The 67,556-nt window shown below is 56.1% G+C and overlaps 4 protein-coding genes across 12 annotated transcripts; 1 reads left to right on the forward strand and 3 right to left on the reverse strand.

The window, feature by feature from the left end:
• Positions 1–746: 746 nt before the first annotated feature.
• GLI4 (GLI family zinc finger 4) lies at positions 747–13,958 on the reverse strand. 3 transcript variants are annotated; one of them, XM_057531695.1, is made up of 4 exons: positions 13,825–13,958; positions 6,823–6,981; positions 6,034–6,135; positions 747–5,371 (listed from the first exon to the last, which is right to left on the reverse strand). In XM_057531695.1, exons 2-4 carry the CDS (start codon positions 6,947–6,949, stop codon positions 4,455–4,457), a joined length of 1,146 nt encoding a protein of 381 aa, XP_057387678.1. In that variant the 5' UTR covers positions 6,950–6,981; positions 13,825–13,958; the 3' UTR covers positions 747–4,454. The 3 variants fall into 3 exon arrangements, with proteins under 3 accessions (XP_057387678.1, XP_057387676.1, XP_057387677.1); XM_057531693.1 differs by lacking the exon at positions 13,825–13,958 and adding an exon at positions 8,313–9,778; XM_057531694.1 differs by lacking the exons at positions 6,823–6,981; positions 13,825–13,958 and adding an exon at positions 8,313–9,784.
• Positions 11,829–36,422, reverse strand: ZFP41 (ZFP41 zinc finger protein). Its single transcript, XM_057532410.1, has 5 exons — positions 36,401–36,422; positions 34,291–34,771; positions 32,340–32,455; positions 20,418–21,903; positions 11,829–13,965 (listed from the first exon to the last, which is right to left on the reverse strand). The coding sequence occupies exons 1-4, from the start codon at positions 36,420–36,422 to the stop codon at positions 21,224–21,226; spliced, it is 1,299 nt and encodes a 432-aa protein (XP_057388393.1). The 3' UTR covers positions 11,829–13,965; positions 20,418–21,223.
• A 36-nt stretch (positions 36,423–36,458) lies between these two features.
• Positions 36,459–38,537, reverse strand: GPIHBP1 (glycosylphosphatidylinositol anchored high density lipoprotein binding protein 1). 5 transcript variants are annotated; one of them, XM_007166869.2, is made up of 5 exons: positions 38,452–38,537; positions 38,043–38,132; positions 37,737–37,856; positions 37,011–37,124; positions 36,459–36,887 (listed from the first exon to the last, which is right to left on the reverse strand). In XM_007166869.2, the coding sequence occupies exons 1-5, from the start codon at positions 38,501–38,503 to the stop codon at positions 36,652–36,654; spliced, it is 612 nt and encodes a 203-aa protein (XP_007166931.1). In that variant the 5' UTR covers positions 38,504–38,537; the 3' UTR covers positions 36,459–36,651. The 5 variants fall into 5 exon arrangements, with proteins under 5 accessions (XP_007166931.1, XP_007166930.1, XP_007166929.1 ...); XM_007166868.2 differs by having other exon boundaries at positions 38,070–38,162; XM_007166867.2 differs by having other exon boundaries at positions 38,043–38,162.
• A 19,652-nt stretch (positions 38,538–58,189) lies between these two features.
• On the forward strand, positions 58,190–60,369 carry LY6H (lymphocyte antigen 6 family member H). Of its 3 annotated transcripts, none has more exons than XM_007166872.2 (4): positions 58,190–58,357; positions 58,821–58,948; positions 59,703–59,822; positions 60,133–60,369. In XM_007166872.2, the coding sequence occupies exons 2-4, from the start codon at positions 58,882–58,884 to the stop codon at positions 60,366–60,368; spliced, it is 423 nt and encodes a 140-aa protein (XP_007166934.2). In that variant the 5' UTR covers positions 58,190–58,357; positions 58,821–58,881; the 3' UTR covers position 60,369. The 3 variants fall into 3 exon arrangements, with proteins under 3 accessions (XP_007166934.2, XP_007166933.2, XP_007166936.2); XM_007166871.3 differs by having other exon boundaries at positions 58,190–58,309; XM_007166874.3 differs by lacking the exon at positions 58,190–58,357 and adding an exon at positions 58,600–58,657.
• The last annotated feature ends 7,187 nt before the right edge of the window (positions 60,370–67,556 follow it).

Here is a 67,556-nt window from a genome sequence, read left to right on the forward strand (position 1 = left end):
GAGGGTTCTTCCTACGAGTGAGTGCAGCCAGGCTACGACTGGCCCAGAGGGCAGAGCTGGGAGCAGCTGGTGGTGAGAGGGCAGATCCTGGCGCGAGCCAGAGCTGTCCAGCACTTCAGGTTGCCTCTCCAGGTGGTGTCTGAGTGGGGCTTGGACCACTGCCTATGCAGATGCACCTGCTCTGAGGGACGAGATGAGACCAGAGGTTCCCAAGCCTGACACACTGTCAACATCACTGGGGGTGTCGGAACTAAATCCGGATTCCCTGGCTCTACCACAGGCCTACTGAATCTGTCTTCCCTGGTGTGGAGCCTGGGAATCTGTGTTTTTCAGCAAGCTCTGCCCCCAGGAGGAGCCTCTGATACTCATTCCTCAGGGGTCTGGTTCCGGCATAACCCCTCCTTCAGCTCAGAGACCCCAGTCAGAGACCTCTGAAGAACAGTTTGTCTCACTTTCCCTAGTGGAGTTGGAAAAGTCCTGCCAGATTTGATTTAGCCTGCAGCCTTGGGTTTAAAAGATAAAGTCAGGGGATCTGACCATTGATACACTTGCGTGACTCCAGTGACTGTTTAACCATACAGCAGTGCACAGGCCACCACCGTGCTGCACACCGAGGACAGAGTTGGGTGTGACGTGCTGTGTGGAAAAGCAGCCTCCTAGATGGGGACGTGTACAGCCCAGAGCAGGTGCTCAAAAAGGGTTTACTGAATGAATGGGATGGAAATAAATAAGCGTAATAAACTATCATGAGGGAGGATGTATATTTTCCAGGTGGGAAGTGGATGTTAACTTCTGCTTCTGGCCTGTGCTCTGCTGGTTCTTCACATAATGATCTCATTTAGTGCTCACAGAAACCTTGTGATGTATTCAATAGAATCACTATCGCCAACTTACCGATGCAGCTTAGAGAGGGTACGGACCTTGCCCAGGTGGCATAGAAGTGAGTGGCAGAGCAGGGCTACAAAGTAGAGTGAATGTCCTTAGAAGCTGGATGCTGGGAGAGCCTGCCTTCCTGCCCACCTGCTTTGGGGCACACGGCACAGAGCAGATGAGTCCATAGACCACGTCTTGGCTTCCACCTCTGGACCATCATTAATCTGGGGTCTCTCAAAGTCCGAAAACCTTGGGATACTGAGGTAGCCCAATATGGAATGTTGCATAGCAATTGAAAAAGACAAGCGCGTGGACAATACTGGTATTGAAAACGTGTGCAGAGGACCTTATGGTTCTGTTTGCCCATCCCAGCAACCTGCAGCCAGCATGGGTGTGACCTTGAATCAGGCTGAATGACAATCTCTGGGCCCATCTCCCTGATTACAGCCCTTGGCCCAGGGATGGACAGTGGGTGGCATGAGACCCCAGCAGGACCCAGCAGAGCCCTTCCCTGCGATGCTTCCCTTACCCTTCTAGTGGCTAAAATAGACGCGAATGGGTCTGGGGCCGCTTTGAGCTCTGCTCTGCGTCACGGGGAGAGAGCACATCCAGATCAGGAGGAATGAGGCCAACCCTATGGCATTAAGTACAATCTTATCCTTGCTCGAGATGGTTAATTTTATGTGTCAACTGGACTGGGCCACAGGGTGTCCAGATATTTTGTCAAACGTTATTCTGAGTGAGATCAACATCTGAGGCAGCAGACTGAGTAAAGCAGGTTCTCCCTAATGTGGGTGGGTCCCAGCCAATCAGCTGAAAGACTGAATAGGACAAAAAGACAAAGTAATACGGAACTCCTCCTGTCTGACTGTTGAGCTGGGGCGTCAGTCTCACTCTACCTTTGGACTTGGACTGAAACACTGGCTTTTCTTGGGTCCTGGGCCTGCCGGCTTTCAGACTGGAACTATGCCATCGGCGCTCCTGGGTCTCCGGCATCCTGACTGCAGGTCTCAGAACTTCTCAGCCTCCATAATCTCGTGAGCCAATTCCTAAGAATACCTGCCTACCTATCTACCTATCTCTCCAATTGAGTCTGTTTCTCTGGAGAGCCCTAATACATCTTTTTTTTTTTTTTCCTAATTAGAAAACAAATGTGGAGACTAATAACTTGTCCAACATTACACTTAAGTGTAGAGTTGGGCTTTAAGTTTCAAAGTCGATTCTCTTAACCATCATGCCACACTGCTTATATTCATGTAAAAATAAAAACCCTTGTATCCAACTGAAAAGCGTCCACATTTAGGCCCAGCTTTGTCGTTATTTCCCGACTCACAGGCACACGCAGCCCGCTCCACACTCTGCACAGAGCCCAAGATGGATTGTCAGCTCCTGGACCCTCTTCCCTGTGCGGGACCCTGGGAGCTCCTCACAGGACCACCTTTCTTTAGGGCTCAAGCTCCTATAGGGCTTTTATTTACTTCTAGGGCCAAAAGCAGATACTGCCCCTACACAAGTGACCACTTCCTGGGCTCTGAAATGCACAGGGACCGCTTTCCTGGTGCCTCACTCCTTCTCCCTCAATGTTCTTTTACACTTGCCGTGGCCGGCCCTGGCCCCAGGTGGCTTTCTGCTGAGGCTGTCCATTAACAGTGTTCCTGACCTGTCCCTGGTTGTCGACAGAGCCTTTCCAGGAGCCCCTTTTATGGGTTTTTGCTGTATGCCTGGTGGTGTGCAAAGGATTCTATGGCCATCCTCCCAATCACCCTATGCGGTGCCAACAGACAGCTGTCCCTATTTCCAGAGGAGGAAACAGGCTCCGTGAGGGACAGTAAGTGCCTGGGCTGGCATCAGGGCAGGCAGACACTAACCCTGGTCTCCCGGAGACCAGTGGGTCACTTCAGGGAAGAGTGTGAGGCTGGCTGGAGCCGAGGACATGGGCCTGGGTGGGAGGGAGAGCAGCCCATGGGGTTGGAGATAACGGGGTCAGCGGGAGGCGAGGGACAGTGGCCGCTGAGCTAGAGGCATTCGCAACCAGGGCTGGATAGAGGCTCCAGAGCAGGCCGGGGCACAGAGCTGGAACTGGAGGATGACGATGGCGGGGAGGCGGGGCGTGACGCCTGTGCCTGACACGAGGCAGGAGGACAGTGCAGACTCTGGGCTGTACCCACGTCCCAGGAGCGGTCAGGGGTCGAGAACTATAACGTCCTGTGCAGCCAGATACTGATAAACCTGGGCAGCCACAATGGGCAGAGAAGATGCCCTGAGGAGTCCTTGTCTGGGTCCTGCCAGGCGTTCCAGGTTCCCGGGAAGTGCTGAATGGATCAGATGGAACCCTCCTCCAGGACAGTCTAGGACAGTGTGGAGGACCACTGGGCTCTGCTCTGGGGCTGCCTGCTAAGTCCGGTTGTGGTGCAGGTACCCAAGTCCAGCCTTGGTGCTGAGGCTGCAGGATGACCCTTCTGGAGCACAGGCTGAGCCGCCGCTCCCCGGAAAGCCCTGGGGGCTCTGCTCGCCCGCTCCGCGGCCTGGCTGCCCAAGGTGGAAGCTTCACGATACCCAATAGCCGCGTGGTATTAGGGACAGGGGACTGGGGAGAAGGCGGGTGCCCCTCGTCTTCTAGGGCGTCACAGTGCACCAGCAAAGACGACTCAAGGGGGTGTTCTGACCCTCGTGGGGGAGTCCAAAGCGCTTGATGGCCTCGGGGCCCTGGGAGTGTAGCCTGGAGAGGCGGGGCAGCCCAACCACAGGGCTCTCTACTGGGGTCATGGGGAAAGAGGATGCGGAGGCGAGGCGGAGTTATACCCTGGAGAGGGGCCAGGCAACTCCTCCGTGTGTGGTGCAGGTGGGGGGGTCCCAAAGCTGTCCAGGAGGGAGCAGGCAGGCAGGCAGGCAGAAGGCGTCCCCACCCAGCTGGGCTCTCCCCTTTACCACAGGGGCCGGAGAGCTACCGGGCAGTCATGGCAGATCTGAAGCCGGCTACAGCCAATGCCCAGCTGCAGTTGCCTAGACCTGTCAAGCGGGGAACCCCTTGGGGCCCCCGCTTCCTAGGGCTGGAGGCAGCTATGAAGGCTGGGCAGGGCCACCTTCCACTGAAGCCCGCTGGCCTCAGGCAGCCACCAGCAGGAGCAGAGGCAGGGTGAGAAGGCAAACAGCAGATCCGAGGGCTTGCTGCAGAGAGAACATGCTACACACATTCTCCCAGATGCATGAGGGAACCAAACCACCAGAGACTACAGCCCAGGGTGACAGCGGGCAGCCCGGCCCCCCCCCCAATCTGGAAACCACCCGTCCTGGGGTGCCTGACCCCGCCCTGGCTATGGCTCTGGTAAGTCACGATGCCTGCAGGCCTCGGTCGCTAGGGCACACGGTGGGCTCTGCCTTAGGTCCCTCACTCCTCCGCCGAGAGGAGCCCTCAGGGATGGGGGGCAGCCACGTGGCCTTCCTCCCGCGTCCATCAAGTACACAGACTTTATTCGGGACACGCACGAGACGCCGGTTGCGCCAACCAGGAGGCGCGAAGGCAGGAGCCCTCCGCGGGAACTCGCCTCGACCTCAGGCTGCTGACGCGCCCCCTGCGCCCGCTACTCTCGGTAGTGCACCCTCTGGTGCTGGATGAGCTGGGAGCTCTGGCCGAAGGCTTTGCCGCAGGCGCCGCAGGCGAAGGGCTTCTCGCCCGTGTGGGTCCGCAGGTGCCGGAAGAAGTGCGAGCGGCCGCGGAAGGCCTTGCCGCAGTCGGGGCACTCGTAGGGCTTCTCGCCCGTGTGGATGCGCTGGTGCTCGATGAGCACCGAGCTCCAGATGAAGGCCTTGCCGCACTGGCTGCAGGCGTACGGCTTCTCGCCCGTGTGCAGCCGCTGGTGCCGCGCCAGGTTGGAGCTCTGGCTGAAGGCCTGGCCGCACTCGCCGCACTCGTACGGCTTCTCGCCGTTGTGGATGCGCAGGTGCTGCGTGAAGTGCGAGCTGTGGCTGAAGGCGCGGCCGCACTGGCCGCACTCGTAGGGCTTCTCGCCCGTGTGGATGCGGTGGTGCTGGATGAAGCCCGACCAGCCGCGGAAGCGCTTGCCGCACTCGTGGCAGGCGTACGGCTTCTCGCCCGTGTGGATGCGCTGGTGCTTCAGCAGCAGCGAGTTGTACTGGAAGCTCTTGCCGCAGGCCTCACACCTGTGCGGCTTCCCGCCCCGCGGGCCACCCCGCCGGGCACCGAGGCCCGAGCCCCGGCCGAGGCTGCCCGCCAGCTCGGCGGCGCGCCCCGGGCCGCCCTCTGTCCCCGAGGCTCCCTGCAGCCCGAGCGGCCCACGCCAGGTGCCTCTCTTCTGGGCATGGGGCCCGGGCCCCGGCCGCTCCAGGCTGCACTCCTGCCCAAAGCTGTCCCCACACTTGGGTCTACGGGGAAGGCTCCTCAGAAGGGTCCTGAGCACCCCCGGGCCCTGGTCCGCCTGGTCTTCAGGATTGTGCGGCTGGGGAGACGACGGGGCCTGCTCGCGCTCCAACTCGGGATCTGAAATGGGAAACGGGAGAGGCGGACAGCACTCAGCCGCCCACCAGGCTGTCCCTCCGCGGGGACCCCCGTCCCATGCCAGATGACAGGACCGGGGTGAGAGCACACAGGGTGCGTGTGCATGTGGAGGGGGGGAGGCCTGACAGGAGATTCAGACTCAGAGCCAAGCAGAAAAGCCCCTGATCCTGAGGACGCTGCCCACAGGGCCCCGAAGCTGCTCCACGGACCCCCAGAGGACACCCCAAGGGCTGCTCTAGGGGAGAGAGGCGGGGGTGGGGTGGGGAGGGAGAGAAACGAGGAGCTGAGGGCCTGGATGAGCGAAGCCCCAGGGGAAGGGGATGGGACCAGAGCTCGACTTAGGGGACAAGTGGAGGCCAAGGGCAGTACACAGGGGGGCCAGGACGACTCCCTGATTGCTGGCCAGTGGTGCCAAGTCAGACACTCTAGCCGGACAGGCAGGTGGATATGGGGGTCTGCGCTGCACTCACAGCCCAGAAAGTGTCAGCAACAAGACCGGGACTGAACGGGGGGAGGGTTTGTGGGGGACAGAAGTGAGCGCTGAGCCAGGGACAAGTGGGGCCCCGGGGCCTGGCAGCGGTGGTGGGCGGCCGCAGGTAAACGCGCTTCTGGGCAGGGCCCCGCAGCAGGTTCCGCTCGCTCACCTGGCCAGCAGGTGTCTCTGCCAGTCTGGACCTCCTCCACGTCCCGGAGATCCTCCTCCTGTGGTGGCTGGGAGAACACCTCAGGGCTGCAGCCGGGGAAGCCTGGGGGTCACAGTGGGGCTGGGGCTCATCTCCCCCTCCTCTAGAATGGGTCGTACCCCGCAACACACCTCCTTGCCCTCCGGAGGCTCGCTGAGTGGGACAGAACACATCTACCTGGGCCCTCGTCCTGGCTGTCAAGAGCTTATTTGTGTCCTCGACTGTGAGGGGAGTGAGGCCAGGCCTCTTGTGGGACACGGGGCACGGAAGGGACCCCGGACTCCCTGACGGCTGAGTGTGAGCAGGGTCCAGGGGCACCACACACCGCAGGGCTTGGACATCCTCCCCGACCAGCTGTCAGCTATTTCCACACCTGGACACCCCCAGATCCTGCCGGGGGGCAGAGCAAGGCTGGTGCCTCCACCCCTGCAGGTCCCTGGGGTCCCCACCCAAACCAGCTTGCCCAGAACTCTGGAGACCATGTTCCTGGCGTGGGATCAAAGGCTCGGAGAGGGAGATAAGGTGACTGGCTCCTCTCACACAGGCCTGGCCATCGAGGCTGCTTTTTCTGCACCCCTCATCCCCTAAAGAAACACACTCCAAGGGACTGTCCTCCAGGGAGCCACTGCTCACACCACTCGGCCCCCAGCCTCAAGCACTGCTGCCCGAGTCCCGATCCAGTGCCAGGGCGCCGGAGCCCCAGCGCCAGTGAGCTGCCTGCCCGCAGTGACGGTGCAGGGAGGCAAGTACCATGTTGATGGCCGTGGAGGTGAAGCTGGGCCTCGTGGTGGTGGTAGGCTCCAGGTGTCTCCGGTGACTCGAAAGTGACAGTGGACAGGACATGAGGGGGCTCCTGACCGTCCCCCAGGGCCGCCATCTTCCCCCAAGGCCTGCTGGAGGAGTGCACACCTGGGAGCCGGGGAAACGAAAACCACGGCGAGATGAGGGGGTCAGAGGGATGTGCGGGGTGTGGCCGATCAGCCACAGGGGAGCTGGAGGCTCCCCCCCCGGGTGAGGGACTAAACGCCAAGAGGTAACCCGTGGGGCCCACAGTGCGAGGCCAGCGGGGCCCCTGGTGTGTTAGTTCCACCATGTGCACAGCACCAGCGCACCCACAAGAACTGAACCCAAGCTCTCCTCCCAGCAATGCCTGCAATGTCCTCCCAACCCAAGGCCTTGCCCACGGAGAGAAGCAAGCTGGTTCTCCCAGAAAAACCTCCCCCATCACAGCTGGGGGCCGCTGGCCCTGGGGAGGGCAAAAAACTGAACCTTGCCTGCCGGAGCAGGAACGTCCTAGGTTAAATCTTAATGAGACATTTCCAGAGAGGAAAACCCCCCTCAGAGGCTGCAGGCTGGGACCCCTCACATTCCAGCCCCGCCCAGGGTGCTCCGAGCCTCCTTTGGGGTCAAAGATACTTTTCTTTAGTCTGGTTAGCAGGAATAGCTTGGTCTAAAATGAGAATTTTTCTTTCACACTTCCATGAGTAGGAGGCCTTATCTGGGAGTGAAAAGGGGCAGGGGAAGGACGAAAGGTAATGTACATCCAATAACGGTGCAGACAGTACCTGCTTCAAGGAAGCAGGGAGGCAGACGCCACAGGGCTCCTCACCAGTGGGGGCCTCCTGGGTCAGCCCCCGACAGACCTCAGCCCCTAATGATGGGAAGGATCACCCGCAGCCAGGTAAGTGGACACACGGTGGGGCTGCAGTCCTGACATCTGGGTATGCCACATCTTAAATATCTGGGAAAGGGCACGGTCACCCCTAGCCGGGCTGTCTGAGGGGAGGTGGCGGTCACAAAGGGACGCCAGTTCAAACGTCCACGCTGTTGCAACGGTACCGGCCCAGGAGCAAACCCTCCTCCACCCCCCCTCCCAGCTTGGAGCCTGTGCGCCGCCGGAAAGAACCCGAACTCAGGGCGCTTGGCAGCGGAGAGCAGGGTGCCCCGGCTGAGTCCGGCCACGGACCTCGGGCCAGGGGCAGCTCTGAGCCTCTTTTCCATCTGCAAAGTGGACATCACCACAGCTCCCGTCCCTGGGGTTCCGGGCGCGTGGGGAGGCGCCCCGCAAATGGACACCCGCGATCGTCAGGGGCCAGTGTGCCCCCTGCGTCCCGCCATCCGCGCCCCCCACGCCCGGCCGAGGCCAAGGTCGCGGCGGCTGCGGGGACAACGCGCGAGCGCGGGCTGGGCCAGGGGTCCCCCGCATCCGCCACCACCGCCGCCGCCAGGCGCCCACTCACCTTCCGAACGGGAGGTGGCCGCCCGCCCGCCTGCCGGCCGGAAGTGCTCCCGCGCCCCGCCCGGCCGGCCGCGCACACTTCCGGGACGCTCTAGGTCCCCGGAGGACCGGTGCCTTGGTGACCTCGGGGGCGGTGGGCGGGGCGCCTCGGGGGCGGCGGGCGTGGGCCCTCGCCAAGCGGGTCCGCCCCACAGGTATCTGACCGCGTGTCTGCGGCCTTTGACCACCGCAGCCGCGCCGAGAGCCTGGGGCCGGGAAGGTCCCTTCGCGTGCCGGGGACCCGCCTGCGCCCTCTCAGCCCAGAGCCCGGAGCCCGTCGAGGCCGGCCGCCCCTTGTTCGTCTGCGGAGCTCGCGGTCTCCGGTCCACAAGCTTCCAGGGCAGCGCGCGTCTGGCACGCATCCCTCCTTGCGGAGCGAGGCTTGGATCTCACACATATTCTTTTAGCCCCTGGAATTCTCCCTTCCGAAATATGAAAAGTTCCACCCAAATCATCCTTGGAGGGATCTTTCTTTCCCCAGGATGGACGGCCATCATTTGCTGGGGAACTTGCTGAAGACATTCTTCCCCCCTTTTTTGGGGTGTCTCGAATACCCCCTAAACTGCCCTTTCATTGAAGTGTGCTCCCAAACTCTAGGGCCTGAGGGGTGTGTTACAGATGTTCCCAAAAGCTTTCCGTGGAATTCTTCCTGAAAACAGCTGGAGGAGGATTCCATGAACGTATCCACCAGGGATGGACGTCCGGCAGGGCTGCGTGCCCATGGCTACCCCTGAGCCTGCGCAGGTGGAGGACGGAAGACAGCAGGGGCGGAGCTACAGCCCCGGGCCTGAGGATCTCGTCAGGGAGGAAGAGACATCTGGTCCCCGGGCGGATGCCAAGGCAGCAGAAAAACTGGGTGATCAGGGACGTGTGAAGGACCAAGTGTCTGGGGGGGGCCGTGCTTGGTGGGTGGCGAGACCAAGACGAGAGCTGGGAAAGAGGCTGAAGCATGCCTGGGGCTGGAGAAAAGATGCCTACACCTGGAGCAGCTGATTCCCACCAAAGACTAGAGGTGGAGATAGTGGAGCTACCTGCTCAACGTGCCCCGCTCCCGGTGGACCCCAGTCCTGTAGGTTCTGTAAGAGTTACCCCCGACTCCCTCTGCCTGACCTGGTACCAGGCCCTGGGCCACAGGCTGGGGTACAGTGTGGAACAGGACAAGTCCCTGCCTCAAAGGGCTAAGGAGGTGACATCAGAGAAGAAAGGGAGGGAGGAGGGCAAGCTAGTCACACAAAGGCTGGAGGTGAGAGTGTTTAAAGCAGAGGAGCATGTGCGAAGGTCCTGAGGCATCGTGGAGTGTCCCTGCGGATTTGGAAGACTAGGCAAGCTGGAGTGTGGTGAGCAAAGGAGGGACAGAACAAGCTGGACAGCGGGCTTGAAGCCAATTTGGAGCCTGGATTTCATTCTTCTTGCACCAGGAGCCACTCAGGTCCCGAGCAGGGGAGTGAGGAGTGCATTTAAGAACAGTTTGGGGCCGTGGGGAGGCAGGAGAGAAGGGGAGAGATGGGCTAGATGGAGAGGAGGCTCGGTGGGGGCCGTGTGGGCGGCAGAACTGACAGTACTCGCTGCCCCCTGGGCTGTGGGGCATGAGGACACCTCGGGGTTCAGGCAGGAGGGAGACGGGGAGATGGCAGGGGAGAGGAGGGGGGTTGTGATGGAAATGCACACAATCTAATTCTCCTTGGATGTGTCCTCCCCGATGGTGGACAGCGGTGGCCGTGGGCTGGACTTTCACCCTTTCTCTTCTTCAGTCTGTCCCGCTGGTTCAGTTTCAGAGGGATGGGGGCAGCCTTCTGTTTCCCATGAAGGTGGGGAGACCTCAGGGGTTCTAATTACTCCCATGGAGACTTTTAGCCAATCACCCTTTTTCTTACCACCTCTGCCCCACTGTCAGGGTTACCCGGGCCCCCATCCCCAGGCCCTGCCAGCCTTCTCAGCCTGAATGTGCACCTTGTCAAGTGTGTAGGCTTCTGCCGAAAGCTGCTTCTCCTCATTTTCCAGCTTCTGAAACCTCCAGCCGACAGTGCTTACTCTTCTCCCTCCGGCCTCGTGAATCTTCTCTTTAGTCCTTCGCCTGAGCCACGGATCTAACTCGCGTCCCCACCCTCAGCATCCAGGCTCTTTAGGACGCTGAGCAGCTTCCCTGCCCCCCGCAGCTGACAATAGCACCTCCCCTCAGTTGTGACAACCAAAACAATGTCCCCAGGTGTTGCCAGTGTCCCCTCCTGAGGGCAGAATCGCCCCTCGTGAGAACATCTGCTCTAAGAGAGGCAAAGTGAGCAGGGGCACAGAGGGGAGGACTGACAGAGCGCGTCAGAGCTCAGGACCTGAACGGGGTGCTTACAGGGTCTGGCGGCAGGCAAGGGCACGTCACACTGCAGGCATGAAGCAACGACAGGGCCTAACTTTGTTTCCCAGATAAAAATGTCCCCCTGCTTTTTGAAAGTTCGCTTTACACCACTTTGCCTTTACAAGAGACCTACGTTAGTACCTGTTTTCCGACAAATCCAAACAGGATTTTAGCTTTTTTTGAATAAAGCCAAAAAGTGAAAACGGCGCTCAGCATTTGTTCTGCAGCAGCTGCAACCGAGGCAGCAAGAGTGGCCCTGCCAAGCTCCTTTGGAACTACACTCAGCACCAAGCTGCCAGGGCTGCGAACCGCGTCTGGGGGCGTCTGCGCTTCCTCTCGATTTGTCTTGTGCGCCGTGAGCAACATGTGTCCTAAAAAGGTAACTAAGTGCCTCTTCGCTTTATGCCATTTCGGCCTTGGAAGGTGTCATAGGAACGCTCTGCTTTTGGATAGCAGGGGAACCTGTATCCAGGCTCAGAGAGGCGGTGTCTATTGAGGAACACGGTATTTTGCTGCAGCAAGGGGTCATGCCCATCCTAAGTTAGCACATTCCTTTTCTTTTCTTTTTTTTAAAATTTTACTTATTTTATTTTTGGCTGCGTTGGGTCTTCGTTGCTGCGGGCGGGCTTTCTCTAGTTGCGGTGAGCGGGGGCTACTCTTCATTGCGGTGCACGGGCTTCCCATTGCGGTGGCTTCTCTTGTTGCGGAGCACAGGCTCTAGGCCCGCAGGCTTCAGCAGTTGTGGCTCACAGGCTTCAGTAGTTGTGCCTCTCGGGCTCTAGAGCACAGGCTCAGTAGTTGTGGCGCACGGGCCCAGCTGCTCCGCGGCATGTGGGATCTTCCCGGACCAGGGTTCGAACCTGTGTCCCCTGCATTGGCAGGCGGATTCCTAACCACTGCGCCACCAGGGAAGCCCAGCACATTCCTTTTCTGATTTGTGTGTTGGTCTCTTACAAGTTTGGTTAAGATGAGGCGGCCCCCAAGAGACGCATCCAGAGGCAGTGACCAGCTGGGACTCTGGCTGTGCAGGCCTGGGCCAGACCCTGAGCTGGGAGATGGTCTCTCCCTTGAGGCAGTGGCACCTCCCTGGGGAATCTTGACTGTGGGGAGAGCAGCTGAATGCAGTGAACAGGTCAGAACAGATGTTTATTGTAGGAGAAAACAAGATCCAGAGGCACCAGGACAAGGAAGCACTGACAGATGCCCAGGGCATCTGGGAAGAAACGTGGGGACCAGCGCAACACCCGTCTGGGTTAAGAGAACACCGCATGAAAAGCAAGCCCCGGGAAAGCGAGGTGAGAACAAAAGAGAACATCTACCCCAAATGTAGACCACACTTGCTTTCCACAGACTGAAGGATGTGAAAATAAAGTAAAAGTTCAACAAATTTGACTAGTTGGAAAGTTGCATTTCTAGGACTAAAAATAACAGTCGGAAACACTAGACCGGGGAAGGCGTCTGCCCCAGCACAGGCCCAAGGCCACCCGCTGTGCATAGGCGTTTATAGCCCATGGCCACCTCGGTCCACCAGGGGAGCATGAGGAGACCAGCATCCCCAGTGCTGAAGCTCTCCAGGAAACAAACACGCAGTAACACCAAGAGGCAGGACACTAAAGGCAAACAGGACCAGAGTGCTGCTTGGGTGAGGCTGCAGGGACACAGGCCACGCGGGGCCGCAGGGAGCTCGCAGGTGTGTCGGGTGTACCTGACACCGGGGCCGCCCAGTGCCGGGATTGCTGTGGGCACTGGGGCCGGGGCGCCGGCAGCTCACCCCGAGGGACGGCTGTCCTCAGGCCTTGGAAACCCCCGTCCGTGGAGTCTGCAGCGTCAGCCTCGCCCTGTGGCCGGGCCTGGATCCTGCAGGGGATCTGGTCAAGGGGGGGACCTCCGGCTCCCGGGTTCGCTGACAGGTGGCTGGAGTTTGTGCGGAAGCAGCCAGGAGACAGTGAACTCCGAGCTCGGGGCAGGGGTCCTTGAAGGCACCGGCTGCCTCTCAGAGCACAGCCCTGACCCCAGGCAGTGGATCCCGGGTCACTCCCGCCCTGTCCCCCGCCATTTCCCTCTCTGGTCCCAACACTGCTTCCTTGGGCCTCGGAGACACCCGCTTTACCCCTCCATTTTTGCTCAGTGAAAACCCCACCCTCACTGTGACCTCTCTCTGTGCTGCTCCAGAGCAAATGCCCAAGTGCCCCAGCACCAGGGGCTTCCATTGCAAGCAGGGCGACTCGGAGCCCTGGCCTTGCCCCCAGGGCCCAGGCCAGCCCAGTGTCACTCTGCAGTGCATCTTGGTGTCTAGCTCACCAGCAGAAGAAAGGAATGATCACATCTTGGTGCCCAAAACGGGGACAGACATGAGCGGCCATTAGAAATAAAGCCCAGGTGACATGCTGGTGCCCAGAGCCTCCCCAGGGGTGCAGTGGACCTGGCGAGGGCGACCTGGGCCGAAGCCCATCAGCCCCGCCTGCGCTGTGGCCCGCACCGCCAGCTTCCCTCAGAGCACAGGATCTGGCACGAAGGACCACAGACGTCACGTCCCCGGGACATCCGCAGGTGTCCCCATGTCCGTTCAAGGTCCTCTGTGCCTTCGTTCTGACGCCAGGTCATGCCGTCCCAGTGCTCTCCGTGCTGGCCCCGGCAGTGGGGAGCCTGCGCGGTGACTCAGGTGCCCTGACGTGTTTCTGCGGTCGCTGCTTTAACAGTTCTCCTGTGTTCAGCGGGGAGGGGACACCCTGAAGGGCATTTGCCGGACAAGCTCCGAAGCCAAGGAGGTTCCGACTTGACCGGCAGCTGCTTCCTCCTGGAGCCTGTCCTACAGCACTCCTGGCTGAGGGAGGGGAGCTGAGCGCCTCAGAACCTCCAGATGGTTCCCTGCAGTTACTTCCCCTTTTCATCTCACTGCTTTCACAGGGCCTCTCAGCCGAAACACTTCCCTCCACCTCCACCTGACCCGATGGCAGGCACTGCTCGAGGGTGGAGTGTCTGCTGCCCGGCCACCTGCCCTGCGGTGACAATGCCTGCCCTGTAGTGACAGCGCCCGCCCTGCAGTGACAGCCCTCCGCGCCCCGTGTCCCCGCACGCCCCTCCTGCTGCCTAGCATGTGGACCGCAGGGGTGTCCTTTCTCACCATGGCCTTTCTCTTCCCTTCCTTCTTGATCTCTGTTCCTCCCTGGAGCTCAGGAATGTGGAAGTTTTGCTAGTTTTGAGGTTCCTTTTTACGCATATTTCATCAGGAACTTCTTGCTTTGGGGCTGATCTGCTTTCACAACTGAAAAAAGGACGAGAAATACCTTTTGAATAAATAAAGAAGCGCAATTATCACCTGGTTGATAACTGGGAAATTATCAACAGTTGGGAAATAGCCAACTGTGTGAATAAGGCCATGGCTCTGGGCACATGGACACGCGGACACTGGTATTTGGTGGGGATAACAGCCACGGGGGCTGGAGGAGAGCAAAGTGGGGAAGGGGGCACGGGCTGTGGCTCAACCCGTGTATCCCACCCTGGGTGGCAACAAGATTTCAAGGAAAGTGCTTCAAAACTTGTGACTTCCCTGGTGGCACAATGGTTAAGAATCTGCTTGCCAATACAGGGGATATGGATTCAAGCCCTGGTCCGGGAAGATCCACGTGAATGTTAACAGTGGTGGCAGAAACTCTGTACGCTCTTGTTTTCAAAGAGAATGCCGTTTAACATTTAACCTTAAGGTTTAATTTGCTATAGATTTTTTTGTTCTTTGATTTTTATTTTATATTGGAGTATAGTTGATGTACAATATTGTGTTCATTTCAGGTGTACAGCAAAGTGATTCAGTTATACATACATATATGTGTGGGTATATATATATATTCTTTTTCAGTTTCTTTTCCCATATGGGTCATTACAGAGTACTGAGTAGAGTTCCTTGTGCTATACAGTATGTCCTTGTCAATTATCAATTTTTATATATAATAGTGTGTATATGTTAATTCTAACCTCCTAATTTATCCCTCCCCCCCACCTTTCCCCTTTGGTAACCGTAAGTTTGTTTCCTAAGTCTGTGAGTCTATTTTTCCTTTGTACATAAGTTCATTTGTATCATTTTTTTTAAGATTCCACAAATAAGTGATATCGTATGATACTTCTCTTTCTCTTTCTGACTTACTTCACTTAGTATGATAACCTCTAGGTCCATCCACGTTGCTGCAAATGGCATTATTTCACTCTTTTTTTATGGCTGAGTAATAGTCCATTGTATATATATACCACATCTCCTTTACCTATTCCTCTGTCAATGGACATTTAGGTTGCTTCCATGTCTTGGCTATTGTAAATAATGCTGCAATGAATACTGGGGTGCATGTATCTTTTGAAATTATGGTTTTCTCTGGATATATGCCCAAGAGTGGAATTGCTGGATCATATGGTAGCTCTATTTTTAGTTTTTTAAGGAGCCTCCATACTGTTCTCCATAGTGGCTGCACCAATTTACATTCCCACCAACAGTGTAGGAGGGTTCCCTTTTCTCCACACCCTCTCCAGCATTAATTTGTAGACTTTTTGATGATGGCCATTCTGACCAGTGTGAGGTGATACCTCAGTGTAGTTTTCATTTGCATTTCTCTAATAATTGGCAATGTTAAGCATTTTTCATCTGCTTTTTGGCCATCTGTATGTCTTCTTTGGATAAATGGCTATTTAGGTCTTCTGTCCATTTTTTTGATTGGGTTTTTTGATATTGAGCCACATGAGCTGTTTCTATATTTTGGAGATTAATTCCTTGTCAGTTGCATCGTTTGCAAATATTTTCTCCCATTCTGTGGGTTGTCTTTTTGTTTTGTTTATGGTTTCCTTTGCTGTGCAAAAGCTTCTAAGTTTGATTAGGTCCCATTTGTTTATTCTTGTTTTTATTTTCATTACTCTAGGTGGATTCAAAAACATCTTGCTGCAGTTTATGTCAAAGAGCATTCTGCCTATGTTTTCCTCTAAGAGTTTTAGAGTATCCGATCTTACATTTAGGTCTTTAATCCATTTTGAGTTTATTTTTGTACATGGTGTTAGAAAATGTTCTAATTACACTCTTTTACATGTAGCTGTCCAGTTTTCCCAGAACCACTTATTGAAGAGACTGTCTTTTCTCCATTGTATGTTCTTGCCTCCTTTGCATTGATTAATTGACCATAGGTGCGTAGGTTTATCTCTAGGCTTTCTATTCTGTTCCATTGATCTATAAGTCTGTCTTTGTGCCAGTACCATACTGTTTTGAGGACTGTAGCTCTGTAGTATAGTCTGAAGTCAGGGAGCCTGCTTCCTCCATCTCTGTTTTTCTTTCTCAAGATTGTTTTGGCTATTCAGGGTCTTTTGTTTCCATACAACTTTTAAGGTTTTTTTGTTCTAGATCTGCAAAAAATGCCATTGGTAATTTGATAGGGATTGCCTTGAATTTGTAGATTGCCTTGGGGAGTATAGTCATTTTCACAACATTGATTCTTCCAATCCAAGAACATGGTATATCTTTCCATCTGTTTGTGTCATCTTTGATTTCTTTCATCAGCATCTTGTAGTTTTCGGAGTACAGGTCTTTCACCTCCTTAGGTAGGTTTATTCCTAGGTATTTTATTCTTTTTGATATGTAGGCAAGTGGGACTGTTTCCTTAATTTCGCTTTCTGATCTTTTGTTGTTATAGAAATGCAACAGATTTCTGTGTATTAATTTTTTATCGTGCAACTTTACCAAATTCATTGAGTTCTAGCAGTTTTCTGGTGGCATCTTTAGGATTTTCATGTATAGTATCATGTCATCTGCAGACAGTGACAGTTTTACTTCTTCTTTTACAATTTGGATCCCTTTTATTTCTTTTTCTTCTCTGATTGCTGTGGCTAGGACTTCCAAAACTATGTTGAATAAAAGTAGCCAGCGTGGACATCCTATCTTGTTCCTGATCTTAGAGGCAATGCTTTCAGCTGCTCACCACTGAGTATGATGTTAGCTGTGGGTTTGTCCTATATGGCCTCTATTATGTTGAGGTATGTTCCCTCTGTGCCCACTTTCTGGAGAGTTTTCTTTTTCTTTTTTTATCATAAATGGGTGTTAAATATTATCAAAAGCTTTTTCTGAATCTATTGAGATGACCATATGGTTTTTATTCTTCAGTTTGTTAATGTGGTGTATCACACTGATTGATTTGCGAATATTGAAAAATCCTTGCATCCCTGGGATAAATCCCACTTGATCATGGTGTATGACCCTTTTAATGTAGTGTTGGATTCGGTTTGCTAGTTATTTTGTTGAGGATTTTTGCATAATATCAGTGATATTGCCTGTAATTTTCTTTTTTAGTGATATCTTTGTCTGGTTTTGGTATCAGGGTAATGGTGGCCTCATAGAATGAATTTGGGAGTGTTCCTTCGTCTGCAATTTATGTCGTCTATGCATCTATGAATTTATGTCATCTATGAATGCAATCTGTCTGGTTAGAGGATTCTTCAGGCTATTTCCTCGAGTTGGCTTCAGTAACTCATCTTTCTTCTATAACCCACTTCATTTGAGTTCTCACATCTCTTGGTTCGACAGTTTATCCTTCTAATCTCTGATGTATCTGCCATTACCCTCCCCTTCTCACTCCTAATAGCTCCTTTGCTCCTTCCTTCTCTCTTTCTGGATCCCACTGCCAAGGAATGTCAATTTTCATAGTCCTGTCAGAGAACCAACTTTTATTAAAAATGCTCTCCATGGGGCTTCTCTGATGGCGCAGTGGTTTAGAATCTGCCTGCTAATGCAGGGGACACGGGTACAAGCCCTGGTCTGGGAAGATCCCACATGCCATGGAGCAACTAGGCCCGTGAGCCACAACTACTGAGCCTGCACGTCTGGAGCCTGTGCTCTGCAACAAGAGAGGCCACGATAGTGAAGAGGCCCACGCACCGCGATGAAGAGTGGCCCCCACTTGCCGCAACTAGAGGAAGCCCTCGCACAGAAACGAAGACCCAACACAGCCAAAAATAAATATAATAAATAAATAAATAAAAGATTACTATTAAAAAAATGCTCTCCATGGTATCCATTCCCATTAGTCGTATTAATTTCTATAATTTATTTCCTCCGTTCTACTTTGAGTTTATTCTGTTGGCCTTTTTTCACTTTTAAAGTTGGATGCTTAGCTTGTTGATTTTCAGCTCTTCTGCTGGTCACATAAGGCTACAAATTTCCGTTTGGCTTTAGTTGCACCAGAAGTTCTGGCAAGTTGTATTTTCATTATCATCCAGGTCTAAGTATTTTATAACTTTCATTACATTTTTTCTTCTCTCTTTTAAAAAATTTATTTTTTTTGGCTGTGTTGGGTCTTCGTTGCTGTGTGTGGGCTTTCTCTAGCTGTGGTGAGCGGGGGCTACTCTTTGTTGCAGTGCGTGGGCTTCTCATTGCGGTGGCTTCTCTTGTTGCAGAGCACAGGGGGCTTCAGTAGTTGTGGCGTGTGGGCTCAGTAGTTGTGGCTCATGGGCTCTAGAACGCAGGTTCAGCAGTTGTGGTGCACGGACTTAACTGCTCCGTGGCATGTGGGATCTTCCTGGACCAGGGCTCGAACCCGTGTCCCCTGCATTGGCAGGTGGATTCTTAACCACTGCACCACCAAGGAAGCCCATGTTTTTCTTCTTTGACTCAGGCTACTTAGAAGGTTTTCTTTTTCGGGAATTTGAGTTTCATTTGAAGAGCAATAGCAAAAACAAAAACAAAAACAAAAACAAACAAAAAAAACCCCATCAAAATAGATTTATCTGGAAGGTTTGGGTTCAGTGCTTGGTGGTGATGCGGTTTCATAACGGTTAACTCAGAAGAAATGGGAAGTGAGCCCGTCCGTCTGCGCCAAAATGACAGGCGGCAAAAAAGACGGTGGACTGATTTTAGTTTGATTGTGTGATTTATCTTCTCATGTCTCTCTTGTTTTCCTGGTTGATTTCATTCTCTTGAGAGAGGGACTGACGGTTGTCTGCTTGCACAGCCACCTCTCATGCCTGTCCCCTCACTAAGGACACTAACACGTGACCAGAGCTGACAGTGGCTGAACTGGGGGTCAGCACGACACTGAGGTCACACACAGTCACTGACCAGGTTGAGCACTGTCAGTGCCTCCGAGTCACCTCTGAGGAACCATAGGCACAAGGAGGTGAAGGATGGGCCCAAGGTCCCACATCTCCAAGGCACGAGGGTCGAGTCAGTAACCCCTGGCTTGAGAGACTACGCTCTTTGCCACCTGCTTCCTCTCTAGAAGACACCAGATTAGAATGCTTCTTCTATCAAATTGGCGAGATTAAAACCCATCTGCTGTCTGTGCACTGCTGGGGCACTTATGCAGCACAACCTGGGGGAAGGTATTTGCCAGAATGATCTCCCTGTCAGCTCATTTCTGGCAACTGGTCCTGTTGGCCCTAAATGTGGAAAAGATGTTTACTGCATTGTTTATAATGACCTAAACTGGAAACAGCCTACATGCCTTTGTTAGGAGACGGCTAAGTCAACTTTTAATTTAATGGATCATTATGCAGCCACAAAAAATGCTTCCCATTGGTATTAACGTGGAAACATAATAACATAGAAAACGATAATTTTTCTATAGTACATGTGATGTGTTGTAATTTATGGTACATTTATACAATATTTTATATATAACAATATATCCATCATGGTATATTATAAACCATAATAAATAAAAACCAAACCAAACTGAAGCAGATGCAGACACCCCTGGAATGTGTCACATACCCTTCATCTGGAACCGGCCAAATCCAGCCCACTGTCTGCTTCTGTAAGTAAAGCCTTATTGGCCGTTTCTGTGCTGTGACTGCTATTGCATGTCATGGCTGAGCTGAGTTGTGGCAGAGACCTTATGGCTACAAAGCCAAGAACAGTTATTATCTGTCCCTTAACAGAAATGTTTGTCAACCTGCCAATCTGCATTGTTGTTATTGCTTCTTTGCTCGGCCTTTGAGAGCAAACTGCAGATGTCATGACCCTGTGGCCCTTAAGACCTCAGCATGCATCTTTCATGACAAGGACGTTGTCTGGGATGGCTGCAGGCCATCAAACCAGGGAGCTTTGACACTGATGTGCTTCCCCTCCCCTGTGGACAGTCTAGACCCAACATTTGCCAAATGTCCCAGTGACCTCCTTTATAGCAACCTTTCCCCACCCAGGATCACAGGTGTGTTTTCCCTAAGCCAGACCCTGGCACCTGTTTGAACAACTTTGCCTCATCACATCTCCAGTTCCGGGGCTGTGAGAGCAGGATCACAGGTCACACCTGGGGCCTGCCTGTCGGGGGAGGAGGAGGGCCTGCCGAGCTGTGAAGCGGAGGTGCCAGCTCAGGCAGAGCTGTTATAACGTCGTAGCTTTTAGAAAGAACAAGAGTAAGAATCTTAACCTGGAGGGATGTTTCCACTGGGAGCACTCTCTCCTGTCTCCTGATGGAGGAGCCCCCAAGACCAAGGCCATTATTAGTTTTCTGGGTCCAAAGAGCTGAAAATGTAGGTATCAACATTTTCCTGATAAAAAGCCCTATTACTTCCTGGATGACAGTCCCCTCGCCCCTCTTATACTGTGCTGAAATTCTGGGACAAACCACACCCCCGCCCAGGAGAACCCCCGTCCAGACCACTCTTGGAGGGACGCCAAGGGCAGGCACAGCACGTGGACGTGAAGGGGGTAGGATGGAACCTGGGGGCCAAGCACAGAGAAGTGGAACTAACCTGAACGGAGAGCTGGCCCTGGGGGGCAGGCCCACCGTCTCGTGTCTGAAAGGCCGCACGGCAGGCAAAGGCTGCATCCAAGCTGCCGTCAACATCCCAGGGCCCCACATGGCCAGGGCAGGAAGCTCCCACAGTGGCAGCATTTAGTGTCCTGAGTGGTCCACCTGGTAAGTCAGGCTGCTCAGCTGGGATGATGGCTGATGCGGGAGGACACACAGAGAGCCCAGTTCCTGGGAGCAGGGGCCAAGTTCAAGGAATGGTTCTCCAGAGAGGAGGGAAGGCAGAGGACAAAGCACAGCACCGCCGCCACAGCCAGCCAAGGTGACAGTGGGGTCCCAGTGCTCACTGTGGAAGCACTGCCATCCAGCTCAGGGCCACAGGCCTCCTGCCAGGCTGCACGGAGGTGGACTTGGGACCCAGTGGGCCAAGGGTCTGCAGCTCAGTCTTCAAAGGAGCCGGTGGGAGGGCCGAAGCCAGCATGGGAGTCACAGGCAGAGGCGGCAGTGGGAGGTGCTGGCCGTGCTCGGGTGTGAAGCCTGTTCCCTGGACAGCAGTTTGTACACTCGCCTCCCTGCTGCCACAGCTGCGAGGAGCTGCCTTGTTATCATGATGTCTTGCCCTGGAGATTCTCTAGACCAGAAAGGTCTCCGGCCACACTGGTGTTTGCTGGCCTGCCTGGGGCAGTTTTGCTGGTGACGGCAGGACCCCCAGCCCGATCAGATGCCAGGGGAGGAGGACCCCCAGGCAGGCCTGCCAGGACAGTTCTCGCGGGCACAAAGCTCCGAGTCTGGATGGCTTCCCCACGCTCAGTGCTTCTTCCGTGGGTGACGTTTCCGATGGCGAATAAGACATGAGCTGTAGGCAAAGGTTTTCCCACATTCCTTACATTCGTACGGCTTCTCTCCAGTGTGGGTTTTCTGATGTTTTAGGAGATTCGAACCGCAGTTAAAGGCTTTGTCGCACTCACTGCATTTAAAGGGCTTTTCTCCGGTGTGAATCCTCCGGTGCTTGGTCACGTCGGAGCTGTGCCTGAATGTCTTCCCGCACTGGGCACACTGGAACGGCTTCTCTCCAGTGTGGACTCTCTGGTGGCGAACGTGATCCGTCTTGTGCTTAAAGACGCACCCACATTCGCTGCATTCGTAGGGCTTCTTCCTCCGGAAGGGAGTGAACACAGGAACCCCCTCAAAGTCATCTTTAAATGAAGCGTTGAAGGCCTCAAACATGTGTTCCTCGTCCTCACGACTCAGGCTGGGCTCCTTACTGTGCTTTTTGGCCAAAGTGGATCTCTGGTTTGGCTTCTTTTTCCTAGACGCTTTATCTTCCTTGGGAGAGTCCTTCTGCACACGTACTTCTTCCTCTGGGGTCTGTGCCTTCTTTTTTTTTGCCTGTGGGCTTTTCCATCCTTCTTGTCCCCAGAAGAGAGGAAGGACCACTGGAAGCCGGCAAGGGCCCAGGAGAACGACCAGCAGCAAAGTTCTCCAGCCTTACGAATTTCCTTGTAACGCCACTTCTTCAGAAAGGTCTTGCTTTAGACACAACACTGTATTTTTCCAAGCTGGTAACTGCAGTTCTGGAACAGAAACTCTGCAACAAAGAGAAGAGCACCAACAACCCTTCTGAGGCTGGAGAGAAACAAGACCATGAACATTAGATTAAACGAGTATTTGGGAGGAACACAGCCGTGAGGTCTTTGAGCACTGAGTTACGAAGGGACAGATGGGCAGGGAAGGGGTGGGGGAGGCATGGGAACACGGCCCCCTTCCCTTCCCTGCTCACGTATCCCACCTGGACATCTAACGAGTCTCAGGCTGGACATGACCAAACAGAGCACTTATTTCCCAGAAACCCACCCCCGCCAACCTCACTGTTCCCAGTTTTCCTCATCTCCGTAGATGGCATCGTCGTTTACTCAGTTGCTAACCAAGGAATTTTTTTTTTAAATTAATTAATTAATTAATTAATTTTTGGCTGCGTTGGGTCTTCATTGCTGCGCGCGGGCTTTCTCTAGTCGTGGCGAGCGGGGGCTACTCTTTGTTGCGGTGCATGGGCTTCTCACTGAAGTAGCTTCTCTTGTTGCGGAGCACGGGCTCTAAGTGCGCGGGCTTCAGTAGTTGTGGAATGCGGGCTCAGTAGTTGTGGTGCATGGGCTTCGTTGCTCTGCGGCACGTGGGATCTTCCCGGACCAGGGCTTGAACCCGTGTCCCCTGCATTGGCAGGCAGATTCTTAATCACTGCGCCACCAGGGAAGTCCCAACCAAGGAATTCTTATTCCTCTGCCAGGGTCCGGTGTCTCCACACCTGCGTCCAGTAGGACTCATGTGTACCATGGACCAACGACTGCCGCATGGTCCCCAAATTGGAGTTTTCCCCGCCCTTTACTTCCTCCTTCTCCACTTCTTGTATTTGGGACCAGACAACGTGCTTTTGGAGTTACAGGCTGTGGGAGCCACATGTGACCCTCATGGAAGGTACCTCCCATCACCTGGAGCCTGGATTCTGAGCTGGATGAAACTTGCTCCCACCCTCACGCTGGTCCTCCCTTGGGTCCATCCTCCACAGAGCAGCCAGTGAACCCCCATCACATATCTGCCCAAATCCCCACTGGCTCCCCTCACACTGCTGCCCCTGTGCTTCCCCACTCCCCCAGCCATCCTTAGGTTTGCCACACATTCCTTCCTGCCTCAGCGCCTGGCTGCTCCTAGAAACAGTCCTGAGAGGAGGTGTTGGTGGTGCTGGCCCCTCACTCATTCAGAGCTCTGCTCTGAGGGCCCTTCTCAGGCAGTCCTCCCTGACCCCACTCGCTGGTTCCCTTACCCGGCTCCCATTCTCCTTGTGGCACTTAACTGGAGCCAACTCATCCATTGAAGGCCAAAACCCCAGGGAACCATCAACTACGATCTTGCTTGCATTGTCTAAAAAATCTGACATTCTCTGTCTCTAATCCCATCTAAAAGAATCCCAATTTCACCACGAATTCAAACAGGAATCAGTCGGTCCCAGTGACAGGTCAGGTCCAGGTGCTTGTAGAAGCATCACCAGCATGGCTCATGTTTCATTGGTTAAGAACCTTCATCTATTTCTTTTTCGTATTATTTCTGAGCTTCGTTGACCTGCCTCTTTCCTCAGTGCTAACTAGTGCAATTCCAGAATAAAGCCTTGACAAACTTCAGGCTCTTTAACCGCTAGCAAAAGAAATCCTCCTCAAGATTAGGAGAAAGCACTTTCCAAAGAAAGCAGATCGTGTTCTGAGTCCTCAAATCTTCCCTGAGAAGACCTCCCACGGCCTGTGCTGGTTACCCGATCTACTGGGAGGTCCATATCCTGACAGGCTTGTCTCACCCTAAAATGTGGTGCTCTGGGTGATAATGTTCCAAGTGACATACGTTTTGAGGTACAAATGCTTTGAATTCCCTTTAAGTTAAAGGGGGTACTTGGGCTTGCATCCACTCTCCCATGCATAGAGGCAACGCATAAAATGACTGGACAGGTTTCCCAACTTGACAAGAGTTTGAGAGTCTGGTTTCTTCTAAATGCAAATGTTTAGATACACCTGACTTGGTTTCAGGTAAACGTCCTTCTCTGAAGGCTCTGTTGGAGGGAGCTTCTGGGAGGAGGCTGCTCTCAGCATCAGGTGAGAGCCAGAACTGAGGGCGACGGAAGGCCACCTAGGCTGAGCGAAGCATGCACAAATACGGGAGCATCTCTGCTGGGGAGGTAGGAGGAACCAGGGCAGAGGCTCACGGCCCCAGTCAGCCAGGCTGGAGTTTGAGCTCAGGTGTAGTGTTAGTAGGAAACAGATGAAAACCAAGAACCAACAGGAAAGTGCCATCAACCCTCTAGCTCACGGCTCTCCAGGGAAGGTGTAAACTCAGCTTGGCTCTGTGCTGACCCACTTGATGGAGAGGGGTGGTCCTCGAACCCACTGAGCCTGATAACTGCCGGCTGTGCTCCAAGAACTGTTCCCCCACCAGGACTCCTGTCACTCCACGTGTGGCTTGTCACTGATGCGGCAGTCTCCCGATGAGGCGAGGGCTCTTCAGGGCAAGGATCGTGTCTTTTTCATCCTTGAATCCCTAGTTACTTGGCTGTAGCCTGCACATACTGCTGCTCAGGAAACATTCTAGATAATCGTCTTGTCTGCCTAACTCAAGCTGGCAGGTGCTTAATGGCAAAGACTGGACGTACTCACTTCTCTAAGTCCCGTGCACACCAAGGAATAAAATATTTAATTATTAAAAGCGGCGTAGACCTGAGGTCATTGTCTTGGTCTTTTCATTTCACAGGCCTGTAGGCCTGGTGACTGCTACAGCCACGCAGAAGACTCAATCCACCTTGCCAGAGCAGACGAGAACCCTGGCCTAAAGGCCGGGGTGCTGGTACCTTCTGTGCGACTTCAGTGTAGCTCCTTCACTCTCTGTGCCAGGCCTCTTGTAACATGAAGCTTTGGGTATCCCCCTGCAGCAGGACACTCCGTGGTAACCTCACTTGTCCTCAGAAGCCGGGGTCTCAGGGAGAGACTGGATTACTAGTGGTGGGAGATCCAAGGGCAAATATGCACCCAAGCAGTCTGTGGGCCCCGGGCCCGCCTGCGGGCCCGCAGCGGTGTCGAAGCCGAGGAGAGGGCGCCTGACAGAGCCTCGCCAGCCTTGGGCCCGGGGACTCCACCTCGATCCGCACGGAGCTGGTCTTCGAGCCTCGCCCTCCTCCCCGCGGCGCCCAGGAGCCGAGAGAGGAGTGCCGTTGCTCTGGGCGGGGGGCCCACGCGATGCCAGAGGGACCCAGTGAATTCCTGCATGGAGGTTGGGGCGGGCGCGCCCCTCGCAGCGTTCCCGGGCTGGGAGGGACGCCTCGTCGCCGAGCCCCGCCGCAGCCCAGCTACCCAGTGCCGGGAAGCTGCACAGTCGAGCAACTCCGCCCATGCGCCGGCCGGAAGGGCCCGCCTCTGGGCCCGCCCCTTCCTGCGTCGCTCTAGGAGGCGAGGGCTCGGGCCTCTCTGTGGTGCTCCCGGGAGGGCTCCGCCCCTCAGCTGGTTTCCCATTTCAGGCGATCCCCGCTGGCCCGCCCGCCCGCTCGCCTTCGGTGCCCGCAGGAAGAGCCGGCTCCCAGCCGGACGTTTCCGGTGCCGCTCTAGGTGGCGAGGCCCCAGCATCTCGGTGGTGCGCCACGGAGGACTCCGCCCCCGAGCCACCTCCTCCCGCTCTGCTGGGGTCCCGCACGCCCCCTCACGCAGCCACCGCCCCGCATTGGCTGCACCTCAGTCACCTCTGCACCCGCTCCCTTACTCTTGTGCCCCCTTAGTCCTGTGCTCCATCACTCACTTCAGCCCCCCCTCACTCTCCCCGCACCCCTTCCTTCTTCTTGTGGCTCCCCCCGCTCACCCCAGCCCCCTCCCTCACTCGTGCCCTCCCCGCCAGCCACCTGTTTGAGTTCCTTAGAGGCAGCAGGCACGCTGTGGCTTGCGTTCAGTTGCACTGGGCACTCCCTCTGCCTGGGACTCTTGTCCCCAGCTGTCTGGTTGGCTCACTCCCACTTTCACCTGCTGAGAGCTCACCTCCTAGAGGGAACCCCTGACCACTGACTACCCTGTGTCTATTAGTTTCCTGGTTATCACAAGGTTAGCAGCTTAAAACAATACGTGTTTGTTATATCACAGTTCCTGTGGGACAGGAGTCCAGCGAGTCTTAGGTGGTCCTCTGCTCAGTCTGTCAAGGCTGCGGTCATGGTGTCCGTGGGCTGTGTTCTCAGCTGGAGGCGAGACTGTGGAAGGATCTGCTTCCACACTCATGTGGTTGTTAGCAGGCTTCCTTTCCTGGTGGCTGTATGACTGAGGGCCAGCTTTTTCTGGGCTGTTGGGAGGCTGACCTTAGGTCTTAGAGGCTGCCCACAGTTCCCTGCCATGTGGCCCTCTTCATGCTCTTTCAGGGTCAGTGGAGAGCCTCTGGCCCCGGTCTACTGGGGTGGAGTCTCATATGACCTAACGGTAGGAGCAGCCTTCTGTCACCTCTGCTGTAGTCTGCTGGCTAAGAGCACGTCCTGGGTGCTGCCTGCACTGTTGGGGTTCACATTCTGTAATACCACAGCATTCTGCCTCTTTCTCCGCCTTCTGGCCCTCACCCTTACCTGCATTTTTTTTCATAGCAGTTTCCACTTTCTAACATTCTATGTAATTTCCTTATTATTGTGTTTATTATGTTCATCTTCCCTTCCCACGCTAGAAAATCAAGTCTTTGGGGGTGCACGGTTTTGCTTTTTCTGGTGGGGTCTCATTATGTGCAGTGCAACGAATGGGCACTTGACCCTGATGTCACCTAGATACAGCCTTCTCCCACGTATCTCTGTTTCTAGCCCCTGCTGTCCAGCTCTCTCCTGGACTTCACCCTTGCAGGAGCTTTAGGTACCTCGATTTCAAAATATTCAAGACCAAACTCAACTCTTCTTCCTTCTTTGTTGCTACTGTCAACTTCAGTAATATAATAATAGCCAGGTATTTTACCAGCAAAAGCAAGTTTATTTGGGAATAGCCAGAGGAATTGCAATTCAGGAAATGCAAGCTATGGTGGACCATAGGCAAATCTAGAAGGAAGATTAAGGGGGGAGTTGGGAGGGGCTGGTCCCACAGCACAAGGAATGGGATGCTGGTCCCACACACGCTGGGCGTGAGAGCTCCCCCTACAGGCTTGAGAAGTCCCCTTACCTTGGCCCTCCAGCGACCTGCTGGCCACCCTCTTGCCACCGCTTGCCCTTCCATGAGACCCTAGCAAGTAGTGCACGTTTCTGCAAGGCCTGGGCTTCAGGCCCTGAGCTCCCCTGTACCTGGCATACCCTCCTGCCTTCCTGCACCTGACTGACCTGTCCTCCAAGACTGCTCAGTTCAGCCCTCAGTGTGTGCGTCTGTCCTACCTTTGCAACTTTATGTGGAGTTGTTCTGCTTGTGCGTCTGTCTCTACACATTACATACCACCTATGACTCGGATCAGCACCTGCCTTATTCACCTTTGTATCCCCAGGACCCCAAACACGGCCCAGCCCAGAGCTGGTACAGAATCAATATTATTGAGTGACTGATGGCTGGACAGAGAGAATGCGACTGAGAAGAAGCAGCACAGCAGAAAGAAAGGCATTCTCCTGTCTCTGAGGAGAGACACAAAGCTTGGCCTCCTGGTGGCCCTGGTGGCTCCCTCCAGCCCCCCTTTGGTGGCCGAGTTGGTCCACCAGGAGCTCCAGGTGATGCCAACAGCATTGGTGTGTAAGGTCTGGTCAGAGGCCATTTCCCCAGCCAGGAAGCCCTGCTGTCACCCAGACCTGTCCCCCCCACCACCAGCTGCCCTATAAATATGTACAGCAACATTGGGGGATGAGGGAGGAAGGGGGTCCTCTTTCCATGGGGGCAGCCTCTGTGAGGAGGAGAGCTGGGGGACTTGGAGGCTTTTCTGGAGCATCCTTTGCTCCAGGCCCCTGCCAAGTGCTCAGAATGCTCACCTTCCAGAATATCGGCTTCCTTCTCGGTGGGGCGCTGTAGCCCGGGCACCTGCATACAAGGTGCATGTGTTCTGATGTGGGGGTCATGGGTGGGGACCCAACAGGGAGAAGAGAATTCTAGGACACGAAATGGCACATGGGAGGCAAGCTTGGCTCAGCAGGAAAGAGCTGTGCTCACCTAGATTGAATGTTATCCTAACTTGTACTGTCGCCGATACACAATCAGGGAGATTTCCCATCTCCTTCTCTCCCACCTCCTCACATTTTAGAAGTTACGTTATTTCTACTTGGTCAGAAAATACATATAAAGTACGTTCTTCCACTCACTTTTTTTTTTTGGCCATGCCACGCGGCTTGCGGGATCTTAGTTCCCCAATCGGGGATTGAACTTGGGCCACAGCAGTGGAAGCATGGAGTCTTAACCACTGGATGGCCAGGGAAGTCCCACCACTCACTTTTTTTTGATGTTAGATCCAAGGTCAGGGCATTAAATGATCACACCATCCATGTTTTTTTGCTGAAGTTCCTGTCATCTCTTGGTTGGATGAAGCTTCTGGTACATCCCTCCTGTTGGGCTCAAAGGTACAGGATCCCTGAGCTCCTGTAAGATCACAGTGTGAGTGGATACACAACCCTTGGTTCACAGTTTCCTTTCTTGCTTTTTTTGAAACTTCTGCTCCATTGTCGCTTTGCTTACTGTTGTGGATTTTGAGAAATTTGATGCTGGTCTAATTCTTCTGCTCCTGGAAAATATTTGACCTTTTTGCCTGGGAACCTTGACTTTTTCTTTATCGTCAAAATCTCATAGTTTTTCTAGGCGGTCTCAGACTTGGTCATTGTGGCTTATGTTTTCCTGGTACCTAGTGATCCCTTTCAAGATGTAGATTTAGGTTTTCTTTTATTTCCAGAAACTTTTCTTGGATTATAGTTTTAAGTCTTAGTTCTGTTCCGTTGTTTTATTTTCTTCAGGAATTTCAGTTTTCCATACATTATCTCTTCTTTGCCTGTCTTCCATTTTGATCACTTTCTCTCTAACACTTCTTACTTCTTCATTTTTAAATTCTCTTTGTTATTTTCCTGCTTTCCTTATTAATTTCATTCAAATCTGTTCTTCCTTGTTCATCTTGTCATTCAGTCTTCATTTCTGATTGGTTATTGATTTTTCTTCTATGTTTTCCTGAGTTCCCTTATTTCTTCCTGCTTTTTGTTCATTTCTGTTCTGATTCAAGTTTTTTTCCCCTTTGTTTCCATATCTCCAAATACTTGCAGATATTTGATTCAGTTTGGAGTTACAGTTTCCTTCTATTTTGCTATTGGTTATTTTGGGAATTTTCATGAGCTGAATTGTTTGATCCCCATTTTCTCTCCCTTTGCGTAGTGGTTTTAGAGAGATGGTGAGCTCACCCCTGCATTTCTGTGTACAGAGGTATGGGTTGTTTTACAAGATTCCTAGCCCAAGAGGGACCTCTTGTGTCAATGTAAAAAAAAGCATAGTTTCGTTACCTGATGGCTTTTGTTTGTGGAAGAGGGGTGTCAGTGGGGAAAGGATGTGTGGTGTTTGATTTTTGAAAACTTTCTTTTTCAGGATCTTAAATTCCCCTTCTTGCTTCTTGTTTTACAGGTAACTCAAAGTTCGGATGTTTTCTGTCTTATAGTTACGCCTAGGGCATGAGTCTTCTGTCATTTTATTTGTTCTTTATTGATATTTTGAAGGAAATGTTAGAAGATTCAGATTTATGCTGCTGCTATTACTTCAACTATTCAGAATTTCCTCAATACATATTTTTGAATGAACAATAATAGCTGATGTTTACTAAGAGTTTATTGAATGTTCTAAGCATTTTACATGTGTTATCTCATCTAATCCTCACAGCAACCCAATGATTTAGGTACTATAACATCTCCATGACATGGCTGAATAAATTGGGGAACAGAGAAGTCAGAAAATTTTCCAGAGATCGTAGAGCTAGTGAGTGCAGAGCCAAGCTTCTGACTCCAGAGCTTGTATTCTTAATCATCATACCACACACACACACACACACACACACACACACACGCACAATGACTGTCCTCAAGATATTGTTAAGTAAAAAGAAAGCAAGTTTTATTATAAAAGCAAACAATGGCTAAAACAAAACCTATATTCATGTATTTGTTTCTATATGTCCATATGAGAATGGAGTAATGTATGGCAGCACACACACCAGGCTAGGGGCCAGCAAACTTTTTCTGTGGAGGGCCATCTAGTAAGTATTTTAGGCTTTTCAGGCCAGATGGCTTCTGTTGTAGCTATTCAGTTTTGCCCTGGAAGTGTGAAATTAGCCATAGACAAAATGTAAACAAATAAGGTGGCTGTGTTTCAGTGCATCTTTATTTACAAAAACAGGTAGCTGGCCGATTTGGCCTGCAGGATGTAGTTTGCTGCTCTATTAACTTTGGCTACCAGATGGGGTATATGGAGATCAGGCAAAATGAGAGGGAAGGTGAATGGAGAAATAAAGTTGTGCCGAAGTGGAAAAAAGACACACTATAATATTAAAATAGAGATGCAGAATTAACTGTGACGATTCAAAACCTAAGTAAGCATATGGATGCATGAAAACGTAATTTGATTAAGCAATGGGGTTGTGGACATATTTGGTCTTAGATTCCTGTTGTTATTTTAATACTTCTGTGAAATTTAATAAACAGAAACATCATTTAAAATGGAGTCAGGAGGCCAGAACGGGGAGCTCTCACACCCTGTCACTCCACCTCAGTTGCAGACCCAACAGGAGGAAGGTTACCGCTTACTACCCAGCAGGAGGAAGGAAGATTTTCTCCCTGCCTGGCAACAGCTCAGCCAATGAAAAACCACTAAACTTCAAACTCCCAGTTTCCTCCAATGGACTCTGTTTAGAACAGCCCCTCCCAACTCCCCTTTGGTTATTTTGCGAATTTTCCCAACTCTGAGGCTGTGTTCTGTCCGTACAGCTTCTCTTTCATTGTAGCTGGTGGTTCACAAGCAGTCCGGAGCTGAGGGCTTTCCTGCAGCCGCCGCACTCAGCGGTTTCCTGCCCGAGGCTGTTCTGAGGTTGGGGCTTCACGGGGCTGCTCCTCTCCAGGACGCCTGCTCTGCAGGGCTGAGAGCCCACGTGCCACCGCCCCTGCCACGTACCCTGGGTTTCTTTCTGGGAGGATTATGAGGCTGAGTAAGGGGGCACCCCGAGGGGAGGTTTTTCCACGTTACTCCAGCATAGCCCCCGCCCCAGTTCTCCAACTCTGGGTGCCCAAAGCCACCCTGGTCCCATGGGTGAGGGCGGCTCTGCTCTGGTCAGCATCCTTGACACTGAAACACATTTCTGCATCCCCAAGTGGGCCTCCCCCCAACCCGCTCTCAGGCAGGAGCCCTTGATGTGTGCAGGCCTGACGTCTTCGAGTGACATCGCTGTGACTCCCCTCCCTTCCGGAGAGTTCCTGGTCGGACCGTGTGCCTGGGAGTCGGTGGTCTCGCTCAGCTCCCACTGCTGACCAGTCCCCGAGTCCATCGGCTTCTGCGAACCCCGGTGGTCATTGGAGGGCGCCGCTGGGTCTGTCCAAGGCCGAAGGCCGGGGATCTCTGTCCTCAGGAATGTCCTGCTTTGGGGTCACTGCTTCGTCCTCACCCAGTTCTCATGGTCGCGAACAAGGACAGGAAATGCGACCATGGCCATCTGCTTCCTGTGCTAAGAGAAAGGAAGTCCCAAAGAAAACACCACGTTAAAGGAGCTGGGGCGGGATGCCCAGGACTGCCCACTGGGACAGGACTCCCGCAGCCCCTCGTCCAGCTGGCAGCTCCGGTGAGCCCAGAAAAGAAGGGAACACAGCATTCTGCCTGAGCTTGCTGCCAGCGCCAGGGCTGGGTGGAGACACAGGGCCTGAGGGGATCCCAGGGGGTGCAGAAGGGGTCCCTCTGCCCACTGGGTTCATTTGTTCCCTTCTCAAGGGGGCCGGGGGTGGGACAGGGGCAGGGGACCTGGAAGGGAGCAGGGCGAGTGGGTTTACCCAATGCTGGGAAGAGAGACAGAAGGCCTGCCTCCAAAGGCCAAAGTGCAGGGCCCAGAGGAACCCTCCCAACCCAAGGGACAGCAGCTCGGAGCTCAGAGCAGCCCCCCAGGGACAGCTCCGGGGTCAGAGCAGTGACCATGGCATTCACCCCTGGCGTTGGTGGTGCACCAGCGCCTGGCAGCCAGCACCCCGCCAGCCTCCACGGGGATGCCAGGAGACGGGCTCCGTGTTTCTGCAGTTTCGTGGGAGAGACAACTGAGCACAGAGAGGCCGAGCCTCTTGCCAAGGCCCCTCAGCCAGGAAGAGGCCAGTTCAACCTGGAGGCCCGGCAGGCATCTCACGCCTGGTCCCCATGTCACACTGGAAAAGCCGGGAAGCCTCAAGGGCGTCTGAGCTGCAGGGCAGAGCCCTTACCTCGGGCCACCAGGCTCCGGAAGTTTCCAGCATCAGTCTCTTGAGGGGGGCCCTCGGGGGGGCCGAGCGCCTGCATGTGCCCAGGGGGAAGGGCCTGCTCTGGAGGGTCCCGAGGCCTGAGCACCGAGGCCCGGAGGCTGGCCCACCGCCCGGGGCCCCTCCCGCTCCCGTGCCCTGGCCTCTGGGACAGCCGTGCCCCTCCTTGTCCGCGGGCGGGCGGGCCGGGCACCTGGAGGGGCCCCTCACGCCCCCTGCTCTCGTCCAGAAGGAGGAGGAGGCACCTCACAGAGCCGCTGCCGTCACCGGCTGGGCGTCTGAGGAACCGCCGGGTCAGCGGGCATCCTCTCCTGCCTGGCCGGTGCTGCTAGAGGCCCTTCAGCAGCGCTGTGCCCACGGGAAGCCCACGTCCAGACTCCTAGGAGGACGAGCACCCTCACTGCTTTGGCGGCAGAAAGTTGTGCCAGGCTCGGTCACCCGCAAACGCCACAGGGTCCCCGAGGCGAGGGCAGCGTGCGGGCCGGGGTGAGGGGCTCCGGCGAGGCCCCCAGACGGCCATGTGGGGGGCCCTCAGTGGGGCGGGCGGGGGGGAGCTGCAGGCCGTGACAGCACAACCTCTGGAGGCGAGAGGCAGGCGCAAGGTCACCACAGGTGCGTGCCCTCTGCGGGGCGGGGACGGCCTGGGGGCGGGCTTGCGGGCGGGCAGAGGCCTGCCTCCGTTGACAGCGAAGGTCTGCAAACAGGACCCGATGCTCGGAGCTTAGCTGCCGCTGCCACGGGGCTCGTGGGGGACACAGGCACCCTGAGGAGCAGACGGACCGAGTGCTGAGGAAGCCAGCAGGAGCGGGCGGCCCGCCTGGCCACCAGCCGTGCTCGTGAGGGCCACAGGCGGGCCCGGGGCTTGTGAGCCGAGCCCCGGAGTTGTGAGCCGCGCTCCAGCCCTTCCCCGCCCACCGCGACCCACCCTCCACCCCGTCTGCCTGCAGCTCCCCCGCCCCTCCTCCCCCATCTCCACCACCCTGGCGAGCACCTCCTTTAAATTCAGTTCAGGGCTGTTGCCCCCCTCTGGGCCCCCCACAGAGCCCTGTCCCCCTTGCGATGGGCTGAAGTGGTGTCCCCCAAATCCATATGCTGAAGTCCTAACTGCATGACCTCTGAACGGGACTGTGTTTGGAGATGGGGTTCTTAGAGGTGATTAAGGTACATAAGGTCACGAGGGTGGCCCCAAGCCAATCCGACTGATGCCCTTATAAGAAGAGGAGGTCAGGACACAGACACGCACAGAGGACTGATTACAGGAATTGGGTCACGCGGTCCTGGAGGCCGAGGAGCCCCGCAACCTGCTCTCTGGAAGCGGGAGAACAGGAAAGTGGTGTAAATTCCCTCTGAGTCCCAAGACCTGAGAACCAGGAGCACCGGTGTCTGAGGGCAGGAGAGGATGGGCAGCCCAGCTCCAGAAACGAGAGTGAGTTTGTCCTGCCTGTTTGTTCCCTTGGGGCCTTGGATCGACCGGGTGATGCCCACTCACCTGGGCGGTGGTCTTCCTTTCTCAGGCCCGCCATTCAGATGTCAAGCTTTTCTGGAGACACTCTCACAGAAACACCAGAAATAATGTTTTGCCAGCTACATGGGCATCCCTTAGCCCAGTCAAGTTGACCCATAAAACTGACCATCACAGCCTCCAAAAGGGACACAGCCCTGTGGTACCTTCTGACCTCCAGAACCATAAGATAATTCGTGTGTGTGGTTTTAAGCCACCGAGTCTGTGGTCATTTGTTTGGGCAGCCGTGGGGAACAGGGGCAGTGATCTAGATGAACATGCTCCCCGCCAGCCTCCTGGGAAGGCACAGAGGGGCTGTGACAGGGCCCTGGCTGTGACCGTCCGCTGACGCCTCACACTGGACTTGGCCGGGGCACCCAGCTGGGTCTTGGCCGCCATCTAGCCACTTCCCACCTCTGGCTCAGGCGCCCTGGAGCCACTGCCCGCCTGGCCTGTGGCGCCCCGGGAAGGCGGCCGCTGTCGGCGGGAAGCCCGCAGCTGGGTCCTGGACCTGCCACCACCAGCTGCGTGACCTTGCGCAGAAGTGTCACTTCCATCGGAGGGACTGTTGGGTGCCAGGACCGTGAGCTGGCTGGGCGGCGGGGAGGGGCGGTGTTCTGGGACGGGGTGCCCAGCAGGCATGTCAGGTCCCCGCCCACAGCTGGACCTGCCCGCTCAAGGCACCACTTGCTTCTTCCTGTGCCCTCGGGCAGGGGCAGGTTAAAGCCCCAGTGAGGGGTCAGGGCTGTGCTTTCTGCTCTCCAGGGCGGGAATCGGGGGCCCAGCTGCACGCAGGGCGCCCGGAGGCCCGAGAAGAGGCTGTCGCCAAAGCAGGAGCCCAGGGCAGGCCCTTCAGCCAGTGGCTTCAGACTGAGCCCGACCTGGCTCCCTCCTGCTGTCAAGGGCCGTGAAGGAGGTCAGCTCCAGAGGCGCACGGGGGGCGGGGGCGTCTGTGCACTCAGAGCTCTGGGGGCTTCAGGGCGGAGGGTTGAAGGGAATCCTGTGAACGCAGGTGATGGCGCCCAGTGTTTCTACAGCGGGCGGGTGTGGCTAACGAGGCTTCTTTTGATGGTAAAGGACTCGGGTGGGGCGTCTCCCATGAGCTTGCACACGCAGGTGGCACACAGGGGCGGGGCCATAAGGGTTGCCCTGACAACAGTAGCGCGTGTTTGCTGAGCGTTTACTCTCTGCCAGGCATGGGCTACAAGCAGCCCCCTCGGCGCTTCAGTCAATTCTCACTGCAGCCCTACAGGGAGGGGTCTCCTACTTTCCCACTTGGCAGATAAGGAAACCCAGCTGCAGGCGAAGGGGCTCACCCGGGGCCTGGACCTGGAGGGTGTGGGCCTAACATTTGAACCCAGGCAGTGTGACCCCCGAGCTCTGCTCTTATCTGCTGTGCTTTTGTAGGGACTGTGTGTGCAGATGTGTGTGTCCATGAGTGTGTGTGCGAGTGGGAGTACATGTGAATACATGCACATGCATGAGAGCGTGTGAAAATGCAAGAAACAGAGAAACCCAAAATAACTAGCTTCAAGATGGCAGAGGTTTATTTCCCTCCCAGGTAAACGGGTCCTGAGCTAGGCAGTGCAAGGCTGGTATAATGGGTCCAGGCCCCTTCCTCCATGCTGCCCTGCCATTCTCAGTATGCCACCTCATGGTGCAAGGTGGCTGCTGTGCTCCAGCCATCATTCCAGCCACCAGAAGGAGAAAGGAGAAGAGAAAGATACGCCATCTCTACCTAAAGGATTTACCCCCCATCCCCAGCTAGGCCTTGAGGTTTCTATTAGTAAGGAAAGGGGAGAATGGAAAGTGGGAGACTACTCTGCCTGCTGGGATACTTGACAGGCAGGATAGAGTTCTGGGCTTCCCAGCCCAGGGGATGTTGAGCTGGTGGGGATCAGGGGTCCTCTAAGCCTTGTTCTGTACTGCTCTGATGGGGAAACTGAGGCCCAGGCCCAGGCCTTCTCCCTCCCACTCCAGGGCTCTGTTCTGTCACCAGTCAAGAAGGCCAAGTGCCCAGCAGCCAATGACACCAGGCTAGCCAGAGCAGACGCTGGGGAAGCTGAGGTTCTCCTACCTGGCCCCCTCCCACTGCTCCTCTCCTCTTCTCCTCAGAAGCCCAGAGGCCATGTCACCCCTCCCTGATGCTGGTGGCCTGACCGCCCCATTCACTGCCCCTATGCCCTCGGCACCCACCAGACTGAGCGGTCGGCTGCAAAGTCCCATCTTGGCCACCCCTCCTGCCTCCCTCTCTTTTCTCTTCTTCTTCCAGCCCCTCATTAACTCCACCCCCAAACCCCAGCAGCCTCCCGGGGTGGCGGGGCCCTTCCTCCTATAGGCCAAGGAAGCCTTCCTCCCAAAGTCTCCTCCCCCAGATGGGCTGCCCATCACATGGATGGAGGTGTTTTGTTGGTGGAAGTTGGGGAGCAAATTGGGGTGGTCTTCCCCATGGCATATGGTGAGTGTTTTCTCTGCCAGGGGCGGGAGCTGTGTGGACCCACCCTGTGAGCAGCTGAGGCCTGACCTAAGGCCCACGTGCTGGCCATCCTGCCACACACAGGCAGGGAGAGGAGGCCAGGGTGCTAGATGGGGAAACAGAGGAAAGGTAGACGTGGCTGTGAGGAACCAGTGCTGGCCGGATCATTACAGACGCTTCCAGTTTATTCTCCAAAGCTGGGGTGGGGCAGGGGAGGGGAAGGGAGGGGAAGACAGTGGACAGAGTGCTGGCCAGCCAGGTATAAGCTGGGCCGGGGGTGGGGATGGGACGCCCCCCACTCAGACCCCCACTGCCTGAAGGCCGGCGAGGAGGCTGAGCAGGAGGGTGGTGGCCGCGGTTGAGGGTCTACCCTGGGGGTCACCTGCCCCACTCCCCTGGGGGTCCTGCCAGGGCGGGATGTTGCATAGGCTGGCCTGGCAGCAGGATATGGTCGTCAGGGATCCGTCCACCGTCCTGCTGACGGGTTGACATGTGTCTGCACACCACCCCGAGTAGGTGGTCCGGGGACCTGACTCTGGGTGGGAAGGGGGTGGTGGAGAAAGTGCGTCACACTGTGTGGACGGGGCAGGGACGAGGCCCCTCACAGATGTGGGTGGTGGGCTCCTCCTGTCCGGCTGCCCCCGGGTGGCCTACTCACCAGTATTCCAGTGGGAGACGATGGTTTTGCACGTCTTGGGGAGGGTGCAGCTCTGCATCTGTTCGCAGCTCTCATCCCTGTGCAGGGTCTGGCAGGAGTAGCACCGCAGCCGCACTGGGAGGCCGGGCGGGCTCAGTCCCCAGAGCGCCCCGCTCACCCACGCATCCCACCTCCCACCTCTTCACCTCCAACGTCTCTTCCCAATTCCTGTCCAACTCACCCACTCTCAGCTGGTCCCCACCAACCCTGCCCTGCTGGAGCCTCCCTGCGCCCCTGCCTCAGCACTGGCCCCCTTTCCTTCCCCTGGCCCTGCCCCACCAGTGCCAGGATGCTCACGTCTTTCTGAACAGGACTCCACACCCAGGGCCTCTGACTCTCTGGTATCCCCATCCCGGGGCTCTGCTGTGCTCCTGTCTGCTTGGTGAACTCCTGTTTAACCTCTCTGCCCCGACACCATTGTCCCTCCCAGGAATGGCTCCTTCTCTAGGCCTCCCTACTCTGGATGGCAGTTGAGGGTCACGGTCAGGGTGAGAGGTGAGGGTCTGCTGAGTGTCAGGGGCCCCTCCTCACCCCTTCCCCCACGAGGGAAGGGAAGCTCACAGGGGGAGGCCTTTGCCTGTCGTGTCCTCACTGGCAGCCTCGCGGACCCTGGCCCTCGGCGGTACCCGTGCCTGTGTTGGAAAAGGGGGACGAGTGCCCCACCGTGGGGTCGGGGTGGGCAGGTACCTGTGCCGCTGCTGCCTGCAGTCACGCTGGCCTCCTCATCTTCCTCGTCATCCTCGTCGTCATAGCCTTCGGGCCCAGAGTCCACGTCGTCATCCTCGACCTCCTGCGCCCGCCCTCTGCCTGGCCGCGCAGGGACGCCTGTAAACCTCCACTACCCGGGCACAGAGGACACATGCTCGGGGTCCAGTGCCACGCCCCCACCCCTCGATCCATCAGCCCCCTTCCCAGTCCCTCTGTCCTCCCCGCCGCCTCCCAAGCTGGTGAGGTCGCTGTCTGGGTCTCCGAACCCTGGCCCTGCTTCCTCACCTGTGTGTAGCCTGGCATTGTCCTTACCGGCAACACTAGGGGTTGTGCGCTGGCCCTGTACAGCAGCTGGCCCGTAGCCGTCAGGATGGCCTGTCCATTTCACAGAAGAGGAAACTGAGGCTGCGAGAGGAGAGGGCACCCCAAAGCCTGCCTCTCTGAGAGGCTGAGCCGGGGGTTGGGTGGGGAGGGAGCCCCCGCCCCCAGGGCCTGGCTGGGCTGGGGCTGGAGGTTCAGGGAGCCGTGGGGACCCAGGACAGCCCCATCCACCTCCCTCTGGCCTCGGCCTCCAGCTGCACTCCCTCCTTCTTCCCAAGCCATGTCTTGCCCCCAGGCTGGACGCTCCTGGGGGTCCTGTGCGCCTGGACGGTGCTGTCCCCCTCGCTGCAGGCGCTCCCCTCGCCCCGAGTACCTTGCTGCCCGCACAGCAGGAGGGCCAGCAGGACAGCCGCCAGCACCTTCATCCTGTCGGGGCTGCCGCGCGTCTGCTCACTCGGGTCCTCGCTGGGCCTCTGGATTTGTGGGAAGTGGGACAAAGGACATTGCCGGGGGCTTCCCGGAGGCCCTGGACCCCCCAGCTCCAGCCTCAAACAATGGGCCTCACACTGGCCCCCAGGCCAGGCACTGGGCCAGGGAAGGTCATTTCCCTCCCTGACTCCAGGGGCTGGGTGGGGGAGGGGAAGTCATTGTGGTTGGCCCCGGGGCGTCCCGTCCACCTGTGTGGCTCTGCCCTGGCCTTGAGGCCTCAGCCCAGTAGTGCGGGCCGGCCAGCCCACTGCCCCATGTCCGGACCCCAAGGACCCCGGCCCAGGTCACGCTGGCCTCACGGGCCCTCCAGCTGCAGACCACTCAGCCGTGAGTCATCATCGACATTCCGGGGGCCTCTTGTTAAGAGGATTTCAAAGAAAAGCACAATCGCAGTCCTCCCACTAGGCCTGCCTGTCACGCCAGCACTGCGCTCGCCCACTGGCCGCCGGCTGCCCTCCCTCCCACCTCAGGGTCTCATCCTGGCTGTTCCCTCTGCCTGGAATGCTGTTCCTGCCAACGTCCATGAGGCTGTCCCACCTGCACAGGCGTTACCTCCTCAGAGAAGCCTTCCCACCATCACCTCACACCCTATCCATCCTTTGCGTTTGGCCCCTGCCCTCCAGAGCTCCATGCCAGCCATCCAGGGCGGGGTGGAGGCCTGGGGAGCCACTGGGAGCCTGCCTTTTCCGGCCACTGCGCTCCTGCCCGTGCACTGTGTGTGGGCCTGGGCTGCCCCACTCTCCCGTTCCTCCCCTGCGGGCCGCAGACCGAGCACGGGGGCTGCTGAGAAGCCCCTTCCTGGAGGCCATGGGAGGGAGGGGGCAGGGGCAGGAGGCTAGATTGGGGCCTGGAGCCAGGGACGCGAGCCCGCCTACTGTTTGCCTGGCCCACTCCCTGAACTTGCCCAGCCTGAGTTTCCCCAGTGGGTGGAACATTCTCAGGGACCACCTGCAGCAGAGGTTGAGAGCTGGCTCTGGGGTAAGACCGCCTGGGCCCAGTCCTCTTCTCCCTGGTTCTGTGGGCTTCAGTGCTCTCACAGTGGTCGTGGCCATCAGGAGCCAGTGCCCGCTGGCGTGTACGGCGGCTCCCGGCACAGTCCCCACAGGGCCGGCTGGGATGACATTTCTCCGAAGTCTCAGCCACCAGGTGTCATCGTCCCTCCCCCGTTCCTCTGGACCAATGCACTCTCGCCTTCCAGCGGGCATTGGGCCGGCCTGGCCACCCTCAGCTTCTGCAGGAAGCTGCCTGGCCTCCGTTACCAGCTGCCTGCAGCCCTTCCCCGCCTGGAGGCCAAAATCACTCTCCAGCCAGGGTCTCACTCAGTCTGGTGCTCACGGCCCTGGACCTGCCCTCTTCATTCCTCAGGCCTGTGTCCACGGCCGCCCCACCCAGCTGCCCCCGCAGACCCGGCTTCCTCCTGCAGGTGCTTTGATCTGGGGTCACAGGAGCTGCTCCCAGGAAGGGCTCCACAGGGGTTCCCAGAACTGTTAGGGAGCAGGGAGTCTTCACCCACCGCCTGTGCCCCCCAGACAGGCCCAGCTCCTCCTCGGCCGGGGTGCAGATAATACTAGCACATTTAATTCACTAAGTAAAATTAAATGTCATTTTACTTGTCCTCAACAACTCTAGGGCCAGGTAGCGTTACCATCACTGCTTTACCGACAAGGAATTACTGCAGAGGTTCAGCTCCACCCTCCCTGCCCCAGGCTGCACCTCACCCCTCCTCCCCCACAGCCAGGGGGCTGGGGGCGGGTCCCGCTCACGTGGACGCAGTCACGTGGCCAGGCCTGGCCAAGGCTGGTGGCCCACAGGAGTGCATGAGGCCCCCAGCCCTCAGGTCAGAGTGAGTGTGGGCCCCCCCCTTGGCCCCCCCCCAGACATTCTGGCCTCAGACACGCCTGCTGGTGGCACTCTCTGACCCCAGGCTTCCATGACAAGGGCCACCCCTGAAGACCCCCCCGGGTGGGGACAAGGCTCCCTCAGACCCCAAGGGCCAGGGTTGAGGGCAGGTGGCCCTGTGGGCACCTGAGGTCCACTTTAGAGCCTCTGCCCTTTCTCCCTCAGCCTTGCGCACGTGCACCAGTGCTCTTCTTGGGCAGCCTGGGGGCCCAGCTTCCTGCCTGCAGACCCCTGCCTGGTGTGGGCCCGGCCTTGCCTGCTCTGCCCTGCTCGGTCGGGCTGGCTCCCGTGAATGGCCCGTGGGCGCAGCTGGTGTGGGTCCCCTCCCTGCCAGGCCTGGCCTCCCTCTGGCCCAGTGAGTTGAGTGGGTCACCTTGTTCCTCCTGGCGACAGCAGCTTTGTCCTCAGACCTCGGTGCCGGCCGGGGAGAGGGCACACTGGCCGTCCACACCCCGTCCTGCCCGGGCAGAGGGGGAGGTGGTAGGGGCAGGGCATGAGCCCTGCTCTCTCTCTGGGGGGCGGCGTGGCCCCGGCCTGCGCTATGAACCCACACTCTGGGCCTCTGGGGTCAGCAAGGTGAGCCGGACCCAGACCTGGGGAGGGATGGACAACGCTTCTGATTGAGGGGTGGAGGTCTGGTGCTTGTGGGTGCGGGAACGGCGTCTGCCCTGCCTGGCAGCACGCAGCCACGGGCCAGTGGGGCCTTTGAGGGCAGATGTGGGCTGCAGATGCGCTGGCCCTCCTGCCCCCTCCCTGCTCCGGGCTCCTTCCCACCCTCTCTGCAGCGAGCCGTCTCCACCGCTGGGAGCAGAGGGAGGGCCTTCCTTCTTAGATCAGAGTCCAGACCGTCCTCCCCGGCGGGCAGGGGGCCATGGGGGGTCTCTTGTGGGCTCTCCCTCTGCTTCTGATGGCCCCCCAGTGACTGGCCAGGCAGGCAGCTCCCAGGGACTGTTTTGAGGCACAGCCTCTTTCCTTCCTGAGATCCATAGCTGAGAAACAGGCAGGTGCGGGTGGGCCGGCCAGAGGCAGCAGGCTCCGGGTGGTCTCAGGGGGCCGACTCCCCTGCGCCCCGGGACCCCGTGACGAGACACATCAGGGTGTAAGGAGCCATCTGTTGATTCCAGGCCCCCATCCTCCATTTGTTCAACCTGCCCCCGTCCCTCCTCCACACGTCCACACCCCAGGTTAATTTCCTCTAACCCTTGGACACCCTTGGCCCATCCACATTAACCTCGGAGAGTCTCACCTCCCCTTGCCCCCCAAGCCCCACCACGGATCCCTCGTATCCGGCGCCAGCTGCGGGGCTGCCTGTGGTCCCCCCTTAGGCCCACGGTGCCTGTCAGCACCCCCTGCTCCTGCGCCCTCAGATTACCCGCCCCCCCACTTCTATGAGAAGCCAGGCCTCTGGGGGCAAGGGCCCCGAGGTTGCCACCCTGCCGACCCTGCGCTCAGTGTCACCCACCCTCTGGATGTCCCCTCTTCCAGCCTCCCCATCCCCGGCATCCTTCTCCTCTCCTGTCCCTTCAGCTCCCCTCTCTTCTGTCTCCTGGTTCTTCTTTCTTTTTCCTCCCATTTTTTTAAATTGGTAAAATACACACAATATAAAATTTGCCATTTTAACCATTTTTAAGTGTACAGTTCAGTGGCATTAAGGACATTCACATTGTTGTGCAGCCATCACCACCATCCATCTGCAAAGCTGAAACTCTGTCCCCATTGAACACTCATTCCCCATCCCCCTCCCCTGCGTAAAGTCCTCGAGGTTCATCCATGTTGTAGCTCGTGTCAGAATTTCCCCCCTCTTAAAGGCCGAATAATATTCTGTTGTATGTAGAGACGACATTGTGTTTACCCTCCATCTGCCGCGGACTGCTGGGCCGCCACCGTGTTTTAGGCACTGCGAATAATGCCGCTGCGGACACGGGTGTGCAGACATCTTTTCCAGTCCTTGCTTCCAATTCCTCGGGGTCTGTGCCCAGAAGTGGGATTGCTGGATTGCATGGTGATTCTGTGTTTAATTTTTGGACTGGTTCCTCTCCTTCTGCATGTAAACACACTCAAGCGTCTCTCATTAAGACAATAAAAACAAGTCCCTGAAAAGCCCCCCTTTTCCTTAATTCTCCACCCAAACTTCCTCCCATCTCCTTGCTTGTGCAGCTCTCGGACGGCGATGTGGGGCCATCTCCACGTGCCAGGAGCTGCGCTCTCGCCCACGAGTGACCCTCTAACACCACCACGGACCCCTGGCCTCCGCGCCGGCACGAGGGCCTGAGCACCCAGACCTGAGGGGGAGGCTGCTCTGGCTCCGCCCACCTTCGGCCCCGCCCACCCCTGCCGAAGGCTGCAGGCCTTGGTGTTGGCGCCCCCTGGGGAGAATGCGCTGGCGAGGGGCACAGCCTGCACGGCATTCATTTCCTGGCAGTAGGGACCCACCTCCCCTGTACTGAGCTGTTACCGCTGAAAGTAGTTACGCAGGCATTCTCTGCAGCCGGAGGAAGGGATGAAGAAGCTCTTCGTGTCCTGCCTCGGGGAGCGGTTACGCGGGCCAGGCGGGGCTGCGTGGCAAGAGGGGGGATTGCGGGGCTGGGCACTCTGTGCAAAGACCTCACGTCTGCACTGCGCCCGCCCCGCGCTGCCCGCCCCGCAAGCTTGGACCTAGGACGCCGGGAAGAAAGGAAAGACGCTGATGGCTGAGCTCGGGATGGGGGTCTGCACTTGGCGGGGGGGGGGGGCGTCACTTAAGTCAAACTTGGCGGCAAGTTTGGGGCTGCGGCCCCAGGCGAGCAGGCGCCCCTCCCCGGGCCGTGGGCGGGGCCCTCAGGGGTCGCACGGGCCCTCCCGGCCGCAGCGCTTCTCCCGCACAGGGAGAGCAGTGGGACCCGCGTCCCGGGACGTCCCGCCTGGACTCCCGGCAGGTGTGGTGGCAGAACTTCAGGTATAAGGCTTTTGCCAGCAGTCCTGCTGGGGAAGGGGGTGTTGGGAGAGGGGCGAGGTGAGACCCCTGGGGGGAGTGGGGAGGAGGGGATGGGGGAGCCCATGGGGGGCGTGTGGATGAGGAATCTGAGACTCAGGGATGGCCCGACTGGCCCAGGCCCTGAGCTTGGGGGGGCCGAGGCAGGGAGTGCAGCTGGGGTGCAGGGCCCTGCCCACTGCCTGAGGAGCTCGCTGAGTGGGAGGCTGTAGCTCCAGGATCCCGTGGGGCGGGGATGGGGCAGGGGATTCTGGGTGATGGGGGCCGGGACACAGAGAGCCCTGGGGAAGGTGGAACTCAGGCAGCGAGCTGCTTGCTCCCAGGGAGCTGGGGGTCTTGTTAGGGAGCTGGGCCCCCTGAGCCGCAGGTGTGAGACTCCAGGGCCCAGACTTGGAAGCAGGACTGGGACGGGAGGGGTCAGTCCCCTTGATCTCCAGCCCAGGTGAGATCCCGCCTCTGTGCTCGTGCTGGAGCTGCTTCCCTCCCGGACTGCTCCTCCTCATCCCCCCAGCCCGGTGCCTCTTCTCATTCTGGGCTCACCAGGATCCCCGAGGAATTGGGGGTCTGGGATTCAAACCCAGGCTTGGCTCAAGACTCACATCTCAGTTTAGCGCAGGCACTGGGAGGGTGAAATGAGGAGCCACAGGTGAAGGCTGGCAGGTGCTGGTCCGGCCGCCCCGCAGGTTTCCGTCTGGGCACGTTTGGGGAGGGACAGTTGAGAAACCTGGCCCCCCCCATCTCTCCAGGCGCCTCCTGACCCTCCCTACGGTCCTGGCTAGTGAAACAAGAAGGAGGTTCAGAGGGGCTCCCAGCTCGAGCTGGGCAGGCCTCTCCACCTCTCTGCCTTGTTTCTGCACATGGGTGACGAGGTGGCCGCAGCCTCTTTCCATCTGCCGTTCAGATCGGATTAATGCATGCAAAACAGTTGACCCTGCACCGGAAGGCGCTGTCCTGCCACGGAGCAGGCCCGGCCTGGGTACAGGCACTGGTGAGCGCCCTCAGACACAGGCCGGTCAGGACGGACTCCTACCCGCGGTGTCCCTCGTCCCCCTCCCTCAGAGCAGGGCAGTGGGGCCCGCCTCCTTGTAAAGGCAGGAGTGGGCGGGCCTGGGGGAGGCACCTTGTCACGCTGCTCAGAACCTGTGCTCCCACCCTCTGCTTCTAGATCCTTCTCCAGAGCCCTGCCAAGGCCGACTGGGAGGGAGAAATCCATCCTCTGAGTTTTTCAAATGGGCAAACACGTTGCAGGGAAGAATGTGCTCAGGGCCACTCTCAGAGCTGGAACCAGAACTTGACCAGGCCCACTGGGGTCCGAGGAGACCCCACCCCAATCAAGCAGTGAGGTGGGGGGCACCGTGCACCTCTCAGGGCAAGGGGTGGCCTCAAGGCAGAAAAGGGGCTGGTGCTGAGGACAGCAGTGACCACCCCTCCTCTGGGCTGGGGGAACCAGTGTCCAGCCCTCGGCGCTTCTCCACCCATCTGGGTGCAAGGGCAGCACCCACCACTGAAACGCCAGACCTCTTCCCTGTCGTGCTCCGTGGTTCCCCCAGCGGACGCGGGAGGGGGCTGCTTTGGCCAGAAGGCAGGCTCGGGAGGGCGGCATTCAGGACGCTCCTGGAATCCTCCAGGCGCTCTGTTTCCAGCTCCTGATCCATGTTCTAACCTCACTTTGAGCACCTGGTGGGTGAATCGGCTGTTGTAAAGCAGAACCTGCATGAGCAGCTGCGCCCCTGCTGTTGGCTCGCTCAGCCCCCAAAAGCAGGAAACCAGATCCTTTCAGCGAAACCCTGGCTCTCAGTCTGCATCATGAGTCAGAGGTTTGGGACTCAGAACTTGCCATTCTCCTTCTTCAAGCGTCCAGCGCGTGGAGAACAGCCACCCCATCCGTGGTCCTCTGTTCCGCGTGCCCCTCGTGGTGGCGCTGCCTCCTCGGCCCCAGCCTCGCCTTCAGCGGGCTCTTCCTGCCAGGTGACCGCTCGCGATCACCGCTGTTCTTCTTTGACCCTCGTGTACCCGTAGGCCGCCGCAGTCTCCACGCGGCAGCTCAAACATCTCAAGGCTGGGGTCAGGGTCGGGGGCGATCCCACAGAACCGCTTCCACCAGACACTGGATGCTGCAGCTCACGCCCCTGACCGAGTGGGTGCCTGGCCACCCCAGCCCAGTCACTGCGACCAGGGGGGCCCGAGGCCCTGGTTCTGCAGTCGGAGTCCAGGGTAGACACATTTGTCCTCCCAGCAAGGTCTTGAAGGCCCTGCTGCCCTGCCGGCTGCAGACGGGGGTCACGGGGAGGGTTCTTCCCCTCTTAGTCTCCCAGGGCTGCGGAAACAGCACCACAGACGGACAGCAGCAACTTTATTGTCTCCCAGTTCTGAGGCTGGAAGTCTGAGATCAAGGCTTCGGCAGGGCTGGTTCCTCCTGAGGCCTGTCTCCCTGGCGTGAAGATGGCCGTCTTCTCCCTGTGTCCTTGTGTGTCCATCCCTCTGTGCGTGTATGTCTCAGTTTCTCCTTCTTATAAGGACACCAGTCACACTGGATTAGGGCCCACTCTCGTGACCTCACTTTAACCTGATTACATCTGCAAAGACTCTATTTCCAAATAAGGTCCCATTCTGGGGCTAGGGCTCCAACATCTTTTCTGTGGGGACATGGTTCAGTGCAGGAAGCCCCATGACTGCCGCGGTCCTCTCAGCCTCGGTGCAGGTACACTCCTACCTCTGTCCCCTCCGCATGGTCCCTGAGGCTGGGACGCGGCCCTGGAGAGTGAGGTGTCCAGGCAGCTATGCAGAGCGAGGAGGCCTATGGGTTGGGAGGGTGGGCTGTGGGCGACCCCGAAGCTTGTGCCCCAAACTAACAATAAGCCTTCCCCCTTCTCAGTGGCTGTTTTTCTGTCTCCTCCGTCCACTCCCCAAATAAAAGGTTCTGATCACCAGTTCAGATGTGTGTGGGGGGTGGGTTTCCCTACACTCTCAAGCAATTTCTAGACACCAGCTGGCTGTGCTACAATTCAGCTCAGTTCTGACTCTGTCCATCGGGGGTAGCATCAAATCCTACAGGTTAAGGGCTCAGTCCCACAAGACTGCACCTCCACACACTGCAGATGGCAGTCACAGGTCCCGGCTGTCACCTATGCTTCTGACTGACCATCCACAGATGGGGGGTTCCCAGGGCCCCCGCCTTGGGTGTGATTAATTTACTAGAGTGGCTCACTGAACTCAGGGAAATATTCTACTTACTGGGTCACTGGTGTTGACCAAAAAAACTAATCAATAGTTGATCTAAGAGAGAAGTGGAAAATTTGAGCCAACCTGAGGGTGATAACCCGGGAGACGGCCTTTCAGAAAGCTCTGAGGACCGTTCCAGGACTGTTAGAGGTCAAAGCACAGTTATATACGTTTTTGAGACAAAAGGTTACACATCAAATGATGTATTATTGACAATTTACACAATCCAGATCTACATGTACAAAGTAAGCAGTGGGCCATGGGTCATCGTGGCCCCTTACAAAACTAAGAAGGAAGGTTATCTCCTAAGGAGGTCTGGTTCATACAGATGCACAGCACACACTAAAGGTGGGGGAGGAGGCCCTAAAGGGCAAAGAAAAATTTTACGTTTAACTTTTTCTCATCTTGCCATAAAATATGAATTTTATTTCATCACTGGTTTATTATAGGAACAGTTCCCTCAGAGCTACTGAGAGGCTGTCTCCTGGGCTATAGTCCTCAGCAAGTTCTTCGAATAAAACTTAAATTCACAGCTCTCATGTAGTGTGTTTTTCTTTAAGTCGACAAGAGGCATAGGGCGAGTATAAGGAAGGGCCCGTAGCTTCCTGGGTCTCCCTGTGTACGCCACTCTCCTCAGATCTCCTCCAGTGTGGAAGCTCTCCAACCCCATCCTTTTAGGTTTTTATGGAGGCTTCATTACATAGACAAGATTGATTAAATCATTTGGCCATTGGCGACTGACTCAACCTCCAGCCCCTCTCCCCTCCCTGGAGGTGGAGGTGGGACTGAAAGTTTGAACCCTCCAATCACAGGGTTGGTTTCCCTGGCAACCAGCCCTATCCTTAGGTGACAGAAGGGCTTTTCAAAAGTCACCTCCTTAACATAACAAAAGACACGTTCATCACTCTCATCACTTAGGAAATTTGAAGGGTTTGGGGAGCTCTGTGCCAGGACTAAATATATATTTATTACAAATCACAATATCACACCAGCTGACCATTGTGGACCACCAGGATTAAAGACAGGTGTCCTGCCTGGGGAAGCCCAGGGGCTGGTTCTGGTTCTGCCTGCGATCTCCAGGCTTTCTGCCCTGATTCCCGTCTCCACCGTCAGCTGGTGGTCATAATGTAGGCAGGTAGGGTAGGGGGTCCCTGGAGGAAGAGAACCAGATATAACTTTCTTGCCACAATGGGGCAGGAGGTAGTGGCCCCAGGCTGAGCAGCTGGAGTTTGTCTCCTGTTGACACTTCAGATAAAGACAATGGCAAGAGCAGCGAGGAGCTGGGCCCTGTTTGCGTAAAAGATAAGGAGGCCACATTTTTCTCAATCTAGGGGTCAAGTAGACCTCCCAGACCACACATGTGCAGAAAAGTTCCTCGGGAGTCAGGGAAGGGAGGGGGCACCAGCCCATAATATGTCCTGCCAACCTCCCAGAGACCCTTGTGCTAGAATCCAGCTTGGCTAAATGATGCGTGTACACATCAGAGAGGGCCCTGATTCAGACCAAACATTGGCATGAAGCAAGACGCAGCAAGATGATTGGCCAGAGGGATCCTGGAACACTGCCTCCTTATAAGTGATTTAAACTGCCCCTTTGGCACATGACTCTCTCTCTGATCACACTTGTTTGTTCTTTCACACGTACTTTGCTTCTAATAAACGCTTTACCTGCTTTGCTATGTCTGTCTCTTTGCTGAAATCTTTCTTCAAAGAAGACAAGAACCTAGGCCCTGCTTTAAGCCCGCTAGCCCTTTTGGTCTAGTGCTAGGATTCAGCGCTCTCACTGTCATGGCCCTGGATTTGATCCCCAGTCAGGAAACTAAGATCCTACTTCAAGCCACTGTACCCTGCAGCCCCTCAAGATCAATAAGAGAAGCCATTTTAGGCCTAAGCTATTTTGTGATCTAAGCAGGGCCACAGTGCTTGCCCTTGACCAGGCCAGGGAAATAACTTAACCATAACAGAGACAATAAATCAGTCACCAAGACTCCCAGTTCTGCTTCAAAGGTAAAGAATAGCCTGACACACATTCTTGAGCTACATTACAGGGTTTGAACCCTCTCGAACAATCAGCCACCAGACTAACTGGAGCCAGAGAACTGATGATGCTGACCTTTGCTGGCTGTTGTGACTTCAATCAACTAAGACCTGGCCTCTGCCAACCCAGGATGACTCTTGAATTCAATGACTCAACAGCACAAGAGTTTTTGCATCTCTTCACTCTGTAATCATCAGTTTTAGGAGTAATGCCCCTCAAGCTCACAAGGTGGTTGCTGCAGTTCCAGACATCACATACTAGCATGACAACCCAGAGAAGGGGACTCATTTTTCATGCCATGATTTTGTTTTTAGTTATAACCAACATAGAGAAAAATGCTCCAATCACAAATTCATGTTGATGAATTTTTACAAAGTGAAAATATCCATGTAATCAGCCTCTAGATCAGAAAACAGTTCACTAAGAACACCTCAGGAGGCCCTGTCATGTCCCCTTCAGTCACCCCCAAGGGTGAGCAGTATCCTGATGTCTGATGTCGTGGATTAGTAGCGCCTGTTTATATAATTGGAATCATACTCTTCCCTGTCTGGCTTCTTTTACTCAAGTAGGCTTCTGAGATTCATCTGTATTGTTGTGGTTGGATATCATTTGCCTCTTTCAAGTGCTACACAGTATTGTGTCACGTGAATATACCACAAGTTATTTATCTACCCTACAGTGGATGAGCTTTGGATAATTTTCCGTTTTTGGCTGTTTCAAATAGTACTGCTATGAACAGTCTTGTATATGTCTTCTTGTTTCCTTCATGAAAAGAATTGTGATATAATTTACATACGGCTAAGTATATAAACTTTAAGTGTACAGATTGATGAAATTAGATATATATAACATATACGTAGCACATATATAATATATACACATAGATACGCAATGTAGCCACCACTCACATCAAGATACAACACATTCCAGAAACCCAGAAGGCTCCCTTGTGCCCCTCCGGCCAGAATCTATCCCCTGAAGTTCATCACAAATTGTTTCTCTTTAAACCCTGTATAAACGGCATCAGCTCCTTTGTGTCCCACTTCTCCCATCCAACCTTGTGCTGTGACTCAGCCACACAGCTGCTTGTACTGGTAGCCCATCCACTCTCATTTGTGTGGCTGTGCTGTGTTCCATCGTACGGAAATACCAGGGCCGTTGCCTAGTCTACTGCTGGTGGCATTTGGCCAGTTTTGGCTTTTATGAAGGACACTGCTCTGGACATACTTTACACATGTTTTGGTGTAAATAAGCCCTCATTTCCATTGGGCAGGTACCAGAGGTGGAATATACGTATGATTAGCTTCAGTCGGTATTGCCAAACATTTTCCCAAAGTGTTTCCTCCAGTATTGCAAGAGGGTTCCGGTTGCTCCACAACCTTGTCAACACTTGGAATTGTCAGGTTTTAAAAATTTTAGCCCTTCTGGTGGGTGTGTAGTGGTGCTTCATTGTGTTTTTTTTAAAAATTAATTAATTAATTAATTAATTAATTTATTTTTGGCTGTGTTGGGTCTTCGCCTCTGCGCGAGGGCTTTCTCTAGTTGCGGCAAGCGGGGGCCACTCTTCATCGCGGTGCACGGGCCTCTCACTATCGTGGCCTCTCTTGTTGCGGAGCACAGGCTCCAGACACGCAGGCTCAGTAGTTGTGGCTCACGGGCCTAGTTGCTCCGTGGCATGTGGGATCTTCCCAGACCAGGGCTCGAACCTGTGTCCCCTGCATTAGCAGGCAGATTCTCAACCACTGCACCACCGGGGAAGCCCTTCATTGTGTTTTTAACTTTCTGGGTGTGGAAATTGATGAACGGATTCTAAAATTTGTATGAGACCAGCCATACATTAGAGGCCTCTCGACTCTCCAGTTTTGTCCTTCCTGCCCTGCATAATTGCCAGAAGCTCTGCTTGTTTCCTTTCCCCGTAGGAGTGGCCTCTCCCTTGACCAGAGCCAGATCCACAGGCTCCCGGCAGCCCCAAGACAGCGCGGGAGGTGGTGGTGAATTTTCTGGTCCAGCCTACAGGTTTCCCATCTTGGGAATTTTAGTCCCTCTTGCCCTTATTGCTTCTCCAGCTTTCTAGTGTCTTAAAAAATGGTTTCTGTGATTTATCCGCCTTTTCTTGTCTTCCTTGGGAGCATGAACCTGCCACAAACGACTTTGTCCTCCTGAGAGCAGGGTCGGCCGAGTTTCTCCTTTAGGGTGAGGGACCTTTTCCATAAACCCTCCCTTCAGACATCCTCTTTGGCCAGAACTGCTTTCTAAGCCTTTGACTAAACTAATTACCAACCAATGTTTCACCCCACCTGGCTGACACTAGGAAGGATTTACCCCCGGGCAGAGGCCACCTTCACAGAAAGGTGCGCACCTGAACAAAATTTGGATTCTGTCCAGGAAAAGGGTGGATGGACATTAGGGAAGCAACGGGGCCCGGCGGCGTTCACGGTCACTGTGCAATCAGAACGGCTAGCCCTGCACAGCCTCCGCGGCTGGGTTAGGGGCACAGATGTGGGCAAAGTGTCGGGAGAAATCGTCTGAGCATTTATGCAGCCTGACACTTTACTAAGATTTCCACCTGCATCCTCTCACTTAGCCCATGTGCTGACCGCATGCACCAGGGATCCCATCTTTACCTGGGAAAACCAGGGGGAGCAGAGAATTGCCCGAGGTCACACAGCTGGTGAGCAGCACAGCTGGGAGCCCGGTCCTTCTGTGTCTGTTTTATAAGATGCAAAATTTCTTTTGATAGCGGGACCCAGCAGGATGACACCGGGAGAAAGAAAGGCAGAACTCTGTAACTTACGGTGCGGTCACACGGGGTTGCACCCAGGGGCGGGGTACTGCAGGCTGGGGCGGCGTGTGTGGCCTGCGGCGGGGGGTCAGCTGGAGCACTGGGCTTTTCCTCACTGCCTGGTACCCGGCCGTGGGGGAGGTTAGGGTGGGTGTACAGTGGCCTGGAGTGTGAGAGCTTTAAGGAAAGAGGTTGGGTGTGCACTTAAGTGGCTGCTCAAGAAGGGGAAATGACCACCTCTAGCCAAGGCCTCCAAACCTGGTCAAGACAGTGCAGTAAAAACCATATTACGCTGACAACAATGATTGCTTTTGTAATAAGAAAAAAAAAACCTCTAAAAATAAAAAGATATACAAGCAAAACAAAACAAACCTGTATTACAGCAGAGCTGGGACCTGAACCCAGGTCCTCCTATCCCCAAACTCCCATTTCCCCCTGTGACTGGTCCCAGCATCCCCTTCTGGGACTCCTAGATCCGGACTGACTTAAAGGAAGACAAATCTAGTTAGTGGCACACATTTGGGGAATTTAAAAAATCATTCTCATGCAGTCACTGAGCCATATGGGGACAGGGTCCAGCCCCTCGCCACGTGCACATTACGGAAAATGCAAACATCTTATTATAAAAATTTCCAAATGTTCACAAGAGTAGAGCCTTGTGATATTGTGATTGATAACAGGAAACATATTGGTCTTCACCTGGTCCTGGCACAAAGCTCCCCAAACTCTTGGAATTTCCTAAGTGACCAGAGTCTTAAAGGTGTTTCTTGTCATATTAATGAGGTGACTTTTGGAAAGCCCCTCGGTCACCTAAGGAGGGGGCTGGTTGCCAGGAGAACCAACTTTGTGGTTAGAGGGTTCCAACTTTCAGTCCTACCCCCAGATGTCCAGGGAGGGGAGAGGGGCTGGAGGTTGAATCAGTTGTCAATGGCCAATGATTTAATCAATCATGTCTATGTAATGAAGCCTCCATAAAAACCCAAAAGGATGGGGTCAAAGAGTTTGTGGGTTGGTGAACCAGACATACCGCCATGTCAGACCCCAAACTCCATGGGGACAGAAGCTCCTTAGTTTGGGACAGGTGACATCGTGGACTTAAAATTGGGATCTGAAGTGGGGACAGTCTTGTGGAACTGAGCCCTTAACCTGTGGGATCTGATGATATCCCTGGGTAGATGGTGTCAGAATGGAGTTGATTTGTAGGCTCCCTGGCTCGTGTCAGGGGTCGCTTGGTGGTGTGGGGAACCCCCCATGCTGGAATTGGTGTCAGAATATTGAGTGTCCAGTGAACCCTGAGTCCCAGCACCCAACATGTACAACCACACTTGGCTCTCCTCGCTCCACCCCTTCTGTCCTTTCTTGATGGAGTATTTAAAACCAACCCTAACCTTCATTTCACCCCTAATACCACAACATGAATCTCTTAAATAGGATGTTTTCTTACATAATCACAAAGCCTTACCATACTTAGCAAAATGTAAAATAATCCCTTACTATTATCTAAATCCTGTTTGTGTTTATATTTCCCTGGTTGTGCATCTGTTTAGCTTCATGGAAATGTGGTGCTAACAAGGGCATCTGTGTTTGGCTGTGTGTCTCTCAGGGTTTCTGAAAGTCCGTCTTTATCTAAGACAACTGCCCCAGCTTTTGTTTTGTGTCATCACATTGGTCTTTTAAGGACACCGTGTCAGTTTTCCTGCAGGATGTTCCAGGCTCTAGGTTTGGTGTCACCTGGCTTACTGCCCTAGCTTCCGTATTTCCCAGACTGGAAGCCAAGGCTACAGGCCTGATTAGATTTGGGCTCCCTTTTCTGGGAAGGACATCTTACAGGAGTGCTTTCTCCCTTCGAATCTCACCCAGGGCATGTAAAGTCTGGTTGTCTCAGTCCGAGGGAGGCTTCGGTGGACCAGCAGCTTCTAGCATCTGATGATTTTACCGTATTCATGATCAATGGCCGACTTGCCCACCTGGGCCCTGAAAGCCGGCCCATCGCTGGAGCTCAGAACCAGCTGGAAGGGTACCCCCATCCCCTGCAGGGTCACTCGGGCTGTTGTTCCGGCTGCTTTCAGCTCAGCTTCTCCCTCTACCCGTCCTTCTTCTTGCTCCTGCCAAGCGCTCCCCAGGGAATGTCCCCCATGCTCCTTGGTCTTGGAACCTGCTTCCAGGAGACCCACCCCGCTGCCCCACAGAAGTCAACTCTGCCCAGGTTTCTGTAATTTCCTTATAATGTCGTTGTGAACTCATGGCTTTCATATATTCAGTGTGTTTTAATAAATTACAGTCATTATCTTTAAAATAAATTTATTTATTTTATTTATTTATTTTTGGCTGCCTTGGGTCTTCGTTGCCGCATGCAGGCTTTCTCTAGTTGTGGCGAGCAGGGGCTACTCTTCATTGCGGTGCGAGGACTTCTCATTGCAGTGCCTTCTCTTGTTGTTGAGCACGGGCTCTAGGCACGCGGGCTCAGTAGTTGTGGCATGCCAGCTCAGTAGTAGTGGCTCGTGGGCTCTAGAGCACAGGCTCAGTAGTTGTGGCGCATGGGCTTAGTTGCTCCGTGTCATGTGGGATCTTCCCAGACCAGGGATTGAACCCGTGTCCCCTGCATTGGCAGGAAGATTCTTAACCACTGCGCCACCAGGGAAGTCCCACAGTCATTACTTTTGATTCTTGAATTGTCTCATCTGTAGTGGGCTGAATGGTGGCCCCAAAATGATGTGCTCATGTCCCAATACCTGCAACCTGTGAGCATGACCTTATTTGGAAAAAGGGTCTTTGCAGATGTAATTAGGTTAGGGATCTGTATATGAGACCCTTCTGGGGCAGACATCAGGGTCACGGCAATCAGGACAGTGTTGTTTCTGTTTTTGTTAGTCCTTTAGGGTCAGTCCTGTCAGTCCTGTAGGGTCTGCCTCATCTATTGGGGGTTCTAGCACTCATCAGGTGTTATAGATCTCTATTTGTGGTTCATCTGAGTCTGACGTTTGGTCATTTTGGCCACAGGGCCTGGGGTCTGGGGTCCCTGGGGCTGGCCACGGATGAAACCTCCTGAGTGCATATATGAGAACAGACCCCCTAAGGGGCACCCAGGGCAGGGACACCCAGGAGTGTCCACGTGGGGTCAGCTTCCTGTGACTTGGGGTGTTTTTGTGTGCGGATGAGGCCGAGGGGCTCACCATTCCGTGCACTGGTCTGGTTGGATCCCGGGGTGGGGGCCAGCTGCCTGCCCCTCCCGGACGATCTGAGTGTGAGCGGGAGAGGAGCGCTCTGCTGTCTGCCCAGCCCAGGCGGCGTCCCCGTCCCCGGGGCCTCGGAGCTCAGGATGGCCAGCGGGGCTGGGGGAGGGGCACCTTCCTCTCTCACAGCGCCTATCACACTCTGTACTGCTTTCCTGCAGCTGCTGCAACAAATCACTAACTTGGGGCTTAAAACAACCAAGAGGTTCCACGGGAGGGCCCTTCCTGCCCCTTCCAGCTTCTGGGGGCTTCAGGTGTCCCTGGCTGTGGCCTCATCCCTGCGGTCTCTGCCTCCATCACGTGGCCTCTCTCTGTGTCTGTCCCTGTCCTCTATCTTATAAGGACACCAGACATTGGAGATGGGCCCTGCCTTCCAAATCCAGGACGGCCTCATCTCGAGATCCTTAACTTAATCCCACCCTCAAAGACCCCTTCTCCAAACAGGGTCACCTTCACAGATGCTGGGGGTTAGGACGTGGACACCTTTTCTGGGGCCACGATTTAGCACCCAGCGCTCAGCCTGTTGGCTTCTCCCCATTATTCTGGGGGTCCTGGGGGGCCAGAGACTTTCTCTCTCCCCGAGTTCAGCAGCGCTTCAGGAAGTGTTCGCTGTGTGAATGAATGTCCCTGTCAACCCTTGGCTGGTCCTCTCCGTGAGGCAGTGTGGTCGGGTCACAGCCACACCCACAATCTTGGACGGCTTGGAGGGATTCTGATGGCGTCGGCCAAAATACAAGGCAGAAAACCCTGCAGCACAGCTCAGGTGTGACCCGAACCTTGCCCCTCTCCTGCCAGGGCCTGACCCAGAGGCCAGTCCCCTGCTTCTGTGCTCTTCGGAAGGTGCGCAGCAGCTGGTGAAGAACGCAAGCCTCTGACGCTGTCCGTGGTTCTGACCACCTGAAACGGCTCTGCTGTGGGGACAGCTGGCCACCAATCATCCCGACCCTGAGGAGAGCATGAGATGGGCCACGGCCACATAGTCACCCCAGGCTGTGGGTACTTGTCAGAGGGTCTCCGGGCAGGGTGAGATCCTGGCACTTCTTGCCAGCATCTCGGCATCTGGGCCAGGTCAGGCTGGGAGGAGGGAGGTCAAGGCCAGCGGTCACCAGCTCCATGCGGGGGCTGTCCAGACGGAAAGGGCAAGGGCCACACATGGGCACATTCTGCTCTTTCTTCTGCTAATCATGACTGACTGTTATTCTTGTTTGCAAAAATCCTGATAGGGTGACACCATCCCACGTGCATTGGGAGGAAGGCAGAGTAGCTCAGAAACCGGGTTAGGGATCTCTGTCCCCCTGGCAACCAAGCCTAGCATGGGGAGAGCAGGGTCTTTGCTCCCTGAGGAGCAGGCGCAGAACTGCATTCCCCAGCGCTGGCCCCAGACTCCTCGGACATTACTCTTTGGACATCTGGCTTCTGCCCCTGTCATGCCCAATCCAGCCCCTACTCACCTGCTACCTTTTGTTGCATAATAAATTACCCCCAAACTTAGGGGCTTAAAACAACACCGTTCATGCTCTCAAAGTGTCTGTGGGTCAGGAACCCAGGTGCTGGGACCTCGGGCTCACATTCTCTCACGAGGTTGTTGTCAAGCTGTCGGCTGGGGCTGTGATCTCATCTGAGGGCCCAACTGGGTGTGTGTGTGGGTCCACTTCCAAGCTCCCTTGGGTGGTTGTTCTCAGGCCTCGGTCCCTCTTTACAGGGCTGCCTTCGAACACGGCAGCCGGCTTCCCCCAGGGTGAGCAATCTGAGAGAGCGAGAGGCAGAGCTCACATCAGAAGCCACGGTCTTAATAATCCAACCTTAGAAGTGACATCCTGCCACCTGTGCCACACTGTTTTCACTACAAGTGAGTCCAGCCATGCTCAAGGAGAGGGGACAATTCTCTGGCGGTCCGGTGGTTAAAACTCCGCGTTCTCACTGCCGAGGCCCCAGGTTTGATCCCTGGTTGGGGAACTAAGATCCCACAAGCTGTGCGGAGTGGCAAAAATAAAAAATAAAAAAGGGATGCACCAGGACAAGAATACCACGGGGTCACTGGGGGCTCTGAGAGCCTGCCCCACACACCACCCGTCCCAGATGTTGGGGTGGGCTGCGCTGCCTTAGGTCTGGCAGGGATCTTCCGAGTATCTGGACAGAACTTTGGCAGAGATTCCTAGTCCAGGAGTAAGTTGGCTGTGATCAGCAGGGACCCCCTCCCTGCCACCCAAGTGCCACCCACATCCACCCTATACCTGCACAGGGAGTCGGAATCCAGCTGACCAAAAGGGAGAGAGGCTGGCCTTGTGGCAGGGCACCCAGGATATCTGCCCTGCCTCCAGTCCCATGGGGAGGGCTGTGTGCTAACTCTGAAATGCATGTGTCAGTTCTGACAAGGATGACTGGCTCTGGACTCTGCCCAGCCTCAAGGCTTGCCTGGCCCCAGAGCTTTTAGGACAAAATCCAGCCCTTTTCTGTACTGTGGCCTGAGCCATCGCCACCACCCTCCTCCCCTCGCCCCTCCCCCGAACACTGCTGCTCGCTCTTATCCTGGAGCTTGCCAGCCCTCCTCCTCCAAGCTCACCGGCTCCATCAGAGAGGGTTTGTCCACACCCCCAGGGCTCTCTCGTTACTGCTCATGCCACCCTGTAGCCCCTGTCAAGTTGCCCAGCTGTCCCCTGCTTGCCTTCCCTCTCGCTGGCACGCGCCTCGGGCCAGGTGCACGGTGAGCTCTCTCCCTATGGGCCCGTGTAGCCCTCACACACTTTCACGTGGTTACTAGCAACACCCTCATTTTACAGACGAAGGAACTGAGGCTCACGGGGCATGCAGCATACCTGAAGCCACACACCAGTGGGTGGTCCCGGGCTGTCTGCATAAATATTTGTTGGACCAGAGCAGGCAGATGAGGGCCTTGAATGCCCAGACCAGGATTCGGGACTCGCCCTCTTGAGGGTGGGCGTGGCTGAAGGCAGCAGTCCCTGGGGCTGTGGCTGCTGTTGGGGTCGTCACGGGTGCTCCGGGGAGGAGAATAGCCTTGAACAATCGAGACCGTGATGGGGCTGGGGGGCGCAGGGCCCAAAGGCTGTGAACAGGGCCCTGTGCTAGCACCTGCCACCCGTATTCCCTCCCTCCCTCTCTGCGTCTTTGTGCCGTGTCGTTTCCTTTCGCAGTAAACGTTCTTCTTCCGAGAAATTCCAAGGGGATCTCAGCCAAGCCGAGGGGGAAGGGATCCTGCCCACGCCTGGGGAGGGGGAGGTAGAGGTGGAGGGAGCGCCCGGGAACGGGCGGAGGGAGCCCGAGCCGGAGAGGGCGGGCGGGCGCGCGCTGGCGAGCGGGGCGCCGGCTGGCCAGGGGGGCCCAGGACGGCCCGGGACGGTGACCCGGCGCTGGCCCTGAGCCCCAGACGCCCCGGTCCGAGAGTCTCCAGCCTCCCCCGCCCCCCCGCGCGGCCCCCGCCCCGGCTCCGCCCCGCCCCTCGCGCGGGGTCCGTGTCTGCGGCTGCGTTCCCCGAAACACAAGGCTGCACCCGGGTTCCCGTCCACAGGGAGACCGAAGGGCACCTCTCCCCGCGCCGCCCGCGCTGCCCGGAGCCCCGGAGTCGCGACACCCCAGGGATGTGAGTGCGCCCCCGACCTGAGGCCCGCGCTCCACGCTTAGATCCGCGGTGAGAGCTGAGGCTCGCACGGGGAGACGAGGGGAGGAGACGAGGTGCCGGGTTCCCGGGCCCCCCGCCCGGGGTGGGGTGGGGGCGAGGCGCTCGCCCTTCCCCCCATTGGCAGGTACTGTCCACTCGGATCTTGTCCTGCCCTTTCCTCTCCGGACGCACCTATCGCTCCCCAGGGATAAGACGCGCCTCCCGACCCACCCCCCTACCCACAGGTGCGGAGCGCGGGGTGCGGGCCTTTCGAGCTGTCACCCTGCCGGAGAGGACAGACCTATTTTCCCCGGAGGGGATGCAGTGATGGTGGATGCTCTGGGGGATGGGCTGGGGGTGGGGCTTTGGGAGCTCCCGGACGACCCCCGGCCCTGGATTCCGGGGAGGAGGTGGCGTTAGGATGCCAGAAAAGGGGAGGGTCCTTCGAGCTGGGCCGGGGCTTGGTCTCCTGATCGAGGCTTCTCCCTGCCAGGCCTGTGCCCCAGACGACCCCAGCCTGCAGCCCCCGCACCTTCCTGAAGCCCGCCTGGAGCATGTTGCCTGCAGCCATGAAGGGCCTCGGCCTGGTGCTGCTGGCCGCTCTGCTGTGCTCTGCCCCCGGTGAGTCTGGGGGCGGCTGGCGGGGGTAGGCCAGGTCGCCTGAGAGCCTGTACGAGGCAGCTCCGGAGAGAACCAGGTGTGGGGCGGCCATTCTCTGACGATACCCAGCAGACCCACAGCCCCTCCCGAACCCTGCGACCCCAGCCCAGCCCTCGCCTGTGTGGCCCCTGCTGGCGCTGCCCCAGCTCCAGCCACGCGGGTCTCTCCTGGCTCCTGAGGGTGTGGGTCCTTTCCCTCCCGGGCCGTGGGTCCTTTTCCTCCCGGGCCGTGGTCCAGCGGCTGGTCCTGCACGGATGCTCCCGGCTTAGTGCCGGCTTGCTGGTGCTCCATCTCTTCTCAGAGCCCCACCTGGCCTCCCATCAAGTCCTGTTTGGTTCTTCCTCCACTGGAACCAACTGGATTCTGGGGGGATGTGTGTGAGGGGGGTAGGAGTGTGCGGGAGGGCACCGTAGGTGTGATACTTGTGGCTATGTGTGCACGCACTGTGCATGTGTGGGGGGCCTGGGGGGGGTGCATGGGGGCTTCCGGAGTCCCAGTGGTGGCACCCTCACCCCACCCTGCCCAAAGGCACACAGGTCCTCCCAGCCTGTTCTCCGGGTGCTAGTTTGGCCTGGTCACTCCTGGTCAAGGAGTGCCCGGCCTCCTACAGCTGCATGGTCCTCCTAGGACACGCAGCAAGGCAGGCGGGGAGGAGGCAGGGGGCTGGCTTGCACCCCGGTTCCTCCGGCCATCCTCCTCTCTGTGCCCTGCCCAGCTCATGGCCTGTGGTGCCAGGACTGCACGCTGACCACCAACTCCAGTCATTGCACCCCGAAGCAGTGCCAGCCGTCAGACACGGTGTGTGCCAGTGTCCGGATCACAGATCCCAGTAGCAGTAAGTCAGGCTCCAGCCTGGGGTGGGGAGGGGTCGGCGGTGTCATCAGAGTCCCTCTGGCCTCGGACAAGAGCACGGGTCTGGGGGCAGGGCACTGCCCTGCTGTGTGACAGTCAGCAGGTGCCTGACCCTCTCTGGCCCTTCTGTGGCCCTTTTCCTGTAGCTGGGGACAGCGTGGGTGGATTGAAGCCTCAGTTCTGTTGTTCTGGGGTCCTGAACTGACCTGGAGGGTCCCTGGCTTGGGTCCTGGGCACAAGGCAGAAAGGGCCCCGTGGGGCTCGAGTCCCAGGCTCCCCTCCCTGTTCCCCAGGCAGGAAGGATCATTCTGTGAACAAGATGTGTGCCTCGTCCTGTGACTTCGTGAAGCGGCACTTTTTCTCAGACTATCTGATGGGCTTCATTAACTCTGGGATCTTGAAAGTAGACGTGGACTGCTGTGAGAAGGATGTGTGCAACGGGGTGGCGCTGGCGGGGCGCGGCTCCTGGGCCCTGGCTGCGGGGCTCCTGCTCAGCCTGGGGCCCACCCTCCTCTGGGCTGGGCCCTGAGGTCCCCTCCCTCCCGCAGAGCTTCCGAACTCGTCCCGCCAGACCTGAGCCTGTGCTGCCCCATCCCCAGCCGGGCCTGGCTGAAGCTGGGGCCGCCTTGGCCTGCTCCACAGCCTGTGGCCCCCGCCCCTCCCTGTCTCTCCACCAGCTCCAAGTCCCAGCCAGCAGCGCATCTCCAGGAATCGGGCGTCCAGCAGGAGGCTGGGACCCCGGGCCTCGGAGGGGAGCCAGGCTGCGCCAGGCCCCGCCCGACAGCGTGGCTGTGAGGGCATCCTCTACGGGGAGATAAAGTCACTTCTGAGTCCAGAGACCCGGGCCCGAGCCTGGGTGGGGATTTTGTGGGGGGGGTTCCTGGCAGAGAAAGAGCAGGGGGCGGGGGCACGGAGGGCAGCGTTCGTCCCCTGGGGGCTGTGGTGTGGAGCTGCCAGGGGACCGTGGGCCTGGTAAAGTCTGGGAACAGCCTGAGGGGCGGTGAGAGTTGAGATGAGCAAAGTCACAGGGTGGGCCTGAGGGCGAGGCCTTGCCACGGTGTGTGCACACACCAGGGACGGGGCCGTGCCCAGACTCACACCTACGCCCGCAGAGGGCACACACCTCACCCACACCACGCTCTCACGTCGCCATGTGCTCGTGCCCACAGGTGCCCCACACGCCCCCACTGACACGTTCGTGTCACAGCAGCCCCTGAACCGTTGTGCCCCAGCGCAGGCGGGTCCACACAGGCCCACGTGTGCGTGTGCACGGGGACATACAGACACGCCCGTGTGTAGATCTGCAGTGCTCTCTCCCCGCTGCGTGCTGATCAGCTCCCCTGAGAGCTGTCGGGGCCCCTTCAGGCTCACGCGCGGACCTCGAGGGCCCGGACACGGAAGCAGGCACGCCCCCGCCTCCACCCTGAGCTGGGTGCCGCCGTGGGTAGGGTCTTGCAGGCCAGTCTCCTGACCAGGGAATGGGATGGTACAGATGGACTGGGTGCTTCCCGTGGGAGGAGGTGGGCCTGAGGCTGCTGCTGCTTTTCCTGGCCCTTCCCGCTCCAGCAGTGGGCCCTCGGTTAGTCCCTGCACCCCTGAGTCCAGCCCAGCCTCCGCACCCACTGGCCGCGGCTCGTCTTGTGGCCTAGGCTCACCACGGGACGCTCGGCGGCCACTCCAGGCTTTCTTGGCCAGTTCCTCTTCATCCCTCTGTGGCTGACCCAGCCCGAGGTCACTCTTGGGTCCTGGACTCCCTGGAATGAACGATAGTTACTCTCAGAGCCGGCCTTGGCATTCCTCCCCGGGCTTCTCTTCTGGAGTGATGGAGAGGGGTCTGGAGGTCCTGGGCGAGTGAACCAGCAGGGAGAGTGGGGTCACTGGAGACTGGTATCAACTTCCTGCTGGTGGAAATGGCCGAGGGACTTGTCGGAGGGTCGTCTCCCACTCCGTTTTAAGTTTGCTCTGCTGCTCTGCGCTGTACCCCCCCACCCCGCCCAAACCTCAGTAAAGCGTGCTATCCACAGTGTGTGTCTGCTGCTTTTGGACTGTGGGGACCGGGTGCTGCTGGCGGGTGGCCTGGAAGACCCGTGCAGAGAACCTTGGGGATGCGGAGGAGGCCGGGACCCAGGAGATCTGGAGCAATGGGAGGCCTGGAGGTGCTGGGAGGATGTGGACGGGCCACCCCAGGGGCATGGGGTTCAAACCAACTTTTACATCAGTCTTTGCTAAATTTGTTATTTGAGGGAAGTGTTTAAAACACAAAAAGGTGTGAAGTTCTCCCAGGTCTTTTAAGATACACGATTAGGATTGGACAGAGGGGCTTCCGGGGAGGGCAGCATGGCCCAGATAACCCGGCCTCGACACCTCAGCTCCCGTTTCCAAGCAGCCAGAGCTGAGTATGTGCCCCGACCTTCACGAGCTGTTGCAGAAGGATCGAAGCCCACAGTCCGTGTGACGTGCTCGGCACCTGGGCACACACATAGCGCTGATAGGCCAGGGTGCCACGGCCTCCTTTTCTGAACCATTCATCAAGGACACTCTCCTGGGTCAGGGCGTCTAGATGGACCTTTCAGTGTCAGCTGCTGGGTATCTTCTGGACCAGGACTCATTCAGCTTCCCCTTGTCAGTGGGCGCGGGGGTCCCTTCAGTGGTTTTTGTCAGCAGTACTGCCGTGACCGTCCTAAGTCCTCATATCGTTTTGGGGTCAGGTAGTTATTTGTCACATCGATTCTGAGACAGGGGCAGCTGAGCCAGAGAGGACATAGACTTAACAACGAAATAGGTGCTCAGAAAAGGCCGTGGCGCAGTAGTTAAGAATCTGCCTGCCAATGCAAGGGACACGGGTTCGAGCCCTGGTCTGGGAAGATCCCACATGCCGCGGAGCAACTAAGCCCATGAGCCACAACTACTGAGCTTGTGCTCTAGAGCCCGTGCTCCGCAACAAGAGAAGCCACCGCAGTAAAAAGCCCGTGCACTGCAATGAAGAGTAGCCCCCGCTCACCGCAACTAGAGAAAGCCCGTGCAGCAACAAAGACCCAACGCAGCCAAAAAAAAAAAAAAAAAAAAAAAAAAAGGCCGTGTCAAGTTGCAGTCACATCAGCTCCATCCAAATCACTCCCAGTGGGTGTTATTCAGCTTTAGGACTTTTTGCCAGTCTGGTCAGTAGAATCTTACTCAGAGTGCTACTTAAGAAGTGATTAATGAGGTTGGATGTCCCAAGTGTTTGTCAGCCACTTGTGTTTCTTCTGTGATTGTCCAATGGCATCCTTAGCCCATCCTTCTATTGTGGCGTTTGTCTTTCCTTATGATTTGCAAGACCCCTTTGTGTGCTATGGAAACAGTCTTTCCCATGGTGTATGTTTTGCAAATATTTCCTTGCGTCTTTGTTTTTGGTGTGTCACTGTACATATGCATGTTCTCGAGTTTCATGTGGTCAAATCTAATTGTTCATTTATGGTTTCTGGGTTTCAGGTCTTAGGAGAACGTCCTCCACTCTTTTTTTTTTTTTTTTTTTTTTTTTAAAGGATTTTCTTTTTTATTTATTTATTTATTTGTTTATTATTTTTGTCTGTATTGGGTCTTCGGTTCGTGCGAGGGCTTTCTCCAGTTGCGGCAAGCGGGGGCCACTCTTCATCGCGGTGCGGGGACCGCTCTTCATCGCGGTGCGCGGGCCTTTCTCTATCGCGGCCCCTCCCGTTGCGGGGCACAGGCTCCAGACGCGCAGGCTCAGCAATTGTGGCTCACGGGCCCAGTTGCTCCGTGGCATGTGGGATCTTCCCAGACCAGGGCTCGAACCCGTGTCCCCTGCATTAGCAGGCAGATTCTCAACCACTGCGCCACCAGGGAAGCCCCCACGTCCTCCACTCTTACCTGAGGAAAATAGTCTCTGTATTTTCTTCTAATATTGTTACAGATTTGGCCACCATATTCAGGTATCCAGTCCACCTGGAGTTCATTATGTGGCAGAAGGCAGGGACCTCTTCCAAACACGTGGCCAGTTTTTCTCAATGCCATTTGTTAAACAACCCGTCTTTCCCTGGTGACTTAAGCACCACCTTAGTAACAGGAGGCGTTTCTACGCATGTGTGTGTGTTTCAGGCCTGCCACCCTTGGGGACACCCTCCCCGCTTTGGACCCCACCCAGCTGCTTGACTCCAGCCAAGTTTCAGCAGCTGATGAGGTGAGAGCCCGTCTTGCTCTTCGTTCAATTTTTAAAATTTTTTAAAAAATTATTTATTTATTTATTTTTGGCTGCATTGGGTCTTTGTTGCCGGGCGCGGGCTTTCTCTAGTTGCGGTGAGTGGGGGCTACTCTTCGTTGCGGTGCACAACCTTCTCATTGCAGTGGCATCTCTTCTTGCGGAGCATGGGCTCTAGGCATGCGGGCTTCAGTAGTTGCAGCACACAGGCTCAGTAGTTGTGGTGCACGAGCTTAGTTGCTCTGCAGTATGTGGGATCCTCCAGGACCAGGGATCAAACCCATGTCGCCTGCAATGGCAGGTGGATTCTCAACCACTGTGCCACCAGGGAAGCCCTGCTCTTCTTTTTAAAAGACTCTTGCCACTTCTCACAGCTTTTTCTTACCAATGAATTTTAGAACCCACTTGTCTAGTTCCAGAACAACACTCTCAGGGTTTTGACTGGACTTTCACTCATCTGGGTACGAAGTTGGGGAAGGAAGAGGTCTTCACTGTTGGAAGTCTTCCCACTCAGAAACTCCATGGATCTCACCATTTGTTTTGTCCCTCCATACAGGTTCATCATTTTCTTCGTGTGGCTCTTGTATCTTCCTTGGTATATTTATTGCTAAGTAATCTATAGTTTCTGTGGTGTCGTAAGTGGGATTTGATCCCCTCCCCTTTTCATTTACGGTCATTTTTGGTGTGGTGAGCTGATGTTTTTCATTTTCTTTGTGACGTTCGTTCCAGAAGTACCTGCCCCCACTGGGGCCCCATTTCAGTAAGATGACGAGGGAAGGGGTTGAGCGGTCCATAGGAGCTCTCAGATGGTTGGCCTCCATGTTTCCAAAATCCTCAGCCCCTTGTGCCACAGGCCTCTGAGACAGATGTCAAGACGGAGCGAGTCTAAGGAGAAGCCCTTCAAAACACTTCCAGATGCGGTGTTGGGGGAAACTGCCAAAGATGAAGAAGTGGTGCCCCTGGGCGAAGGGGCTTGGAAGGAGCGGAGGGTGGGGTTGGTCCCCGAGAGAAGCTCCTGAAGGGTGATGCCTCAGAGAGGGATGGGCGAGAGTGGCTGCAGGTGGGCCACAGACAGCCCCATGCCTGCCAGTTGGGCGAGTGCTGGGACTGAAGCCCGCAGACAAGGTGGGGGTGATTTGTGCAGCTGTGTGCCTTGGTGGGTACGTGAGGACCAGATGGGCTGAGGGGCATTGTAGCAGATGCATCTGGCACCCCTGACTGGACACAGCCCTGGGAAAGAAGACGTGGCCAAGACAGTTGGGTCTCCGCCAACTGGTAGAATGGATCTCAAGAGAGAAATTGTTACAGAAAGATTAAAGTTATGCCCCTTGTTTGCCTGAGGTTGGGGCTGTGTTCACACACTCGAGTGTATCAGCAAGAGCCCCCCTGAGTCTGAGGGGCCTCAGAAGGGACTCTGTTGGGACGATGTGGGGAGCTGCTCCTGGTGGCAGAGCTGGCGGGCTGGGCATTGCCCCTCGCCCCTATGGCGCTCTCTGGGGGGTGTCACCTGGATGCATCTCCCTGGCAGAACGAAGGTCATACAGCGACACCCTAGGGGCCTGGAGGCTGCAGAATGAGGTTTCTGAATCCCAGCAAAGTGGGGTTCACAATGCAGGGACTGTCAGCTTGGCGCAGAGGGTGTTGGGATGATTTGGGGCAGCCACGTACAGCACGGCAACTAGAGCAGCGAAGGCTACTCGTTTTCCAATGCGTATGTCCCTAAATTCTATTACCATCAGAATCTCTTAAATTTTTAAGGCATACTGTCAGATAATCTGCAAGTGAAGATCATTTTGACTGTGCTTTCCCAATATTTTTATTGCTTATTTAATTTTGGTTTCTATTGCTTTAGCTGGGACCTGCAAAGCACGGTTGAATAACGACAGTGATCCAGGGCCTCTGTGTTAATGGAAGGTCCTTCCTGTTGTACCTTGAATTGATGTTTGCTTTTGGATTTGAAAATCAGTCTTTATTCAGCTCAGATTCTTTTGTTTATTCATACTTCAATTGGATTTTTTATTAGGCATGGCTGATGAATTTAAAAGAAATACCCTTCACCATCTGTTGATGGAAACGCATGTTCCCTCATTTAACTAGTAGTTAACACAGTGGGTTCTCTCGCTCCATGTCCTGATGGTGCTTGTGACACAAACAAACCCCAGTAGGTCACAGCGTTGTGTTCTTTTAAACCACTGCCAGATTGAAATCGCCAACATTTGCGTCGTGTGACAGTTGCATCAGATTCAGGATTGAGATTTGTCACTGGTTTGCCTTTGAACCTCTTTGTCGGAGGTGAGCTCAGGATTTTGGCAGCCTCACAGAAGAGACAGGCCATTTCCCACCACCCACGCTCTGCAGCAGTCTGCTGCTGGGGGTCTGTGGGGTTCGTCTTCTCCAGCGCCCCCTCGCTGGAGCTGGGGGGCCTCTGGCGCTGGCCCAGGGGAGTTGCAGGATGGCCGGTGCTCTGAGCCCCTCCCTCACTCCCTGCCTGCTGGGCCTGTCCCTCTCAGAGCATCTGTCCATCTCCTCCCCACTTGCACCTGATAGCGGTCTTATTATGCCCACTCGACACCTAGGAAGCAGACTTGGAAGAGGTAAGATGCTGACATACCAAAACCTTCACTGGATCCACAGGAAATGCCTGGATTCAGGTGTCTCTTCTGACACCTACTTGCTGTGTGATTTTGGCCAAGTTCTGCTTCCCCTCTGAGCCTGTTTCTGTGTCTGTGAGGTGGGGACACACCCAGCTCACAGGGGGGTTGCACGTGGAGGAAGGGCTGAGCCTAGGAGCCAGGCCTATGGTCCCTTTTGTTCGGCTGGCAGAGCGCTAGGGGTGGAAGTGTGGGGACGTGGGAGGATGAGCACCCCCCCTCAGTTCCCTCCTTGGGGCTTGAGACTTCCCCGACCCCTCCCCGGTTCCGTCCAAGCCCCTTCCAGACTTCAGGGCTCTTAGGCAAGGCCCTCCTGGTACACCTTCCCTGACGGCGTCTCCCCCACCCTCCCTCCTGGCCTGTTCTCCCAGTCCCCTGAGGATGCCCCTGATCCCGTTTCAATCTCGTCTCTCTCCCACCCCTCCTGCCCCCTGCCTGTGTCTCCTCCTCCTTCCTGGGGTCCCAGGGGACAGCTGGCAGTGTAGCCCCGCACACGGCAGGTGTTGGTAACTGTTGGTGAATAGCGCTGAGCTGGACAGAACCCCCAGCTCCCCCTGCTTCTTCATGCTCTACAGCAGAGACTTTTATGTGTGATGTTTCCAGGTACCTCCCACCTTCACCCCACAGCACAAAGGTCCAAAGGTCCTTGAGTTTTAGGTAGCTGGTGGGAGGAGAGTGGTAACTCCCCCTCCCCCCGCCCCCCAGGCAGGTAAGGAAGCAAGGTAGGTGCAGGAAACCCCTCTCCAACCTGTGAGCTTCCCAGGCCGTGGCTCTGGGCACCAGTTCTGAAACTCCAGCAGAATTCCTTCAGGTGAGGGTTCCAATGCAGACGCCCAGGCCCTGTGCACAGAAAGACCTATTTCAAGTG

The sequence above is a fragment of the Balaenoptera acutorostrata genome, chromosome 17 (genome assembly GCF_949987535.1).
Source record: "Balaenoptera acutorostrata chromosome 17, mBalAcu1.1, whole genome shotgun sequence".
NCBI lineage: Eukaryota > Metazoa > Chordata > Mammalia > Artiodactyla > Balaenopteridae > Balaenoptera > Balaenoptera acutorostrata.

What these genes read in the sequence shown, in the direction of transcription:
- GLI4 (XM_057531693.1), bottom strand. Translation starts at nt 8,712, where the DNA reads ATGCGTGCCAGACGCGCGCTGCCCTGGAAGCTTGTGGACCGGAGACCG. An exon ending in CCTCCACGGCCATCAACATG is followed by an intron (nt 6,136 to 6,822) that starts GTACTTGCCTCC and finishes TGTGACCCCCAG; the next exon opens with GCTTCCCCGGCTGCAGCCCT. An exon ending in CAGAGACACCTGCTGGCCAG is followed by an intron (nt 5,372 to 6,033) that starts GTGAGCGAGCGG and finishes TTCCCATTTCAG; the next exon opens with ATCCCGAGTTGGAGCGCGAG.
- ZFP41 (XM_057532410.1), bottom strand. Translation starts at nt 36,422, where the DNA reads ATGGCCAGCACGTGGGCCTTAG. An exon ending in GGCCAGCACGTGGGCCTTAG is followed by an intron (nt 34,772 to 36,400) that starts GTCAGGCCTCAG and finishes GGCCCTTGACAG; the next exon opens with CAGGAGGGAGCCAGGTCGGG. An exon ending in CCAGGGCGCCTGAGCCAGAG is followed by an intron (nt 32,456 to 34,290) that starts GTGGGAAGTGGC and finishes CTCGGTGCTCAG; the next exon opens with GCCTCGGGACCCTCCAGAGC.
- GPIHBP1 (XM_007166867.2), bottom strand. Translation starts at nt 38,503, where the DNA reads ATGAAGGTGCTGGCGGCTGTCCTGCTGGCCCTCCTGCTGTGCGGGCAG. An exon ending in TGCAGGCAGCAGCGGCACAG is followed by an intron (nt 37,125 to 37,736) that starts GTACCTGCCCAC and finishes CCGGCCTCCCAG; the next exon opens with TGCGGCTGCGGTGCTACTCC. An exon ending in CGTCTCCCACTGGAATACTG is followed by an intron (nt 36,888 to 37,010) that starts GTGAGTAGGCCA and finishes CTTCCCACCCAG; the next exon opens with AGTCAGGTCCCCGGACCACC.
- LY6H (XM_007166871.3), top strand. An exon ending in TCTGCTGTGCTCTGCCCCCG is followed by an intron (nt 58,949 to 59,702) that starts GTGAGTCTGGGG and finishes TGCCCTGCCCAG; the next exon opens with CTCATGGCCTGTGGTGCCAG. An exon ending in GATCACAGATCCCAGTAGCA is followed by an intron (nt 59,823 to 60,132) that starts GTAAGTCAGGCT and finishes CCTGTTCCCCAG; the next exon opens with GCAGGAAGGATCATTCTGTG.